This window comes from Chrysemys picta, chromosome 16 (assembly GCF_011386835.1).
Source record: "Chrysemys picta bellii isolate R12L10 chromosome 16, ASM1138683v2, whole genome shotgun sequence".
Taxonomy (NCBI): Eukaryota; Metazoa; Chordata; order Testudines; family Emydidae; genus Chrysemys; species Chrysemys picta.
The window spans coordinates 5,155,942-5,226,745 of NC_088806.1; the positions used below are offsets into that span (position 1 = coordinate 5,155,942).

The 70,804-nt window shown below is 52.3% G+C and overlaps 1 protein-coding gene and 1 pseudogene across 15 annotated transcripts in view; one reads left to right on the plus strand and one right to left on the minus strand.

Moving 5' to 3' along the window:
• Positions 1–11,191: 11,191 nt before the first annotated feature.
• LOC135976045 (arachidonate 12-lipoxygenase, 12R-type-like) lies at positions 11,192–33,291 on the minus strand (annotated as a pseudogene).
• A 16,078-nt stretch (positions 33,292–49,369) lies between these two features.
• LOC101935896 (zinc finger protein OZF-like) overlaps positions 49,370–70,804 on the plus strand; it is a 22,133-nt gene continuing 698 nt past the window's right edge. Inside the window, exons 1-6 of one of the 15 annotated variants that reach the window (XM_065569638.1) lie at positions 49,944–50,134; positions 51,087–51,175; positions 56,973–57,103; positions 61,687–61,813; positions 69,229–69,345; positions 70,075–70,804. The exon at positions 70,075–70,804 is cut by the window's right edge and continues 698 nt beyond it. In XM_065569638.1, the coding sequence (XP_065425710.1) occupies positions 57,095–57,103; positions 61,687–61,813; positions 69,229–69,345; positions 70,075–70,804 (983 nt within the window). In that variant the 5' untranslated portion in view covers positions 49,944–50,134; positions 51,087–51,175; positions 56,973–57,094. Of the gene's footprint in view, positions 49,631–49,943; positions 50,135–50,155; positions 50,278–50,359; positions 51,176–55,314; positions 55,411–56,972; positions 57,104–61,686; positions 61,814–69,228; positions 69,346–70,074 lie in introns of those variants that run through there. The other 14 variants (XM_042847688.2, XM_065569630.1, XM_065569634.1 and 11 more) reach the window with 14 other exon arrangements.

Consider the following 70,804-nt stretch of genomic DNA (forward strand, 5'->3'; position numbering starts at 1 on the left):
GAGTGAACTGCACTTGAGCTTCTTCCATGTCATCATGCTGTGGTGGGGAAAAGACTAAAATAAAATAAGACAGTACTTGTTTAGCAAACAGTCATTTGTCCCAAAGTCCCTGAAAAATCTGAGCTACATCCAGGAGAACAAAACTAATATTCAGTTATGTGACCAAATGGCCTTCAGGAGAGAGAGAAAAACCCGCAACACAGAGTGGTATAAGTCACTTTCTCTCATACAAAATGAAATTCCAGAGCAGGTTACATCTGATGACTCAAAAATCAAGAGAGCAGATTCCCCTGTCGCCTTCTCCTCTGATCCATTCAAACCAGCTTCACTCCACAGCACTTCATTATTATGGAATCATGTTATTTATATAAAAAAAAAAAAAAAAAAAAAAAGCAACAGCGTATTGAGGAAAATCCCAGCTCGGCAGGAAAACATCCAGAAGTGGCTTTGCCAATAGATGGAAACGGGGATTAAAGCGTAGAATGATCACACTGGGTTTGGGATCCATTAGAATTCCCCAGCCACTTTCAGCTCCAGCCCTAATGAGTCCAATTTAGGATCCAATTGCTGTTATTAAGTGCAGAGACTCTTTGGGAGGTGGAGGGGTATATAGGGAGGATAAACTCCACTGTGGCTCAGATATAGGCCAGCGCTGGTGGAGTGAGCAGGCCTAGTGATGGAGAAAGAGTGAATCCCTCCGACTCACCCCATTTCCTTCCAGTGTTGCAGAGGCTGAAATGATTCATTGAAATAGATTTTCAATAAAGGAAATGGTAAAAAGAAAACAACCTGCTGCCCAGCACAACCCAGACCAGCGGGAGAACAACTGGGAATGAGACAATCCCGGTGCCCTTTACTCAGGGCTTCCACCCACCACAGTAGCCCCTCACTCTGAATCTCCCTCCCAGGGGAACCCCCAACCCTCTATCCCCACCTTGCCTCAGTGGCTACTGCCAGTCTCCATTTAGCCCACACTCACTGGGGCAGACGCCGTCTGTTAATCACTCATCATCGGCAACAGGGGTTGGACCAGCTGCCTCCCTGCCTATTCCTGGGCTGCCCCTCTGCAGCCCTAGTACCCTTTTGTGGGTCCTTACCTCGGCCTGCAGCCTGGGGCTTTGCTAGGCTGGAGCTCCCGAGCTCCCTCTGTCCTTCCCCAGCACTGCTCCACCCTAGGTACCCTTCTCAGCTTCCCAGGCAGCCAGGTCCTTCTCTCTCTAGGGGCTAGAGAGAGCATGTGTCCTTCTGGCCCACTGCCCTCTTATAAAGGCCAGCTGGGCCCTGATTGCACTGGCTAGAGCTGTGGCTGCTTTCCCAATCAGCCCAGCTTTTCCCCTGCCACAGCCCTCTCCCAGGGCTGTTTTAAGCCCTTCAGGGCAGGAGTGGGGTAACCACCCCACTACAGATCCTTTGAGGATACTGAAAGCATTGCCAGGCATTCCAGTTAAAAGAGAGGAAACAAAGGGTAGGAATAAATGGCCCATTTGCAGAACAGAGAGAGGTAAATAGTGGTGCTCCCCAGAGGTCTGTACTGGGACCAGTTCTGTTCAACATATTCATAAATGATCTGCAAAAAGGGGTAAACAGGGAGGTGGAAAAATTTGCACGCAATACAAAATTACTCAAAATAGTTAAGCCCAAAGCTGACTGTGAAGCGTTACAAAGGGATCTCACAAAACTGGGTGACTGGGCAACACAATGAAATTCAATGTTAAGTGCAAAGTACTGCATATGGCAAAATATAATCCCAACTATGCATACAAAATGATGGGGTCTAACTTACCTGCTACCCATCAAGAAAGAGATCTTGGAGTCATTTGCAGTACCCTGGAAGCACTGTGCTCCCCCAGGACTTGCTGTTGGGCGGGCGAGAGGTGCTTGTGTTAGGGGGCACAGAGATGAGGGAGCAGTGGGCAGGCAGGGCCTGTAATCCCTTGTGTGAAGTGGGGGAATTGGCTTTGGGAACCTACCTGCCCCTTCTTGCAGCTCCACGGTGCGGTACCCCTCGATCCATTGGTAGCAGGGGAAGCGGTAGGTGTCCCCCTCGGGTGACGTCACCTGGACACAGTTGCAGAGCCAGCTGTCCGAGGGGAAGAAGGAATAGGGCTCCTTGTGCAGTCGGATCAGCATGATCGGCCCCAGGCATTGTGCTCTGGGCATCTGGTATTCGTCCACCTGGGGGGAGAGGGCATGGGGAGAGGCAGGGGGAGCAGGGTTAGACCCCTGCAGAGTTGGGGGATGCCAGGGATTCCCCCTAATTCCTGCACGCTGCTCATTGCACTTTTGCTCCGGCTTCTGGGGCAAAAGGGGAACCGCCCTGGCTCATGGAGGCTCTGCCTGAAGTGACCTCCAGGGGAACCACTCACACTGAGCCCAGAGACTGGGGGTCAGCGCAGATATATTGCCAGCTCTAACCCAGCCAACGGCCTGCAAAAGGTCCAGAGCCCCACGCCTCTGCTCCCAGAGGGGAGGGGTGAGTGGCCCCTCCAGAGAACAAGAGATCTAGGGAAGCACTATTGTGGGTAGTCCTCTGTAACAATAAACCCCCTCTCCCCTCACCTCGTTAAACCAGTAACACCCAGGGAAACTGAGTCCCACCCCCTCTGCATGCAAACCATTGGAAAAACAAGGAAAAAACAAGAACATCCCCCACTTCGTCATGACCCCCTTTCAATAACTCCCGTTTCTCTTCCAGCCTCTTGATTGCAAAACAGACCCTGCTAGGCAGAGGCTGGGGCTCCCAGGTGCTCCTGGTTACCTCGAATTGCCGGGGAAAGATGGAGACAAACGGACTGGGGCTGTTTCGAGGCAAAGAGCTTCATAGTTCACAGTGCCCTGCCAGGATCCAGGGAACAGTCCCAGCAGGCAGCGGATTGCTGCTCTCATGAGTTGTTGGCTGTGTGTGTGCATTGGCGGTGTGTGCCATCCTGGCCCTGCGCAGAGAGCCGGGCCAGCAGACCTCGATTGAACCCCCATGAGGCCACCAGACGCAGCTAGCAGCAAAGGCGCCCGGCCAGAGTTATTGCCAACAGAGCAGGACAGGGGCCCCTGCCGCCTCCGTGGCCCCAGCCCTGCCCCTTCTCTTTACCCCCAAGTCCCGCCCCTGGTCAAGTTGGAAGCCGGAGTGGGGCCAGGAGCCGCGGACCCTCGACCTGCCCTGGGTGGGTGGGACTGAGAGCAGCCCCTGGCCCATGGCTCCCCACAGCAGCCTGCACGGCGCTTACCCTGACTCGACTCTGGCCGGGGGATGGGGCCTCGGAGCCACAGCCGGGCCATGGTAAGAGTCGCCCGGGCGGCTGTGGGGAGCCGCGGACCCTCTATCTGCCCTGGGCGAGGGCTTCAGGGGGCAGGGACATGGGCCGGGGGCTGCTCTCGGGGCCCCCACCCTGGGCAGGTCGAGGGTCCGCAGCTCCCCACAACTGCTCAGGCTCCCCAACCAGGCTCCACCTTCTGGCCTGGCAGGGGGCGGGGCCTCAGGGGAAGAGGTGGGGCAGGGGGCGGGGTCCGTGGCAAAAAGTGGACGGGCCATGACCCCCTGCCCCCCGCCCTATTGTGGCACCCCTGGTGCAGGGTGCTAATGCCCTGGCTCAGTGGTCACAGGGGCACTACCACATGAACGCCCGAGACAATGCTGTCAGCTCAGTGAGTGGCAGGACTTTCTGTTCCCCTCTCGGCCGGACAAAGGCACCTGTTCCGTGACCCCTCTTTATACCCGGATACAAACAAGTGACGCATTGTCCGCAGGGCTGCCAGTCTTGGGTGGACGTATTCCTGTAGATTACAGATTAATCTTTAATTCCTGGTGACTCTGGAGGGTTGCTGGCAACCCCAATTGCCCTTCTGATGTGGGAGAGTAAATAAGGAAGTGTTATTTACTCCTTCTCATAACACAAGAACTAGGGGTCTCCCAATGAAATGAATAGGCAGCAGGTTTAAAAGAAACAAAAGGAAGTATTTTTTCACACAACACACAGTCAACCTGTGGAACTCCTTGCCAGAAGATGTTGTGAAGGCCAAGACACTAACAGGGTTCTAAAAAGAACTAGATAAATTCATGGAGAACAGGTCCATCAATGGCTATTAGCCAGGATGGGCAGAGATGGTGCCCCAGCCACTGTTTGACAGAAGCTGGGAATGGGCAGCAGGGGATGGATCACTTGGTGTTTACCTGTTCTGTTCATTCCCTCTGGGGCACCTGGCATTGGCTACTGACGGAAGACAGGATACTGGGCTAGATGGAGTGGTCTGACCTAGTATGGCCATTTTTATGTTTTTATATTAGTTATCACCCTTTATCTTGTACATGTTGATTCGATCAAAACATCTCTATCCAGCACGCTCTCATTTGACTTTATCTTTAGGAGAGGCCAACATGTCCTTGTTATCTTTGGGGAGAGTGTTTTTACCCTACTAGGTTCCAGGGTGTTCTCGTACCACCCTTCTGGACTGCGTTTATGTCCCGTGCCTCGTACATCTCAGGAACACGTGTGATTTTGCAATACCAGCCCTGTGGAACTCCTTGCCAGAAGATGTTGTGAAGGCCAAGACATCTAACAGGGTGAGACACTGCTTGATTCAAACCCTGTCTAGTTCATAAGCCTTAGATTGCGGTTTTGTTTTATTTCTTCGGTAATCTGCTTTGATCTGTACGCTCACTGCTTATAATCCCTTAAAACTGATCTTTCAGTAGTTAATAAATCAGTTTTATATATTTTACCTAAAACTGTGTGTTGTTTGAAATACAAAGGGAAATCAGCTCAGGAACAGGGGCTGGTGCATTATCTTCTCCGCGTTGAGGGAGGGGCGGACTGGAAAATAAATTTGCTGGTCAGGCTTTTGACCAGGGCCAGAGGGTACAGCTCTGGGGTCCTAGACTTTGGAGCTAATGGGGTGAGCTGGTTGGAATCTCTCTAATGTTAGGTTTCAGAGTAGCAGCCGTGTTAGTCTGTATCCGCAAAAAGAACAGGAGTACTTGTGGCACCTTAGAGACTAACAAATCCGATCTATCACCTCCAGAGAAAGGGAAGAGCCTAGAAGATGTAAAAGGAAATTTAGATATTTGTATGAATTATTTGTGTTACGGTTGCAGCTGGAGGTTCCCCCTTGTGCCAGGTGCTGCACAGACCCTAACTGAGATCAGGACCCACATGGTGTCAGGTGCTACACAGTGCTGGGCAAGGGACCCCTGTATAACCAGCCGCCCTGCCCCAGAGGTGGCTGCATCTCAGCACCGGGCGAGGGGTCCCTGTATAACCAGCCACCCCGCCCCAGAGGTGGCTGCATCTCAGCGCTGGGTGACAGGTCCCTGTATAAACCGCCCCAATACCCCACCCCCAGAAGCAGCTGCATTTTAACGGGGGAGATGACTGTGAGGCTGGCAAAGTAGCTGAGAACGGCGCCAGAGAAACCTGAAGGACGTGCCAAGGAAGGGAGCGAAAGAGGACAGATGCGTGTGCGGCGGAGACAAGACGCACCCATCCTTCCCCCAACTGAGCGAAAAAGAGGCATCTGGCACCAGAGCTGGAATAGATTTGGCAATGCAGGGGCTGTGGAGGGCCATGAAAAGTGCTGGGCGGGGCACAGATCCCAGGGGCTCCCTCAACTGCATCCTGAGGCCCCCTTCCCCCCCCCCCCGGAGGGAGCCCCTCCACCCACCCCCTTCCAACAGCCGCCATCCTCCAGGAATCCACTGGTCCAGCAACCGGGGGGAAAAGGCAAATTATGTCTCTCGACTGGGAACAAACAGGGGACCAGAAAAACCGGCCCCTGTTTTCCATGTACCTTCTTAAAAGTGATGGGGCCGTGGTCTGGTGGCCCTGATCCAAGGGGTTAGGCTGACGTTCTAATAGTCTTGTGGGTTGGTCCTGAGCCCAAGAAAGTTATTGCAATGATTAAATCTATTGTCAAATTTCAATGCAACCTGTCTGCGATTTGGGGCTATTTTCCAGCCAATAGTTCTGCTTCTTTCTACCCTACGTCATTTCAGTTGATTGCCTGGATAATCAGCCGAACACAAGCTCCCCGTGCAATGCTGCAGCCAAAAGGGTTCATGTGATCCTGGTGTGTATAAATGGGGGAATCTGGAGTAGGAGCAGAGAGGTGATTTTTACCTCTGGATTTGGCCCTGGTGCAACCACTGCTGGGATCCTGGGTCCAGTTCTGGTGGTCGCAATTCAAACAGGATGCTGATAAATTGGAGACGGGTCAGAGAAGAGCCATGAGAACTGTGACAGTGTACCCCATAAGGCTTTATGGGGAGGGGGTGCTTATAAATGTATGTATGACATAACTGGAATATGTTTTATGCTGCCTGTGCCATGTAACATATCTCCGTAAGGGTTGTGATCTACTATATCTATTCATCCTATTTGTACGTATATATCATTTTCTACTCAAGCTTAAGAATATGGGCTGTATGCTTGCCTGATTTCTAAGTAAGCTTTGTGAGGCATTTGGTCAGCTTCTTTAGGAAGGAATTTGCCAGGTTAAGTACCTGATCAGGAGACACTTAGGGAACAATGCATCTTGGAATGCTCCAATCCACATGAGAAGTCTTCCTGGAGACATGCAAGATGCCATGTGGACAATGCAAAGACTGAGTCATGCAGGGGCATGTGACTTGCCCAGGTGACTCCAAAACTCCATCTTGGAGCTGGGCTTTGGAGAGGAGGGAGGTCTCCACCCACAAGAGAGAGTCCACTTAAACCTGTGGGAGACCCCTCCATTTGGTCTTCAGCTGGCTAAAGAAGGAGCCTCTCCACCCCCCCCAGGATACTTGAAGGAGACTGAAACAAAGGACAGTAACTACAGGGGGTGTGAGTGATTGCTGGACCCAGGCTAAAAGGAGATTAGCCTGTAGAAGGGAGCATTCTGGAACTGGTGAGGAAATTATCTGTATTCAGTTTGTTTAGGCATAGATCTGCGCATTTTGTTTTATTTTGCTTGTGACTTACTTTGTTCTGTCTGTTACTACTTTGAACCACTTAAATCCTACTGTCTGTATTTAATAAAATCACTTTTTATTTAGTAATTTACTCAGAGTATGTATTAATATCTGGGGGAGCAAACAACTGTGCATACCTCTCTATCAGTGTTATAGAGGGCGAACAATTTATGAGTTTGCCCTGTATAAGCTTTATACAGGGCAAAAGCCCTGTATAAGCTTTATACAGGGCAAAACGGATTTATCTGGGTTTAGACCCCATTGGGAGTTGGGCATCTGAGTGCTAAAGACAAGCACGCTACTGCGAGCTGTTTTCAGGTAAACTTGCAGCTTTGGGACAAGTGATTCAGACCCTGGATCTGTGTCTGGAGCCAAACAGGAGTGTCTGGCTCAGCAAGACAGGGTGCTGGAGTCCTGAGCTGGCAGGGAAAACAGAAGCAGGGGTAGTCTTTGCACATCGGGTGGCAGCTCCCAAGGGGGTTTCTGTGATCCAACCCGTCACAAGAACAATTCTCAAACGTGTTGTGTTGCCAATCCCTTTCACACAGCAAGCCTGTGAGAGCGACCGCCGCCCCACGCACTTGTAAATTCAAAACACATTTTTTATATTTAACATTATTTCCCATGCTAAGTTTCTAACCCTGTTGTTTAAAATGAATGGACCTTTTCTCACCACTTTTAAATTAAGACTAAAGCACATTTTTATTGAATTCTTGTTATATGCAGAAAAGGTTGTTTTAATAGTTACTGTTACTGAGGGTGCGAAGAAACTTTGCCAATATCACTTTTCACAGCAGACTTTGCACCCTAGTACCACCCTTACTTCTGTTCTGTTGCTGGCGGCAGCGCTGCCTTCAGACCTGAGTGGCTCGTGATCCCCACATAATAATCCCTGAGGGGCAGTGGTGAGCTGGAGCCGGTTCCCACCGGTTCACAGGAACTGGTTGTTAAATTTATAAGCCCTTTTAGAACCGGTTGTTCAGGGACAACCAGTTCTAAAAGGGCTTTTAAATTTAACAAAAGCTTGGGCAGCTGTCCCCGGCCCCAGCTCACTTCCCCCTCCTCCCCTGAATGCTCCGCCCGCTTCTCCTCCCCCTCCCCTGCTACCCGTGAATCAGATGTTCGCGGGAAGCCTGAAACAAGCAGCAGGCAGGTAAGCTGGGGCAGGAGGGGGGAGCGCGAGGAGGACTCCAGGGAGGCGCAGCACGGCGCGGCCCGGCCCAGCCCAGTCCGGCTCCGGCCGAGCAGTTCTCTCTGGCCCGGCCCCCTGGCCCTGGCCTGGCCCCGCTGAGCGCTGCAGCCCGGTCCCGGCCTGGCTTGGACCCCATGGCGCCACCCCGGTTCTGGCCGAGTGGCCCTGGCCTGGCCTGGCTCAGGCCCCATGGTGCCGCACCGGTTCTGGCCGACCGGCTCCAGCCCAGCCCGGCTTGGGCCCCGCAGCGCTGGTCCCAGCCAAGTGGCTCCGGCTTGGCCCAGCTTGAGTCCCGTGGTGCCGGTCCCGGTCCAGTGGACCCAGCCTCGGACCCGGCTGATCGGACCCGGACCTGGACCTGGCCGAGCGGACCCAGACCCGGACCCAGCCGAGCAGCTCCAGGCAGCGCGGTAAGGGAGCAGGGAGGGGGTGTTGGAAGAGGGCATGGGTGTTCGGGAGCTTGTGGGGAGGTGGATAGGGGTCGGGGTGGTCAGAGGGCAGGGAACAGGGGGATTGAATGGGGGCAAGGGTCCCGGGGGGCAGTCAGGAAGGAGCAGGGGTTGGATGGGGCAGTGGGGGGCAGTCAGGGTCAGTCGGGGACAGAGAGAAGGGGTGGTTGGATGGGGCAGGGATCCCAGGGGGGCCATCAGGAATGTGAGGAGGGGTTGGATGGGGCAACAGGGGTCAGTCAGGTGACAGGGAAGGGGGGTGGATGGGGCAGGGGCCTCAAGGAACATGGGGGGGTGGATGGGGCAGGAGTCCGGGGGGGGGCACGACCCCCTCATGGGGTGAGGAGGTGGGAACCTGTTGTTAATATTTTGGCAGCTCATCACTGCTGAGGGGTCATGACCCCTGGTTTGAGAACCCCTGGATTAAAGGGTTAGAAAACCGGCCCTGTAGTGATAGACTCAGTTTCCAGTTAAATTTTTCAAACTTTCACTGGAGGGGGTGAAAAGCCAATAACTTTGGGAGGGGGGTGTTGTTTTTTGGTTCAGAAGGGGGCTTTTTTGTTTGTCCATTGATGGATTTTTCCGTGTGCATTTTTGTTTTGTTATTGGACACCCCCAAAAAAAGTGGTTTTCCTGCTAACAAAACCAGACTGCATTTGTTAATTTATTTATTTGGTTGGCGGGGGCAGGGAAGGGGTTGTTCTAAAAAAAGCACCAACTACAAAACAAGAGTTTTAGTGTAAGATTTTGATGAACATTTTGAGTATTCTGTATTTAGGGCTGAGCGGGGGGGGTTGAATATTTTTTGTCGATGATTTGGAGGCTTCCACTGAAGAACTGAAAATGTTTTGTTTTAATTTTTTCTTTTCTTTTTTGGGGGGCAGAGGCGGGGGAGGGGAATTGTTTATTTATTTATTTCCATCCAGCCCTAATGACCAGCTCTGCAGTTCTGCGCACGGAATTGCTTCTATGCGAGCCATATTTGGGAGTACAGGTAACATCTCCCCCAATTTCTGGGATCCACAACTTTCCCTCCAGGATCTGTGGATTTCTAAATAATTCAGAAAAATAAATGGATTGGATTTTAGGGCGGGGGAGGTGGGTTTAAGATAAATTTAGAGGGAAAAAATGGAATATAAGAAATGTTCAGGGGGGAAAAAATCCCCAATGTATTGAAATTTGCTACAAAAATATCATCAGAGTTAGGTTAATCAAGTCCAGAAAAAAGATATAGATGGGAGCTAGAATTAATTAAATGGAATCAATTACATCCAGTAATGGCAAAGTTCTTGGCTCAGGCTTGTAGCAGTGATGGAATAAACTTCAGGTTCAAATCAAGTCTCTGGAGTCCCTCCACAGCTGGGATGGGTCATTCGGTCCTTTGTTCAGAGCTTCAGTTTGTAGCAAAGTCCCTCCAGAGGCAAGAAGCAGGATTGAAGACAAGAGGAGGAGATGCAGCAACCTTTTATAGTCTCTTGCTCGTGGAAAGACACCTTGTGTTCTCAAAGTGCCCAATCTCGAGGTCCTCGAGACAGCCCAGATGACAAGCATCGAAATGATGATCATGAAGTGACAGCTACGTTGGACCGGTCATATCAGCCGCATGGATGCCAACAGAATCCCCCGCCAGCTTCTGTATGGTGAGCTCTCCCGAGGCATTCGGCATATAGGTTGTCCACGGAAGCATTACAAGGACACCATCAAAGCCAATCTGCACTACAGCAGTATCAAACCTAGGGACCTTGAGGACGCCACCAGCGACAGAACACAATGGTGTGCAACAGTCAGAAATACCTGCATCGCCTTTGAGGAAGACCGTTGCCGGTGTCTACAAGAGGCACGCGAACGACATCACAGAGCATCAGCAGCGCACAATCCATTGACCGCGAACTTCCCATGCACCATCTGCAGCAAAATGTGCACCTCTAGAATTGGCTTGTACAGTCACCAGAGGGCACACCATAAGACCAACAACTGATGATCTGCACAGATTTGTCATCATCGGATTCGATGGACTACCAAGAAAGGAAAATCAGAGTAGCAAGATGGAGTCTGGAGTCACGTGGGCAAGTCACATGTCCAAGGATGACTCAGTTTGCAGGCCGGCGCCATTGTTTACATGTTAGTTTGAATGTTCCCAGGAAAGCTCAGATGTGGATTGGCATCTCCCAAAGTCCATTGTCAGTTAAGTGTTTCTTGACTGGGCACTTACTGAGAATAGTCCTTTTTCAGGAAGCTGACCAAATGCTTCACTGAGGCTACTTAGAATCAAAACAAATTGAGATACAAGTACATAGCCAATATTCATAACTTCAACTACAAAAACAACACACACACACAGATAGCATAATCATACCCAGCAAACCATAACCTTTCCATAGACACCTTACACAACAACCTTTGTACAACATTTGCTGAAAATATATAACAGTGGTTCAACAATGATCTATACGGTCACAGGTTATGTCAGTAATGTCACACCCCACTAGACGGAATCAGCCATTCAGAGTGGAGCCAGGCTGTGGTTTATTGCTCCCAGGACAGGATCTCGGGGACAGAGTTGCCAGCGGCCGCATGGTGCCCATCCCTGGGTCTCTCCAGTCGGGCTCAGATGGATGTGCTGTTCTCGATTTTGTGGGGATCCAGGTAGCAGTAGGGGATGGGCAGGGATTTGTTTCTCTCATGAATCTCCTGGGAGATCTGGGCCAGGCGCCCCTGGAAGGCTGCGATCAGCCGCTTGGACTCCTCCTCCGTGAAGTGCTCGTCAGGGTGGCCCAGGGATCTCTGCAAGGGAACGGGAGAGGGGTGAGGGACAGCAGGGAAGGGCTCCCTTGCCCGGTGCTAAGATGAAGCCACCTCTGGGACTGGGGCAACTGGTTATACAGGTACCCCTCGCCCAGCGCTGAGATGCAGCCACCTCTGGGGCGGGGCAACTGTTTACACATGGATCCCTCACATGCCCTGGAGCATGGGGCAGGTGTTTAACAGCTGCATAGCAACACTGGGAAGAGTTCAGGTCATGGAGAGAAGGAGAATCCTGCGGCTGGTTGAAACAACACGATGGAATTTCTGGGCATTTGAACGGAATCCCCAAAGTGCAGCCAACAAGGGGGGGAAGAACTCAGCTGAACGGCTCATTAAAGAGACACCCCCAGCTGCAGCCCTGTGCCCCCTAGCGCCACCCTGGGGCCAGCCCTGCCTGCCAGGGGAGAGCACCCCCTGCTGAGCCCCCGCCCCGCTCCCTTCCCCACAGTCCCCCTAGTGCTGCCCTGGGGCCAGCCCTGCCTGGCAGGGGAGAGCACCCCTGCTGAGACCCCGCCCCGCTCCCTGCCCCACAGCACCCCCTAGTGCCACCCTGGGGCCAGCCCTGCCTGGCAGGGGAGAGCGCCCCCTGCTGAGCCCACCCCGCTCCCTGCCCCACATAGCCCTCTATCTCCCGTGTCCTCACCGAGTCCCCCGGCTCGCAGATGACCCAGAGGGTGAAGACGATGAGGCTGGTGCTGTTGACCTCCGGGATGGTATCCAGGTAGCTCTCCAGGGAGGTGGTGCCCTGGGCCTGGAGTGGGGGGTGTCTCATGGTGGCTGGGAAGTTGGGCATCCAAGCTCCGAGCTCGTACTGCGGCCCAGAGAGACCCCCCGTAGTCAGAGCAGCCGGAGACACCCCCCCCAGCCAGGGATCCCCCAGCCCCAGTGGGGACCGGCCTATCCCAGCTGGGGACCCCCCAGCCCAGCCAGGGATCCCCCAGTCCAGCCAAGGATCCCCTCCTCACCCCACCCAGGGGGCACCAACACAGGGAAGGTCTTGCTCAGCCAAGGGATCTGGGCACCTAGGGCTTGGTCACAGTCTCACCCAGAGGCAACAGGTGGGAGAATCAAGGGTCGGGGTGCTGAGTACGGCAGTGGGGGAGGGGCCTGGGGTCTGGGGCAGGGTCCTGAGGTGTCTGGGGTCTCACTGGGATAGGGTGCTGGGTGGGGGATTGGGGGCTAGAGCAGGGTCCTGGGGATTGAGGTGTCAGTGGTGTGGGGGGCAGAGTGGGGGTGTCAGTGGCAGGACCCTGTGACCCCATGGGTGGGGTGCAGTGTGGGGGTGTCAGTGGCTGGATCCCAGGGCGCTGTGTGGGGGGTGCAGGGTGGGGGTGTCGGTAGCTGGACCCCAGGGCGCTGTGCAGGGCAGGGTGGGGGTGTCGGTGGTGGGACCCCAGGGCCCTGTAGGGGGCAGGGAATGGGGCCCTGAGCCCCCAGGCTGGCCTCTCCCTACCTGCCCATTGTTGAGGGCGGCATGCCGGGCCGAGCAGCAATAGATCCACATGGTCAAGTACTTGATGAGCTCGGGGATGCTCTGCAGGGACGAGGGGAAGCCTGCGGAGAACAGGCGTCACGGACCCAGCCCGGCTGTGGACCCCTCCACGGCCTTGGTGCTGGGACCCCTAGAACTGGGTTCGATGCTTCCCTCTGCCAGAGCCTCCCCCGGTGAGTCGCTCCCTTGCTCCGGGCCTCATCTCCACCCCGCACCAGCTCCCCGCTCTGCCCGTTCCCAGGGTGGGGCCATTCCCAGTCACCCCACAGCCCCGTCCCACCACCGTGACTCAGGCCACCCTGTCCCTATGGGGTTGGACATCTTGCTCCCCATCTGGGGGTCATGACCCCTCCTGCAGGGCCACTTGATATGAGCTGGGGTCTGCCCTGATTGACTCCAATAGAGAGACACCCATTGACATCAGCCAGGATCTGTCCCCATTGACTCCTATCAAGAGACCCCCATGGACACCGGCTGGGGTCTGGTCCCATTAACTCCAATGCAGAGACATCCATTGACACCAGCTGGGATCCGTCCCCATTGACTCCAATGGAGAGATGCCCATTGACACTAGCCAGGATCTGGCCCCATTGACTCCAATGAAGAGATGCCCATTGACACCAGTCGGGTTCTGGCCCCATTGACTCCAATGGAGAGATGCCCATTGACACCAGCTGGTATCTGACTCCATTGACTCCAATGGAAAGATGCCCATTGACACTAGCCACAGGGGACCAGAGCAGACTGTGTGGGCCAACGCATCCGGGGATGCAGGACAGGGACCCCAGGGTATGGGGGAAAGTTGGGATGCCAGTGCTGTGAGCTTCCCTGCAGCAGTGCCCTCTCCCCATGCTGTGAGCTTCCCCACAGCAGTACCCTGGGACTAGCCCCTGGAGGCGAGTGGCCAGTGCAAGCACGGCCATTGGCTCTGGAGTTGGGCCAGCTGGACACCTCTGACCCATGGCTGCTCATGCCCGGAGCGATGCTGGGGAGGGAGCCGGAGCAAGAGCTCAGATCACATCCGAGTCCCATGGGGGGCCCCAGCGCCCCACTTACCTCCAGCTCATCCTGCAGGCTGGTGCTCTCCCCCAGGGAGGAGGCCACCATGGCCGGTGTGACAGGGAAGTTGTAGGGAAGCTCTGTGCAGCGCCAGATCACCATCGGGTGGACCCCGTTCAGGAACTGGGACCCAAAGAACTTGTCCTCTCGCCAATGCGCCCTCACGTACTCTGGGGGGACACGGGCAGGGCAGCCACAGGGTTAACGTGCCTGGCCGGGACTCAGGGGAGTCGGGTTCGAGTCCTGCCCGGGACTCCTGGGGCAGCTTGTGGCATCTCTCGGGGCCAACGGCCTCCCCCTGCTGGAGAACGGGGCTAACGATCCAGCATGAGGGGCGCCCAATCTCCGTGGGGGTCTGGGCAGCACTTGGCACAAGGGGTTCCCCGGTCAGGGGATGGGGGGCCTGGGCAGTGCCTGGCACAAGGGGGTCCCTCAGCTCGGGGCGGGGGGTCTGGGCAGTGCCTGGCACAAGCAGCACTGGGGTCTCTAGCCACTTGCATCACACCCGTCCCTATCACCCTGCTCTGGGTGCTCCCGTGGGCCCAGGCAAGCTGGGCTTGGGTGGGGTGGGGGGGGTCACCTACCTGTGATCGGGGTCTTGTTGAAGCAGAAAACCTTGTTGATGTCGGCCAGCTTTGTCCAGGAGTTGGTTCAGCTCAGGAAACCCTTCAGCCGCAGCTCCACCTGCCTGGGGGGGGGGGGCAGAGAGACATGTGAGAGCCCCCTGGGGGATGGCCCTTTCTTCCCCCGAGAATAACGAATAGGGTCCCGCATTTCTTCCCCCCAGAGATGCACTAGTGGCAAAGTGGAGCCACGCTCGGGGAAGCTGCCCCCTGACAGAGTAATGGGCTCAGGCTCTCGGCAGACTCAGGCAGCATGGCTGCATTGGTTACACCTGGGTTTTCAAGCTCTTCTCCCCTACTACAAGGACTAGAGTGAGTAATATGGAATGAGGGGGTGTTTGGGGATGGATAGATGGACAGCTAGATTAATGGGTGGGGATGTAGAGAGAGAGAGAGAGAGAGAGAGAGAGAATGGATGTGTATGGGAATAAATAGAGTTAGGGTATAGAGTAGGGCTAGGGATAAGGGTTAGGGTATAGAGCAGGGTTAGGAGTTAGTCCCTGGGGCTGGGCCTTGGGGGCTGGGCTGCACACACACATCCCTCCCACACCGCAGGAAGGTGGATGTCTTGCTGAAGGGTCAGAAGGTTAGGGAAAGGCGCTAGGCTACACGGTCAGGTTAGGGCTAGGGAAGGACTATAGGGCATAGGCAGAGTGAGAGAAAGGGTATGGGACATGGGTTAGGGTAGGATTAGGGAAAGGAGATAGTACAGGGTTAGGGTTGTGGCTAGGGTTTGGGTTTAGTCTCTGGGAATGACCTGGGCTGTGGGAGCCAGCAGTCACACATTGACCCCATGCTCAAGGAAGGGGGTGGTCTTGATGAAGGGTTAGGGTTACTGTGTAGGGTTAATGTATAGGGTTAGGGTTAGTGTATAGGGTTAGGGTTAGTATACAAGATTCTGTGTGTTAGTATCCTCCCTACCAGCACTACAAAAAAAGAATTCTGCGTGGACTCCTCCTGAAGGTCGAAACAATAGACTGAACTTCTACATAGAGTGCTTCCATCAACGTGCACGGGCTGAAATTGTGGAAAAGCAGCATCACTTGCCCCATAACCTCAGCCGTGCTGAACACAACGCTATGAACAGCCTCAGGAGCAACTCTGACATCATAATCAAAAACGCTGACAAAGGAGGTGCTGTCATCATCATGAATAAGTTGAAATATGAACAAGAGGCTGCTAGGCAGCTCTCTAACACCACATTCTACGGGCCATTATCCTCTGATCCCACTGAGGGTTACCAAAAGAAACTCCACCATCTGCTCAAGAAACTCCCTGAAAAAGCACAGGAACAGATCTGTACAGACACGTCTAGAACCCCGACCAGGGATATTCTATTTGCTACCCAAGATCTATAAACCTGGAAATCCTGGACACCCCATCATCTCAGGCATTGTCACCCTAACAGCAGGATTGTCTGACTATATGGACTCTCTCCTCAGGCCCTACGCTACCAGCACTCCTAGCTATCTTCGAGACACCACTGACTTCCTGAGGAAACTACAATCCATCGGTGATCTTCCAGAAAACACCATCCTGGCCACTATGGATGTAGAAGCCCTCTACACCAACATTCCACACAAAGATGGACTACAAGCCGTCAGGAACAGTATCCCCGATAATGCCACGGCAAACTTGGTGGCTGAACTTTGTGACTTTATCCTCACCCACAACTATTTCACATTTGGGGACAATATATACCTTCAAGTCAGCGGCACTGCTATGGGTACCCGCATGGCCCCACAGTATGCCAACATTTTTATGGCTGACTTAGAACAACGCTTCCTTAGCTCTTGTCCCCTAATGCCCCTACTCTACTTGTGCTACATTGATGACATCTTCATCATCTGGACCCATGGAAAAGAAGCCCTTGAGGAATTCCATCATGATTTCAACAATTTCCATCCCACCATCAACCTCAGCCTAGACCAATCCACACAAGTGGTCCATTTCCTGGACGACACTGTCCTAATAAGCGATAGTCACATAAATACCACCCTATCCCGGAAACCTGCTGACCGCTACACTTACCTACATGCCTCCAGCTTCCAGCCAGGAAACACCACACAATCCATTGTCTACAGCCAAGCTCTAAGATACAACTGCATTTGCTCCAATCCCTCAGACAGAGACAAGCACCTACAAGATCTCTATCAAGCATTCTTAAAACTACAATACCCACCTGCTGAAGTGAAAAAACAAATTGACAGAGCCAGAAGAGTATCCAGAAGTCACCAACTACAGGACAGGCCCAACAAAGAAAATAACAGAACACTACTAGCTGTCACCTTCAGCCCCCAACTAAAACCTCTCCGGCGCATCATCAGAGATCTACAACCTATCCTGAAAGATGATCCCTCACTCACAGATCTTAGGAGACAGACCTGTCCTCGCTTACAGACAGCCCCCCAACCTGAAGCAAATACTCACCAGCAACCACACAACACTAACCCAGGAACCTATCCTTGCAACAAAGCCCAATGCCAACTCTGTCCACATATCTATTCAAGTGACATCAGCCACACCATCAGGGGCTTGTTCACCTGCACATCTACCAATGTGATATATGCCATCATGTGCCAGCAATGCCCCTCTGCCAGGTACATTGGCCAAAGCGGACAGTCTCTATGCAAAAGAATAAATGGACACAAATCTGACATCAGGAATCATAACATTCAAAAACCAGTAGAACACTTCAACCTCTCTGGTCACTCAGTAACAGACTTAAAAGTTGCAATTTTGCAACAGAATAGCTTCAAAAACAGACTCCAATGAGAAACTGCTGAACTTGAATTGATATGGAATATAGATACCATCAATTTGGGTTTGAATAGAGACTGGGAATGGCTGAGCCATTCCACACATTGAATCTATTTCCCCATGTTAAGTATCCTCACATCTTCTTGTCAAGCTGTCTGTAATGGGCTATCTTGATTATCACTACAAAAGTTTTTTTCTCTTAATTAATTAGCCTCTTAGAGTTGGTTGGGCAACTCCCACCTTTTCATGCTCTCTGTATGTGTATATATATCTCCTTACTGTATGTTCCATTCTATGCATCCGATGAAGCAGGCTGTAGCCCACGAAAGCTTATGCTCAAATAAATTTGTTAGTCTCTAAGGTGCCACAAGTACTCCTGTTCTTTTTGCGGATACAGACTAACACAGCTGCTACTCTGAAACCTGTACAGGGTTGCGCTTAGTGTTCAGGGTTGTGTATAGGGCTAGGGTTAGTATACAAGGTTTGGGTTACTGTGCAGGGTTGTGTACAGGGTTAGGGTTAATTTATAGTGTTGTTGTGGTGGGGTCAGACCACCCTGCCTTAACCCGGAAGGAGTTAAGCCCTAGGGACTGGCAGCGGAAGTCCCACCTCCCTGGGAAGACTGGGCATGCTCCAAGTGCTACAGGAGTATAAAGGGAGGGAGACCAGCTCATTCTGGGCTGGAGTCCATAGGAGAAGGACTTGCTGGGGGAGCTCCTGCAGAAGACCAGCCACAGCCACAGCCACAGCCACAGCCACAGCCACAGCCACAGCCACAGCCACAGCCACAGCCACAGCCACAGCCACTGACTGCACTGGGAAGCGATGCTGTCCACGGCCCGCCTGCACCTCGGCGAGTGGAGGAGACCTGGGAGATGACCGGATCCGCAGAGTACCGAGGACCCGACAACTCCTGGGAGACCCCAACGGAGAGCCTGGTAGGAAGTGACCCCGGGAGGGTGACTGAGTGGTACCTCCCCCCCTCCCCCAGGGAAACTCAGTGTGTTTTGGTTGGAACCCCCCGCTGAGTTGGTGGCAAGCCACTACGCCACTGTAAGGGCCCCGGGTCGGGACCCCCCTACTGGGGCTGTCACACCCCAATGCTAAAGACTCTGGCTGTGAGGCCATGCTACCCTCCACCAAGGACTGCTTTATGGACTCTGGCCGGTAGGCCCCACTGCCCTGTAGCCAAGGGCCGTATTATAGACTCCGGCCGTGAGGCCACGCCACCCTGCCTTAAAGGGGATGCCATAGACTCTGGCTGTTAGGCCACACTGCCCTGAACAAAAGGGCTATTTTACGGACAGTGGCGGATAGTCCACGCCGCTCATACCCTTGGGGACGTGGACCGCCACAGTTGTGTATAGGGCTGGTTTAGTGTACAGGGTTAGAATTAGTCTATAGGGTTACTGTACAGGGTTAGGGTTACTGTACAGGGCTAGGGTTACTGTACACAGTTCTGTATAGGACTGGGTTAGTGTACAGCAGGGGTCCCCAATGCGGCGCCCACTGTAGCGTCTACACTACGAAATTAGTTCAAATTTATAGAAGCCGGTTTTATAGAAATCGGTTGTATACAGCCGATTGTGTGTGTCCCCACATAAAATGCTCTAAGTGCTCTAGTCGGCGGACCGCGTCCACAGTACCGAGGCTAGCGTCAACTTCTGGAGCATTGCACTATGGGTAGCTATCCCACAGCTATCCCACAGTTCCCGCAGTGTCCGCCGCCCATTGGAATTCTGGGTTGAGATCCCGATGCCCGGATGATGCAAAACAGTGTCGCGGGAGGTTCTGGGTACATGTCGTCAGGCCCCTCCCCCTCCGTCACAGCAACGGCAGACAATAGATTCGTGCCTTTTTACCTGGGTTACCTGTGCAGACAACATACCACAGCAAGCATGGAGCCCACTCAGCTCACCGTCACCATATGTCATCTGGGTGCCGGCAGACGTGGGACTGCATTGCTACGCAGCAGCAGCAGCTAACTGCCTTTTGGTGGTAGACGGTGCAGTAGACTGGTAGCCTTCATCAGCGATCTGGGTGCTGGCAGCCGTAGGGCTGCATTGCACCAGCCCCTTGCCTTTTGGCAGTAGATGGTGTATTACGACTGGTAACCGTCCTATTACAAGTTGGATCATCGCACATTAGCAGAGTCTTCCCTGAGCAGCAGATCGTGCAATAGGCCTGAAGGCCATCATAGTACACTAACTGCCAAGCTCCCAGTATTTGCTGCCAAGCACCCAGAAGATGCCGAGAGCTATCAGTCATGCTGCACCGTCGTCTTAAGATGTAAAAAATAGATTTGTTCTGTATTCATTTGCTTCCCCCTCCCTCCGTCAAATCAATGGCCTGCTAAACCCAGGGTTTTCAGTTTAATCTTTGGGGGGACCATTCTGTGTGACAGTTGTTTGTGTTTCTCCCTGATGCACAGCCACCTTTCTTGATTTTAATTCCCTGTACCTGTACGCCATGTCGTCACTCGGCCCTCCCTGCCTCCCGCCCTCCCTCCTTCTCCTGGTCCGTCAGATACTAGTTTCGCGCCTTTTTTCAGACCAGGCGCCATAGCTAGCACTGGGACCATGGAGCCCGCTCAGATCACCGCAGCAATTATGAGCACTATGAACACCACGCGCATTGTCCTGGAGTATATGCAGAGCCAGGACATGCCAAGGCGAAACCCGGACCAGCCGAGAAGGCGATTGCAGCGCGGCGAAGAGAGTGATGAGGAAATTGACATGGACATAGACCTCTCACAAGGCACAGGCACCAGAAATGTAGAAATCATGGTGTTACTGGGGCAGGTTCATGGCATGGAATGCCGATTCTGGGCCTGGGAAACAAGCACAGACTGGTGGAACCGCATCGTGCTGCAGGTGTGGGACGATTCCCAGTGGCTGCAAAACTTTCGCATGCGTAAGGGCACTTTCATGGAACTTTGTGACTTGCTTTCCCCTGCCCTGAAGCGCCAGAATACCAAGATGAGAGCAGCCCTCACAGTTGAGAAGCGAGTGGCGATAGCCCTGTGGAAGCTTGCAACGCCAGACAGCTACCGGTCAGTCGGGAATCAATTTGGAGTGGACAAATCTACGGTGGGGGCTGCTGTGATCCAAGTTGCCAGGGCAATGAAAGACCTGGTGATATCAAGGGTAGTGACTCTGGGCAACGTGCAGGCAATAGTGGATGGTTTTGCTGAAATGGGATTCCCAAACTGTGGTGGGGCCATAGACGGAACCCATATCCCTATCTTGTCACCAGAGCACCAAGCCACCGAGTACATAAACCGCAAGGGGTACTTTTCAATGCTGCTGCAAGCCCTGGTGGATCACAAGGGACGTTTCACCAACGCCAACCTGGGATGGCCGGGAAAGGTACATGATGCTCGCGTCTTCAGGCAGTCTGGTCTGTTTCGAAAGCTGGAGGAAGGGACTTTCTTCCCAGACCAGAAAGTAACCGTTGGGGATGTTGAAATGCCTATCGTGATCCTTGGGGACCCAGCCTACCCCTTAATGCCATGGCTCATGAAGCCTTACACAGGCAGCCTGGACAGGAGTCAGGTCCTGTTCAACTATAGGCTGAGCAAGTGCCGAATGGTGGTGGAATGTGCATTTGGACGTTTAAAAGCGCGCTGGCGCAGCTTACTGACTCGCTCAGACCTCAGCGAAAAGAATATCCCCATTGTTATTGCTGCTTGCTGTGCGCTCCACAATATTTGTGAGAGTAAGGGGGAGACATTTATGGCGGGGTGGGAGGTTGAGGCAACTCGCCTGGCCGCTGATTACGCGCAGCCAGACACCAGGGCCGTTAGAGGAGCACAGCAGGGCGCGGTGCGCATCAGAGAAGCTTTGAAAACGAGTTTTGTGACTGGCCAGGCTACTGTGTGAAACTTCTGTTTGTTTCTCCTTGATGAACCCTCCAACCCCCCCCGACCCGGTTCACTCTACTTCCCTGTAAACCAACCTCCACTCTACTTCCCCGACCCGGTTCACTCTACTTCCCCTCCACCCTCCCCTCCCCACTTTGAGCACCGCTTGCAGAGGCAATAAAGTCATTGTTTTTTCACATTCATGCATTCTTTATTTATTCCTCACGTAAGTAGGGGGATAATTGCCAAGGTAGCCTGGGATGGGTGGGGGAGGAGAGATGGAAAAGGACACACTGCATTTTAAAACTTTAACTCTTATTGAAGGCCAGCCTTCTGATGCTTGGGTGATCATCTGGGGTGGAGTGACTGGGTGGCCGGAGGGCCCCCCACAGTGTTCTTGGGCGTCTGGGTGAGGAGGCTATGGAACTTGGGGAGGAGGGCTGTTGGTTAAACAGGGGCTGTAGCGGCGGTCTCTGCTCCTGCTGCCTTTCCTGCAGCTCAACCATACGCTGGAGCATATCAGTTTGATGCTCCAGCAGACGGAGCATTGACTCTTACCGTCTGTATGCAAGCTGACGCCACCTATCATCTTCAGCCCGCCACTTGCTCTTTTCATCCCGCCATTCAGCCCGCCACCTCTCCTCTCGTTCATATTGTGCTTTTCTCATGTCTGACATTGACTGCCTCCATGCATTCTGCTGTGCTCTATCAGCGTGGGAGGACATCTGGAGCTCCATGAACATATCGTCCCGCGTCCTCCGTTTTCTCTTTCTAATGTTCACTAGCCTCTGTGAAGGAGAAACATTTGCAGCTGGTGGAGGAGAAGGGAGAGGTGGTTAAAAAAGACACATTTTAGAGAACGATGGGTACACTCTTTCGTTACAAGGTCGCATTTTTCCTCTGCCTGCCGGTTTGGTATGAGAGATCACTCACACAGTGCCAGGCAACATATTTCGGCTTGCAGGCAGCCATGGTAAGCCACAGTCTTTTGGCTTTTTTAACCTTCTTAACATGCGGGAATGGTTTCAAACAGCAGCGCATTTCCCATATCAAGGATGAATTGGGTTGGCCATTTAAAATGGGTTTTCAATGTAAAAGGAGGGGCTGCGGTTTCCGGGTTAACATGCAGCACAAACCCAAGTAAACCACGCCCCCACACACACACCTGATTCTCTAGGATGATCACTTCACCCCTCCCCCCACCGCGTGGTTAACAGCGGGGAACATTTCTGTTCAGAAGAGCAGGAACGGGCACCTCTGAATGTCCCCTTAATAAAATCACCCCATTTCAACCAGGTGACCGTGAATGATATCACTCTCCTGAGGATAACAAAGAGAGATAAGGAATGGATGTTGTCTGCATGCCAGCAAACACCGGGACCATAGGCTGCCATGCTTTCTTATGCAATGATTCCAGACTACGTGCTACTGCCCTGGCGTGGTAAAGTGTCCTACCATGGCGGACGGGATAAGGCAGCCCTCCCCAGAAACCTTTTGCAAAGGCTTTGGGAGTACATGAAGGAGAGCTTTCTGGAGATGTCCCTGGAGGATTTCCACTCCATCCCCATACACGTTAACAGACTTTTCCAGTAGCTGTACTGGCCGCGATTGCCAGGGCAAATTAATCATTAATCATTAAACACGCTTGCTTTTAAACCATGTGTAATATTTACAAAGGTACACTCACCAGAGGTCTCCTGTGTGTCCTGAGGGTCTTGGGTGAGTTCGGGGGTTACTGGTTCCAGGTCCAGGGTGACAAACATATCCTGGCTGTTGGGCAAACCGGTTTCTCCGCTTCCTTGCTGCTGTGAGCTACCTACATTACCTCCATCCTCATCTTCCTCGTTCCCCGAACCCTCTTCCCTGTGTGTTTCTCCATTGACGGAGTCATAGCACATGGTTGGGGTAGTGGTGGCTGCACCCCCTAGAATGGCATGCAGCTCCGCGTAGAAGCGGCAAGTTTGCGGCTCTGCCCCGGACCTTCCATTTGCTTCTCTGGCTTTGTGGTAGGCTTGCCGTAGCTCCTTAATTTTCACGCGGCACTGCTGTGTGTCCCTGTTATGGCCCCGGTCCTTCATGGCCTTGGAGACCTTTTCTAATACTTTGCCATTTCTTTTATTGCTACGGAGTTCAGCTACCACTGATTCATCTCCCCATATGGCGAGCAGATCCCGTACCTCCCGTTCGGTCCATGCTGGAGCTCTTTTGCGATCCTGGGACTCCATCACGGTTACCTGTGCTGATGAGCTCTGCGTGGTTACCTGTGCTCTCCACGCTGAGCAAACAGGAAATGAAATTCAAACATTCGCGGGTCTTTTCCTGTCTACCTGGTCAGTGCATCTGAGTTGAGAGTGCTGTCCAGAGCGGTCACAATGAAGCACTGTGGGATAGCTCCCGGAGGCCAATAACGTCGAATTCCGTCCACACTACCCCAATTCCGACCCGCAAAGGTCTATTTTATCGCTAATCCCCTCGTCGAAGGTGGTGTAAAGAAACCGGTTTAAAGGGCCCTTTAAGTCGAAAGAAAGGGCTTCGTTGTGTGAACGTGTCCAGGCTTAATTTGATTTAACGCTGCTAAAGTCGACCTAAACCCGTAGTGTAGACCAGGCCTAAGTGTGCCAGCGTACTGGTCAGTGGACGAGCATCCGCTGAAATGCCGCCGAGAAGCAGCAGCATCCAGAGGTGTCGCCGATGAAATGCCACCAGTTTTCGGTGCCGAAGCCTCTGGATGATGCTGCTTCTCGGAGGCATTTCGGCGGCGATGCCTATTGATGTTGCTGCTTGTCGGCGGCATTTTGGCGGATGCTCGTCTGCCACCACGGTCCTCTGTGGCTCGTTGTCTGGCGCCCGCCAGACAAAAAAGGTTGGGAACCACTGGTGTACAGGGTTAGGGTTAGTATATAGGGTTAGGGTCAGTGTACTGCATTGTGTACAGGGTTAGGGTCAGTGTACAGGGTTAGGGTTACTGTACAGGGTTGTGCACAGGGTTAGAGTTAGTGTACAAGTTTACATTTACTGTACAGGGTTAGGGTAGAGACTTAGGGTTAGTGTACGGGGTTGTGTCCAGGGTTAGGATTAGTGTATAGGGTTGTGCACAGGGTTACGGTTACTGTACAGTGTTGGGGTTAGTTTCTAGGGGCAGGTGCTGGGAACCAGTCTGGGCCGTGGGGAAGCAGCACTCACGTGCTCACCCCACGCAGCAGGAAGTTGGTGCTTTTGGTGAAGGAGTACATGATGTTACAGTCCAGCTCAATGATGTTGTCCACATCCAGGCACTGAAGCAGTCCGGGGGCGAACTCCTTCCACCTGGGCAGGGAGAGACAGCAGGGAACGTTAGCCCTGGCCTGCTGCTGCCCCGACAATCCCTCAGCTGCAGTCACAGGCCTACCTGTCCTGCGGTTCCTACCACCCCCGGGACACTGCACAGCCCTGAGCCCCGGGGAGCTCCCCCAACCCCCACCAGGGTCTCACTCACCCATAGCACTCGCATCGGTACTTCAGCTCAGCCTGCCACTGCTCCAGCAGCAATGGGGAATCGGCATTGTTACAAATTGTCTGGCCTGGGTGAGGGAAAGAATATGAGAGAGAGAGAGAGAGAGAGAGACGGGGCGGGGTGTGTGTGATTAGATAAAGTGGTGGATGAGAATTGATATATAGAGGGGTGCGGATGGGTGTAAGGGTGCAGGACTCACCGCTGCGGCACCTCCTTCTGGTTGTCTCAGGAATTAGCTCTCCAGTCATTGGAGCGCCCTCTGCAGGCCGATGTCCCGCTACCACTTGGCCCCCCGTGTCCCTCCCGGACCCGGTGTCCTGTTGTCTGGGGTGCTGCCCCCTGGAAGTACCCCCACAGTTCTGGGTCTCCCCTCCCAGGGGAACTCCCACCCATTATCCCCACTTCGCCTCAGTCTTGGCTACTGCCCAGTCTCCATCTAGCCCTCGTTCACTGGGGCAGACTGCAGTATCAGCCACTCATCACAGGCAAAGGGGTTCGGACCTGCTGCCTCTGCCTACCCATGGGCTGCCCCCTGCAACCCAGTACCTAATAGGCCTTACCAGGCCTGCAGGCTGAAGCTTTCCTAGGCCAGAGCTCCCTGGCTCCCTTGGCCTTTCCCCAGCCCTGCTCCACTCCAGGTACTTGGTTAAGCTCCCTGCAGCCAGGCCCTTCTCTCTCTGAACGCTGAGAGAGACTATGTGAGTTCCTGGCTCCCCACCTTTTTATACAGGCCTGCTGTGGCCCGATTGGGGCGTGGCCCAGCTGAGCCTGCTTCCTCCCAATCAGCCCAGGCCCCTTGCCCTTCCACAGCCCTCCTCCAGGGCTGTTTTAAACCCCTCAGGGCAGGAGTGGGTAACCACCCCACTACAATGGGGATCAATGGATAGAGGGGTGTGTACGGGGATGGGTAGACAGAACGGTTGTATGGGGATGGATGGATAGAGGGGTGTGTACGGGGATGGATAGACTGAGCAGGTGTACGGGGATGGAGGGATAGAGGGGTGTGTACAGGGATGGATAGGTAGAGGGGGTGTACTGGGATGGTTAGATACAAGGGTGTATGTGGATGGATGGATACAGGAGTGTATGGGGATTTTTAGATACAGGGGGTGTATGGGGATGGATGGACAGAAGAGTGTTAACAGGGATGGAGAGATGGACGGGTGTGGACAGGGATGGATAGATGGAGGGGTGTTTATGGGGTTGGGTAGCTAGAGGGGGTGTACAAGGATGGATAGCTAGAGGGCGTGTACATGGTTGGATAGACAGAAAGGTGTGTATGGGGATGGATCAATAGAGGGGTGTGTATGGGGATGGAGAGATAGAGGGGTGTGTATGGGGATGGAGAGATAGAGGGGTGTGTATGGGGATGGAGAGATAGAGGGGGTGTTCAGGGATGCATACATAGAGGGGTGTGTACAGGGATGGATAGATGGGGTGTGTGGATGAGGATGGATCGATATAGGGGTGTGCACGTGGATAGATAGACAGAGGGGTGTGTACGGGGATGGATAGATAGAGGGGTGGATGGGGAGGGATATATAGTGGAGGTGTATGGGGATGGATGGATAGAGAGGGGTATAGGGGATGGATAAATCGAGGGGGTGTATGGGGTTGGATTGATAGAGGGCTATGTACAAGGATGGATAGATAGAGGCGTGTGTACAGGCATGGATATATAGGGGTCTGTGTACAGAGTTGGATAGATAGAGGGGGTATACAGTTTTGTATAGAAAGAGGGGGTGTATGGGGATGGATAGACAGGGGGTGTATGGGGAGGGAGAGATAGAAGGGTGTGGACGGGGATGGCTTGATAGAGGGGTGTGGACGGGGATGGATAGGTAGAAGGGGTGTACTGGGATGGATAGATAGAGGGGTGTATGTGGATGGGGATGGTTAGATAGAGGGGTATGTATGGGGATGGAATAATAGAGGGGTGTGTATGGGGATGGCTATAGTGGTGTGGACAGGGATGTATAGGTAGCGGAGGTGTATGGGGATGTATGGATAGACAGAGGGGGTGTATGGGATTGGATATACAGAGGGGGTGTATGGGGTTGGATAGGTAGACGGGGTGTACTGGGATTGATAGAGGGGTGGATGGGGATTGATAGATAGAGCTGATGTATGGGGATGGATAGGTAAAGGGGGTGTTCTGGGATGGATAGATGGATGGGGGTATGGGGATGGATAGACAGAGGGTGATGTACGGGGATGGATAGATAGAGGTATGTGTACCAGGATAACTAGCTCGCTTTGATTCCAAAAGGCACCAGGCCAGCCCCCATGCCCTGCCCCCAGCCCGCAGCCCCCTACCTTTGTCCTCCCGCAGCTCCAGTGTGCGGTAACCATCGATCCACTGGTAGCAGGGGAAGCGGTAGCACTGGCCGTGTGGGGAGACGACCTCCACGAAGCTGCAGTACCAGTTGTTGGTGGGGTAGAAGGAGTAGGGCTCCTTGTGGAGCCGCACCAGGACAATGTCCCCCAGCCAGTGCCGGCAGCACAGCTTGAACTCCTCCACCTGTAGCGGGGTGGGGGGAAGCGGAGCGTGAGGGTGTGACTCGGGGATTAATCCAGCAACTCAGGGGTTAACCATCAGCATTTTTCTCCCCCCCCACAAATAAAATACTTGTTGGCCTCTGTGCCCCGATTATGTAGAAGTCTCCATAAAAGACAGATATGCCAGGTCATTGTTGCAACTACTGTTCTACTCAGCACCTGCCTTTCATTAGCCTGGAGGTAGAGGTCAAGGTTTACCTGTTTGGCTAGAGCTTGAGGTACCTCAGCATAGCCTAGCAGTGTATAAGAGAAGGGCACAATCCCTTTAAATCCCTCTAGCGGTACCCACCATGTTTTAGAAGCTGCCAGAAATGGGTCAGAGCAGCCGTGTGCATCTAAGCTTGGCCTCAATTAAAGCGGAGGCTGAAGTCCTGCCCCCTGCCCATCCAAGCCCTCTACTGTGGGCTCAGCCCGCGCCATCCATGCCTTGCGGTTTAATGAGAGGCGCACCCCATGTGACATTGCACTCCGTATGTTTTATTAAAATATGTTTATAAGTGTGGGTGTGATGGAACTGGAATATGCTTTATGCAAAAGTTCTCTTGTAAGGTATCATTACAAAGCTTATAATCTACTGAGTGTGGTCATCCTATTTGTATGAATATATCATTCTTGTCTCTGAAACTAGGAATATGAAATATAACTCTGAGGTCCTATTGTAATTATGCAAAGTGTGGGCCATTAATGGTGGTTTGGAATCTTGATGGCTCCCATTAAGCAGGACAACTGGTTGTAAATGGCTCTGTTTATTGGTAAGCCTTCCTGTATAGTGTATGCCAGCAAGTGGGTAATGAAGTTTTACAATGACATGTGATCATGTTCTTTTCCATTTAGAAGGAGGGGTGGGGACCCAGAGAGACAAAGGATTCCCACCTGGGCCAAAGCTATAAAAGGGGGTGGAAGAGAACAAAAGGGGCTGCCAGTCATGAGAAATCCTGGAGTTACCACCTGAGCTGGAACTAACAAGGGCTGTACCAGGGGAAAGGATTGGGCCCAGACTAGGAAGGAGTCTAGTCTGTGAAAGAAGCTGATTGGAACATCTCTGAGGGTGAGATTTACCTGTATTCAGTTTCTTAATGTATTAGGCTTAGACTTGCATGTTTTGTTTTATTTTGCTTGGTAACTTACTTTGTTCTGTCTGTTATTACTTGGAACCACTTAAATCCTCCTTTTTATACTTAATAAAATCACTTTTGTGTATTAACTAACCCAGAGTAAGTGATTAATACCTGGGAGAGCAAACAGCTGTTCATCTCTCTCTATCAGTGTTATAGAGGGTGGACAATTTATGAGTTTACCCTGCATAAGCTTTATACAGAGTAAAACAGATTTATTTGGGTTTGGATCCCATTGGGAGCTGGGTGTCTGGGTGCTGGAGACAGGAGCACTTGCTGAGCTGTTTTCAGTTAAGTCTGCAGCTTTGGGGGACGTGGTTCGGACCTGGGTCTGTGTTTGCACCAGGCTAGTGTGTCTGGCTCAACAAGGCAGGGTTCTGGAGTCCCAAGCTGGCAGGGAAAACGGGCTCAGAGGTAATTTCAGCACGTCAGGTGACCATCTCAAGGGGGTCTCTGTGACCAAACCAGTCACACCCCACTCCTCATGGCTGTGCCGGGCCCCAGTATTGAACCCCAGCCTGCCAGGTCCTTGGGCGCACTCCTAAGCCGCTGCCCCTCCTTGAACCTGCAGCCCCGGGGCTAGGCTGGTCACGCTTTCTGTGGGTACCCAGACCATATGAAGACCCCAAGAGCCAGAGGAAGCTGGCTGAGTTACAGACTGATGCCTGTTGCCTCACCAGGCCCTGCCCCACAGCTTCGCCTGTCCCTGTCCCACTGCCTCACCTGATCTCCACCCAACCCGCTGACCTGGCCCCATGCACCAGATCTTCCGGCCCACCATGAAAACTCCAAGCATCACCCTGGAAGTCTCCAATACTGATCAACATCCTGGCTATCCCTACGAACTGTTCCCCTGTGATCTCCAGCCCCTGACACTTGTTAATCACCAAAACACCAGGCCTGCCATCCCAAAGAAGCAGCAGCTCGGGGCTGGCATGGCACTTAATGCCGCTGCAGTGAGATCTAATACTAGTGAAAAGGAGACTGAGTTCGTTTTCCGAGTAGATGAAGATCGTGAGTCAGGGTGTTCGCCTCTAGGGTCTACTGTGAAATATATCGATGGCAGTTTGTCAGCTTCTCTTCTGTCTCTTTAGACACCAGGCTGTGATTCCACAAAGGAATACAGCAACTTCTGCACTTGGATGGGACCAATGGGCCCATCTAGCCCGGTATCCCATCTTCCACCGTGTTGCGGAAAGCCGCTCAGTTTGAGTGAGAACCCACAGAGAAACATTTTGTATTAACCTTCCCACGAGTGAGGGTCTCCCTCGCTTAAGGCACTTGGGAACTGGCTGGGGAGCAGGAACCGCAGGGCAGACAACCCTTGTTTATTGCAGGAAGTGGAAATCTGGATGATATTACAATGATTTATTGAATGATTTAATCCCTCTGCTCAACCCTGCTAAACTGCTCCAATTAGTAGCAGTGAATCCTGGGGTGAATGTAAAGCCCTTTAATCTGATTACGTTTTCACTGCTTTTGTTGAATGTCCCATTATTTATTTATCTATATTATTAATAATAATATTAATATAAGAGGTCACATTTTCCAGATTTTTTTTCTGCCCCACAAACGGAAGAAATGGAGGTTTAAAAAAAAAAAAAATCAAAACCTAGATTCTCACAGATTCACATGACTCCAGGTGTTTGGGGCTTTATTATATTTCCCAAAGATCACATGATGCGCAAAAAAGTCAGGTGAGTTAGCAATGCTGTAGAAATGCCAGTGCTGTTAACTATTTCAGTACTATCCGCAAGTGTTCACACACGGTCAGTGTATAGGCTTGTTTGTCAGTCTGAGATAGAATTTGGGGTGTGACTTTTTGATACGCTTATATCTTATACTAATATGTGTAAACAAAAGACAAAGACTAGGGGCATGCACGGCAGGTATATGTGGGCCTGCTAAGGATGCAGAGTGGGGAATAGGGAAGGGGGACACAGGCCGGGCTCTGCAGCATCGGGGCTGGGAAGAGGAACACGGGGCGAACAGACACTGCCGGTGTGTAGAGCTCTGGATATGCTTGCTTGGAACTAACCCCAATAAACATCTCATTGCCTGCACTTTGGCCTGCTGCCCGCCTGCTTTCTGTCCGTGTGACAAGAACCGGGGACAGGGTGAAGGGTTGGCAGGCACATCTACATGCTCCCGTCGGAACTAGGGTGCACAAATGGATCTGTGGAACTCATTGCTGTGTGCAATCGAACAAGCGAACACTTCCATACCAAGTGCTCAAGCCGGTGTGGACAATACCCCATTTGCCTGTGAATATCCCGTGGACTCATAATACGGACAACAGCACGCGAAACCTGCAGGAGCAGCTCGCTGCCACTGCCAACAACCGGACAGATTTAAAACATACACTCCAGAATGGTGTTAAAAGACCTTGACCCTGTCAGAGGAGGAGGAGCAGTTCTGGTGGTGGCCTGGATGTTGGACTATATTACAATAACCAGGGATCCCGATGTTACTGTGGATTATTATGGCTATTGGCCTGTTGTTAAGTATGCTAATTTTGCAATATCTACTGCAGTGGTTAAGGGGGGCACAGACCCACAAGGTACAACCACTAATTGTCATGGAAGAGGCCCTCCATCACAGTGTGACACAACCCAGACCCGACCTTCTCAGACACAGCATTATGGGGCTTCTGACATACTCATTGGAATATGGATGTCCGTACGAGGGAAGGTGCAGAGCAAAGGGGGCAGTGGGGCAAATGGAGCATTAACACATTCCACTTTGATGCCTGGCCCTATCAGGAAATGTGTTGCCATATGTCCTAGGCTTTTCCCGGGATACCTGGGCCAGCGGATCCCAGAAGAAAAGAAAAAGGAGATGGAGTGTTAGGATATAGGCTTGTTTGTCAGCCTGAAATAGAATTTGGGGTGTGACTTTGTCTTTCCTTCCCACATATTAGTATAAGGATCAAAAAGACATGGCGTGTTACATCTCCCACAGCCAGATGGGGTGGTAAGAGGTGGAACTAAAATGTTACAGGGCGTGCTGGGAGTGTAATCTACGAGCATACACTGGGAGGCTGCCTGGCTCCTCTTTCCAGCCAAGATCAAGCAACCAGTTAGGAGGGACAATGGGGGCTGGGGCGGGGGAGGCATCAGGGCTGGCTTTAGGCCAATTTCACCAATTCCCCCGAATCGGGCCCCGTGCCTAAGAGGGCCCAGTGGCAGGGCCGCTGGGGTGGGGGCAAGTGGCTGAGAATCCCTTCCCTGACTAGAGGCTCCTTGTTAATTTTTACTCACCCGGCAGCGCTCCGGGTCTTTGGCGGCACTTCAGCGGCGGGTCCTTCACTCGCTCTGGGTCTTCAGCAGCACTTCGGCGGCAGGTCCTTCAGTGCCACTGAAGACCCGGAGCGAGTGAAGGACCCACCGCCGAAGACTAGGAGTGCCACCCGGTGAGTACAAGCCCCACGTGTTTTTTTACGTTTTTTTTTTTTCAGTCATCCCTGCCGGGGCCCCGTCAAAACTGTTCGAATCGGGCCCCGCACTTCCTAAAGTTGGCCCTGGGAGGCATACAACACACTAAAAGCCAGAGAAGAGCCTGGCCTTGCCCAGGACACAACCTCACACCTTACCCTGCTGTAGTGGTGCAGGTGGCCCACTCCAGCCGGGGGTGGGGCAGAAGCAGCCAGGGAAGCTGTGGAAACCTGTAGCTAATTAGGGCGAGGCTTGTTAAGAGCCGGACGGGAGGCAGCTGCTGGGGCAGAGCAGATATAAGGAGTGGCCCAGCAGAGTAGAGGGGAGTCTCTCCGCAACAAGCAAGGGAGGAGGACGAGCTCCCAGGGATAGCACCGGAGCTAGAGCAGTGCTGGGCAGGCTCAGGAGAGCAGAGGGGGAGCTCTGGCCTGTTACCTGGTAGGCTGGGTAGGGAGGCTGCTGCTAGAGGGTCCCTGGGTTGGGACCCAGAGTAGCAGGCGGGCCTGGGTCCCCCCCTCGCACTGCACCTGGCCGCGGAGGAGCAGGGCCGATACAGATAGCAACTTGCCCCTGCAGTAAGGGGCCAGACTTTGGGTTGTGGTTGGCTGCTGTGGTGGGTGCAAGCCACAGGACTGCCGTGACCCCCAGAAGGGGGCTGAGGAAGAAGTAGTGGGCACTGCCGGAGGGCAGTGTCCTGAAGAGGACCCCACCGAGCGGGGGAGCAACGCGGGTCTGAAACAGTGGAGTAGACCAGACAACGGGTAGGACACCGCCTGCTGAGGGCATGCTGGAGCTGGACTGAGCTAATCCCTGGAGCAACCAGCAGGAGGTGAGTCCTCCACGCCATTACACCCTTCCATGGGGTACAAAAGCGGTGGGACGAAGACCCCAGACCCACGCCCCCTCAAACGGAATATGACCATAAGCTGTAAGGGGTGGGACCAGGGGCGTGCACGGCTGGTATATTTGGGGCTGCTAAGGGGGGGTGGGGAAATGGGGAACAGGGACACAGGCTGGGCTCTGCAGCATCAGAGCTGGGAACAGAGCCCTGGGAAATAGACTCTGCGATGGGTGTTTGCTTGGAACTAACCCCAATAAATATCACACTGCCTGCACTTTGGACTTCTGGTCTTCTGCTTTCTGTCCACGTGGCAAGAACCGGGGATGGGGGTGAAGGGAAAACCCCCTAACACGCACCATCCCTCAGCATCCCTCCCAAACCATCATGAAACCTGCCAGAGATTATCCTGAAAGCCCGAGGATGCCAGGGGCCACTAGAAAGGAAAGCTAATCCCAGCCCACCCCCTGGAGTTTACAATGTGTGAGATGGGGGCAGGCAAGCAGCGAGATCCAACCCTGCTGAGAGGGTCTGCCAGGTGCCGAGAATCCACTCCAGCCCTTGGTAAATTGTCCCCATGGTTAATTGCTCTCACCACTAGTTCCAGTCTCAGTTTGCCTAGTTTCTGGATCACGTTATACTTTGTCAGCTGGACTGAGGAGCCCATGATCCAGTATTTGTTCCCGTGTCGGTATCTATAGATTGGGATCAAGTCACACCTTAACCTCCCCTTTGTTAAGTGAAATAGATCGAGCTCTTTCAGTCTCTCACTCCAAGGCCGGTTTTCTAACCTTTTCATCATTCCCGTGGTTCTTCTCTGAATTCCCCTGCACTCTTATTTGGATCCACGCCTCCCTTGCAGCCTCCTACCCAGCTCCCCAGACCCATTCCCCACCTGACACACTGTTCTGTGGCTGCGCTGGTGTCTTGCCTGCAAGCTGTTCCAGCCAGGAAGTGCTTGCCCAAATCACATTGCAAAAGGTCCCAGCCTCGTCAGAATCCTCATTAACTTGTGATTTATAGCTGGGATGAACGTTGCCACTAGATCAAAGGGCATACAGGGGCAGGCCACCCATTTCACACTGATTCCATGACAAGGAGTCCGCCGGAGTGGAGGGTCCTTTTGTTGCCACGATATGACTCATGGGCTTGCACGAAGGTGCAGTTAAAGTTGGTTTGGGTTCTTTGGAAAGTGACATATGACAAGGGAAAAAATTCGGCGAGCGCGCTGAGGCTACGTGAGCTTTTGGACGTCAATTATTTCCTGCAGCAGGGAGTTCCACAAGTGAGTTATCCATCACCGGAAATGTATTTCCTTTTCTATTGGATGTCAGTTCATTGCACTATTGATATAATTCCCGTAGTGCCTAGAGGTCCCAGCTGAGACCACGGCCTCCAGGTGCTGCAGAGACCCGAATCCAGATCAGGGCCCCTCCCACATTGTGCCATGCCACCTTGGTCTCCTGTTATCAAAAGGGGTAAAAAGCAACATACTAGCCCTAATCACAACTCTTACCCTAAGCCCCTACTCAACCCTAAACTTCACTCCAAGTATTAAAAGTAACCCCTACCCATAACTGTAACCGCATACCCCATCCCTAACCCTAACTAACTAACCTCTACCCAAAACTGTAACCCTATATCCCATCTCTTACCCTAAATCTAACCCCTAACCAAAACTTCAACCCTATACCCCATCCATAACTGTAAAACTAACCCCTGCCCATAACTGTAACCCTATACCCCATCTCTAATCCACCAAAAGTGATTTGAGGGCTGCAGAAATTGCCTGACATGGTTTATCTTATGAAAGAGAGGATTGTTGTATTGTGTAACAGCCATAAAATCCCGGGAACTAAAGGGCTTTGAAGCCTTGTGGCAAAAGTCAGAACAAGAACCAATGGCTGGCAGCTTAAACCAAACAAATTCCAATTGGAAATATGACACTTTAGAGATTAGCTAAATTCCTGGAGGATAGGTCTGTCCCTGGTCGTTAGCCGAGTTTGTCTGGGACGCAACCCCATTATGCTCTAAGGTTCCACTAGCCTCTGTTTGCCAGACACCCAATAATTGCCCTGTTCTGTTCATTCCCTCTGGGGCACCTGGCAGTGACATCTATACCTTGGGGGAGCGTACTGTAACATCCATATTCCTCATTTTCATATAATTGTGATCTTACATATAAAGCAGGCCTTGTAAGGTATCAGGGGAAAGGTTATGAAGAGGCCAGCAGCAGGTCTGTTTTCTAGGCAGAGGGGCCATGATGCTCTGCGCGCTGCCCCTGCCCCAAGCACTGGCTCTGCATTGGACAGGGGGCGGTGCCTGCGGGCGAGAATCCTCCGCCTAGGAGTCGGACCTGCTGCTGGCCACTTCTGGGGCGCAGTGCAGTCTGCAGTGCCAGAACAGGCGAGAAGCCTGCCTTAGCACCTCTTTTGCGCCACTGACCGGGAGCTGCCGGAGGTAACCCTGTGCCCAGCCCTGTGCCCCAATCCCCTGCCCCAGCCCTGAGCCCCCCCAAACCCAGAACCCCTTCCTGCACCCCAAACCCGATCCTTGGCCCCACCTCAGAGCCTGCACCCCAGCCCAGAGCCCTGACCCCCTCCTGCACCCCAACCCCCTGCTCCAGCCCTAAGCCACCCAAACCCTGAACCCCTCATTCCCGGCCCCACCCCACATCCCTCACCATACACTCCAACCCTCTGCCCCAGCCCTGAGTCCCTCCCACACCTCGAACCCCTCATCCCCAGCTCTGTTGGGTCGTGGGCATCAACAATTTTCTTCAACTGGGTCACCAGAAAAAAAGTTTGAAAACCACTGCTCTAGAAGATCCAGTACAACGACAAGTTCTGGGCCCTCTACAGCAATAACTTCCTGGCCCATGCTATGCCACAGTTCAGTCTGGAAGCTCCTGGTGGTTGCTCGTGAGTCATCTAGAAAGGTGACCTGCCAAAGGAAAGTCCAGCTGGGCTTTGTTTCATGGGCCACGTGCCGGGTAATAACAGGAGAGGATGCTGTGTTTGTATGAGTACATCAGTTCTTTATTAAGAGAGCTATTTCTATAGACGCTCCTCTGGCAGTGCCATTCCAGCCATGGGCACACAGACTGACTTCCAGATGCCGCCTCCAAATGCTTCCCTCCTGCAGCCTGTGCTCCTCCCTCTGAGTTCCACGCAGGTGGCTGCAGGGTTTGCGCCCTTTTAAGAGGCCTAGAAAGAAAATTTCCAAAAGCAATTTATTTCCTGCCTGTCAAATGGGAAGTATGGCTCAGTGGATGCAGCACTGGGAGCAGCAAAGGCAGCAGCAAAGCTGGGAATCACAACCAACAGGGGGTTGTGATTCCCAGCTTTGCTGCTGCCTTTGCTGCTCGCCTCTAAAAAAAATTCAAAACCTCTTGCTCCCAATCCACTTCCATAGCTCCTCCAAGGAGAGCACTGTGACGTTATTGACATAAACTGTGACCGTATAGATCATTGTTGCAACCACTGTTCTATATTTGCAGCAAATATTGTACAAAGGTTGTCATGTAAGGTGTCTATGGAAAGGTTATGATTTGCTGATTATGATTATGCTATCTGTGTGTATATATCATTTTTGTAGTTGAAGTTATGAATATTGGCTATGTGCTTGTATCTTAACCAGGAGGTCAGAGGAGATGATCCAATGTCCCCTTCTGGCCTTAAACTCTATGACGTGGTGAAATTTCCACTCACCATCCCCAGGACAGTCCCAAGACAGAGACTGGGGGAGGGAAGGCGCAGCTCTGGGCTGAGAGGGCCCCTTGGCAGCTGTGGCGCATCCTCCGATGGGAGGATCTGCTCGAAAGGGGCCGCTGAGGGTCAAGCAGGGGGAGAGAGTGAGGGAGACGCCGTCTGCAGGGTGGGAGCCAGTTTGCAGCTTCTGGGCCTGAAGTGGTGCACAGGAAAGTGTCTGGACCCAACCTGGACACTCAATTACAGAGCCCCTTTTCCCTCCCCCGCTCTCTGCTGAGGGAAAATAACCAGACCCAAGGACAGGGGCTGGGAAAAGCTCATAAGGCTGAGTGAGTGTCTGAGGCTGATTGGGAGCGATCTGTTGCTGTGCCCACGCCCCAAACCAAAGACGGAGCAGGGAGATAGGTGGATAAGTCCATCAATGGCTAGTAGCCAAGCTGGGCAGGCATGCAACCCCATGTTCTGGGTGTCCCCAGCCTCGGAGTGCCAGAAGTTGGGAGTGGACGGCAGCGTATGGCTCACTCGACGATTGCCGGTTCTGTTCATTCCCTCTGAAGCACCTGGCATTGGCCACTGTCGGCAGACAGGATACTGGGCTAGATGGACCATTGGTCTGCCCCAGTGTGGCCGTTCTTATGGGGAAGTCAAGGTTGGTTGGCTTGTTTAAAATCTGTTGCTGCTAAATTGTATAGTCAATTGCTTGACCACACGTTGGTTCATTTTGAAATATATTCCAGAGACCAAATAGCCAGTGTCAGTCAGGTTTGTGAATATGGTAAAGGAAAAAGGTTCTGTACACTTCCAACCTCCGAGGAGCCAGCCCGTGCTTGTCTCTCCCTGCGGGCATGATGGGCTGGAAATGGTGTGAACCCAGCATTAGGGGCACAGCGCACCAGAGGGGGAAGAAAAGGAGGCTGCAGTGATGAGGGTACAGGGGGAATCGTGGGAAGACGCTGGAGGGCTCATTGCTGTGTCCTCATTGCAAAGTGTGAATGTTGGGTGGGGGAGCTACCAGCACCTGGATTCTCACCCCCGAGGCAGGCCAGCCAGCTGGGTTTAAAGCCCCCCACAAGCCCAGCTGGAGCTTTTTGTCTGTGGACAGGACGGGGGTCAGAGGCAACACCCAGGTGAGCACCTGGGCTAAGTCTGCTGTGTAGATGTACTACCACCTAAATGCTGTGTCTTTAAGGCCTAATCAGGATCCCCAGCCCGGCTTTGTAGCCACTCGGGTCCCTTTCTCAGGACTCCTGGGTGCTCTGGGGAAGCTTTCCCTCCCGCAAGGCGAGGCTCTGCCCCACCGGGGTGTGTCTGTACCACAGTATGATTTCGCCGCCTGAATGCCCAACACACCAGCAACCTTGAGAGCTCCCCCACCCACCACCAAGGGCACCGCAACCTTGTGCAGCATCCTGGACACCCTGCCCGCGGTGAACGCCACCTGCGCCCTCCTCTCCCTCCTCGCCGTTGTGAGCTACAAGCCAGGAGACCTGGTGAGTGGGGCAGCCCCATGGATGCTGGCTGAGAGCTCTGGGCATGGCTGGGGGAGACAGAGGGACAGATGTGTGTGTGTGTGTGGGGGAGACAATGGGTGGGGAATGCTGGGAGAAAGAGGGCATTTATGGAAATAAGTCCATGCATATTCATCAGCCCTGCAAATTAGGGTGGTTGCGAGGGACCCATCCCCCAACTCAGCCTTCCTAGTGGAGCTGGGTCCCACGGAGAATTTCTGCCGTTTTGAAATTGCTTCCTTCTGTGCTTCAGAGCTGGACGCTCAGCCAGCAGCTGCCACTCTCTGGCTGCCCAGCTCTGAAGGCGGAGTGGAGAGATAGGGAAGCGCAGAAGGAAGGGCGGCACGGTACGGCATTGCCACCTTCCCTTCTCTTTAATCCATTCATTGTATGCCATGTTCAGTTAATATCGCTCTAGCTTTTTAATCAAAATGCCAAGTCAAATGCCTTACAGAAGTCTAAGTCTATTACATCAATACTATCACCATTATCAGCCACACTTGTAATCTCATCCAAAAAGGATATATCAAGTTAGTGTGACGGGATCTATTTGCCATAAACCCATGCTGAGTGGCATTCATTATATTACACTCCTTTCATTCTTTATTAAGTCCCTTATCAGCTGTTCTATTATATTGTTCAGGACAGACATCAGGCTGACCAGCTTGAGAAATCACATGTACTCTTTTTAAATATTGGCACAATGTTAGCTTCCGTCAAGTCCTCTGGAACTTCCCTAGTGCTCCAAGATCTATTGAAAATCAGCGTTAGCAGCCCAGTGAGCTCCTCAGCCAGCTCTTCTAAAACTCTTGGTTGAAAGTTATCTGGATCTGCTGATTTAAAAAATGTCTATCTTTAGTGGCTGAGGTTTAAATTCCCCCCGAGATACTAGTGGAAAGGAAAGAGTGTTATCATCATTGGATGATATGACTGCAACATCTGTTTTTTTTCCCCAGTTACAGAACAGAAAAATATATTGAACACATCTGCATTACAGCATGTTAAATGTTAAATATAATATATATACACTATAATATTTCAAAGTTTTGTTTCTCTAACACTGTAATTTATGTAACCCTTCTGCCCATCTAAGTTGGCAGCAACAAGGGCCGGGTTCTGTATCTAGGGGTTCCGTTTCAATAACGCAATGCAAAACTGGCTCGAGCCCCCACCCAGTGACCTGGGACAATTACATACCACCCTCTGGGCACCTCTAAGAGGCAATACTTCCCCTCTCGCAAGCACGGAGTCTGAGTGTAAAAGAAAATGTTTAATAACATGAGGTAAACGACATCAGCATTAAATTGGAAAAACACCACAAACAGGATTCATAACACAAACCATGAGCAAAAACCCACCCCAGCAAATTGGGCTGTGTCCTTTCCCGTGGGTTCTTGAAACCAGCAACCCAAGAATCACCAAAGTCCCAAAAGTCCAACAACCCCCTAAAGTCTCTGTCCCTGGTCAGTGCAGTCCCAGAGTTCAGGGGGCATGCAGGGTGTTAAGGGGCACCTTACGTGATCCGAGGCCGACCGGCCGCCTCTCTGTGGGGTTCCGCCGCAGCCTTCACCACGAGCCACTCCACTCCACCAGCTGTCCCGTGAGCCGCTCCCGCCGTCCCATGAACTGCTCTGCTCTGCCAGCTGCTCCGCTCTGCTCACCGACCTGTGAGCCACTCAGCTCCAACCGTCCCCACGAGGCTCCACTCTGCTAGCTGCTCCCCCAGCCACTTAGCAATATAGCTTCAGGCTCCCCCACTAGTTAACACAGCCTCAGTGATTGCAGCTCTTAATAACTTTAGCTTTTTTGTGATTTCAGCTCTTAGCAATTTAGTAGGGGAGCCCCAGTGCTAGTGCACCATTGGCCCAAAGTGAATTCAGCTCAGCAGTCTGTAACTAGACTCCTAATGGAATCAAAGCTAGCTCTGACATTCAACAATGGAGAGAGGAATTAGTGCAATTGGTGTTTCAAACCCTCAGAGAGCACCCATAGCATTTGGTACAAATACCTGTCCCCATCCTCTCTCTATTCACTGGGTTTTGTAACCCATGCCCCTTGTCAAGCAAGTGCTACTTAGGTAATGGTGAAGGACTCACTCAGTCCTTCTGTCATACAACAGTTCCACTGGCCTTGATTCACAGAATCAGGGTAACAAAACTTTATTCTTCCTGCCCCAATAACAGAGAAAACTGGGGATCCCACACCAGCCAAAGTAATCCCTTTCAGTTGCTGTTGTCTCATGCCAGGCGGGTGGGTGTGCCTATGCAAACAAGATCAGCCCCTGGAGTTCTTTTCCACACTCGCCATAATTCACCACCAGATGTCAGGGTAGAGCTCATCCTGACTCTGCTTACATCTAGCCGCTTCCTGGCTCTTTGAGCTCTGGTCAAGTGAAAAATTCTCTAAGTTAAATATACTCTATACAAATATATTAAAATATTTTGATCACATCAAAACACTACAGGATAATATAAAATATATAGAATATTAAATAGAATATTAAAAGATTATAATAGAATATACAAGTTTAAATGAACTGAGAAAGTCAAAACAAAACATTTTCACTGGATCAAAATTAAATGAGAAAGTCTAAATGATTTCCACTTTTTTCCCATTGGAATTGACGTGTTCCTGTGAAACATTTACATTGTGACAAAACTCCATGTTTGGAAGGAAAACAATTCCTTGGAAATTTCCCTAGTGACTCCCCTCCCCAGGGTAAAAATCCAAATCAGGCGAGGTTCAACACGCACGGCAGGACAATCTCACCAGACTGCATTTGGGGTTATATGGGAAACTCAACGCTGCAGGATGGGCAGCAGGAGTAAAACAAACACAGGGAAGTCGTTCGTCACACAACGCATCCTAGGTGCTGACTCCGTCCATGCTCTGGGGCTCAAGCACCTATGGGAAAAAAATAGGGATGCACAGCACTCACGCCCATGCTCCGCCCTAAGACCCCGCCCCTGTTCTGCCTTTTCCTCCGTGGCCCCGCCCATGCTGTGCCTCTTCCCACCCCGGCTCTGCCTCTTTCTCTGAGCACGTCCCGCAGCTCCCTCCTCTCCGCTCCCTCTCCCCGTCACGCGCCCTTAAGGCAGGAGGGGGCAGAAAGGAGGGAGCAGTGGGTGGGAGACACTTGGGGACTCAGAGAAGAGCGAGCAGCGGGCAGGCAGGGGGAGCCCCGGGGGAGGAGGCAGAGAGAAGCAGGCATCAGGCACCTGGGGATGGATCACTTGATAATTGCCCTGTTCTGTTCATTCCCTCTACAGCACTTGGCACTGGCCACTGTTGGAAGACAGGACACTGGGCTAGATGGACCATTGGTCTGACCCAGTGTGGCCGTTCTTATGTTCTGTTGGAAGCAGATATTGGAGTTGTTCTCATGGGTGGCTAGTGAGAGATTCCCTGGTACCCAAAGGGCAGGAGAAAGCATCAGTTGTGCCTGATTGTCCATTACCCAGGAGCATCAGAAGGGATCCAAGAAGAAGTACATTCGGGCCAGCTTGGAACGGACCCTGGTTCTTCCCCTTTGCCGAGCAGGAAATGTGAGTTCAGTGTCTCCATAGTCACTTCTCTCTTCGCTCCTTTCCAGAGACCCCTGGGCTACTACCCTGAGGAGCACTTCACTGAGGCAGAGCCCAAGCGGCTTATTGCAGCCTTCCAGGCACGTCTGGCGGAGATCTCCAAGGAAATCCAGCAGAGGAACAAGTCACTGCCCATTAGCTACCCCTACCTGGACCCCGCGGAGGTTCAGAACAGCGTGTCCATATAACCCTGCAGGGCACCTCTTCCCAGTGCTCAGAGCACTTTCCACCTGGCCTGAGAATGTCTCGATGGAGCCAGCGGGAGGTTTCAGGGAGATTTGGCTGGCAGTGCTCAAAATGTGACCCCTAGGGGCACCAATACCAGAAGGCAAATAAATAGAACCTCACATTTATTATGATTAATCTAATTATTTTTCAGCCAGTCTCATGATTTTGGAGGGCCTGGCTCATGGGATTTGAACACATGGTGTTGGCAAGACTTGCATTTAAAATGTGATCACTGGGCAGCTGAATTAGATGACAGAACAAGGAGCAATGGTCTCAAGTTGCAGTAGGGGAGGTCTAGGTTTGATATTCAGAAACACTATTTCACTAGGAGGGTGGTGAAGCACTGGAATGGGTTCCCTCGGGAGGTGGTGGAATCTCCATCCTTAGAGGTTTTTAAGGCCTGGCTTGACAAAGCCCTGACTGAGATGATTTAGTTAGGGATTGGTCCTGCCTTGAGCAGGGGGTTGGACTAGATGACCTCCTGAAGTCTCTTCCAACCCTAATCTTCTATGATTAGCACCCGCTGCTGTGAATCTGGGAAGTAGCCCATTCTCAGGCTAATGGCCTCAGGCTCTCGGCAGATTCAGGCAGCATTGCTGTGTCAGTTACACTCCGGGCAGCTCCCCCCTTTCAGACCGATTGGCTCAGGCTCTCTGCTGACTCAGGCAGGCATCTCTGCGTCCATTACACTTGAGGCAGTTCCCCTTCTCAGAACAATTAGCACAGGCTTCCTGCAGACTCAAGCAGATGTTGCTGCATTGGTTACACCTGGGGGAGTTCCCCCCCCCTTCACATTAATTGGTTCAGGCTCTCTGCAGACTCAAGCAGACATCACTGTGTCAGTTCCATTCAGGGCAGTTTCCCCTTCTCCAAGCTATCATCTCAGGCTGGCTGAAGATTCAGGTAAGCACCTCTGCATCGCTTACTCTGCTTGGGCAGTTTCTCCCCGACTATATCAATTTAATTCTCATGGTTATCAAGCCAATCTTATGATTTTTGCAGAGCCGGGCTCATTACTTTTGAACACTGGTTGCTGGCAAACTCGGAAACTCTCAAACCATTTTGTGTCCCAACGCCAACGCTCCCTTCCTGGCAAAGGACCCCCAGAGATTATCAGTGTTACACAAGACCAAAAATACCCTTTGCCAAGTAAGTGTTTAAGCAACTTTACACTTATGGAATCAGTAGAGTTACCAATCCTGAGCATCACGAGTGAGGTGCAAAATTATCACAACTTTGGCTTCCCAATCATAAGAATTTAATAATTAACACATAATTATGGGTTCTTTATAGTGGGCTTGTGGTTTGTAAGCCTGGAGGAGTAACATTTTCACGCTGTGGTCCACAACTGGGCAGTCAAGAAATTTATTTTTTATTTTTAAATGAAAGATGAGATTCTCCAGCAAAGATCACGTGACTCCCGGAACTGGGGCATTAAGGAAAAGAGCAGACATTACATGGATCATGACAGAATCAGGAGAATTAAAATTGCAGTGTTGTTAACTATTTCATTGCCTTCCAACCTCACTAGGCAGGTCCTCCCTTAGAACTCATGATACTGAATTGAAAATCATGAGATTAAAAAATAAATAAAAATTCTGTGATCTTTTTAATCTGTCGTCTGCCTTTTGGAGATTTTAGGGGTCATATTTTCCATCTAGAGCTAGAAAGTCGAGCTGGATGAAATTCAGAATTTTTATTCCACAAGAAATTCTGAGAGTTTAAAATTCGGTTTCATACCAAATCAGGAGAATATGTCAAACTCTCAGCCTTTGTCCCAAAATGAAATATTCAGAAACTAGTTTCGCCCTTACTGAAATATTGTGTTACGCAATCCAGACGTCCAAATGAGACTGTCAAAACAAAACATTCTGTCCTTATGCAAATGGAACGTTTTGATCATTGCCGATTAAAATTCCAGTAGGAAGAAGAAAAGAAGGCTACCACCCCTCTAGGACTTTGGAGCTACCGGTTCAGTTCTCCGCTCCGTCACAGATGTCCTTTGTACATGTTTTATTACCTGTACACCCAGTTAAGTGAAACTCCACAGGCATTACACAGTCCAGTCACTGATGAAAAGGTGACAGAAAATACACAACCACTGCAATGAATTTGTGAGGCCAGGTCGACACTGGAATTAGCTCGACCCAGCGCTTTCACTCAGGGGTGTGAAAAATCCACACCCTCGAGTGACATAGTTACGCTCACTTGCGCCAACTCCGAGGGTGCTCCAGATCTGGAGACCTACGGGGAAAAAATGGTGGGTGTTGAGCACCCACCCACAGGCCTTCTATAAGCATCTCCCCCTCCCCCCAGTGCCTCCTGCCAGGGCCGGCTTTAAGCCGATTCGGCCGATTCCCCGGAATAGGGCCCCGTGCCTAAGAGGGTCCCACAACGTCTGGGGCTGCCGGCGGAGTGGGGAAAAAAAAAAGCCGCTTCCTGCTTCTCCCCCTGCCCTCCAGCGCTTGCGTCGCCATACAGCTGATCAGCGCAAGCCTGGGAGGGTGGGGTGAGGAGGAGGAATGCGGCGTGCTTGAGGAAGACGTGGGGCCAGGGCGGGGATTTGGGAAGGGATCCAATGGGGCAGGGAAGGGGTGGAGGCGGGGCAGGGCCAGGGCAGAGTTGGGGCAGGGGGGGCGCGAGACAATTTGCATCCTGGCATGGGGCCCCGCACCTGCTAAAGCCAGCCCTGCATCCTGCCCACCAGCGGGCCCCACTGATCAGCGTCTCTGCCTCCCTCCCTGCGCCTCCCACCTGTCACAATCAGCTGTTTAGCAGGGTGCAAGAGGCTCTGGGGGGGACAGAGGACGAGTGAGTACTGGGCACACTCAGGGGAGGGGACGAAACAGGGCAGAAAGAGGCAGGGTGGGGTTAGAGCGAGGGGGTGGGAAGAGGTGGGGCGGGGTGGGGCCTTGGGGGAAGGGGTGGAGGGGCAGGCCTGGGACAGAGCCGGGGGTCGCGCACGCCCCGGCACATTAGAAAGTCGGCACCTGTGGTTACACTAACCTAATTCCCCAGCCACTCGGATCAAAAATGTGCAACAGTGTGAACCTAGCACTAGTGGTGCAGCACCAATGTCTTCGTGGGCCCAGAGCAGGAGAACCCACCTAGCCCTGAGGTGGCTTGGGCTCGATGCACAGGGACTTCCTGTGTGACCGGGGGAAATCACTCAGCCGGGGGCTGGGTAGGTCTGTTCCCCAGAGGGGTCACCCCACGCAGATTGGGCTGGTAGGTTTTTAAGGCCAGAAGGAACAATTATGAGCCCCGACTCTGAGCTGTCTAGCCCAGTGATCCCTGAATGGAGGCCAACAACCTCTGGAGGGGCTAGAACCAGATGCACAATCCCAGGTAAAGTTCTTCAGGGTCCATTAATGAATTATCCACCCAAATTGCTAAACAAAAAGTCATTTCAAATGGAAAAATCCAAACGTTTAATTTTAAAAATGTCAAAGCAATTTGGGATTTATTTTTTCTAGTGAAATAATTTGGTGAAATTGATACAGATCCGTGCAATATTTTGGTGTCACCAGATCTGCATTTTTTTGGCAAAAAAAGGTGCGGTCAGTCAAAAATTCATGCAGCTCCAGGCCCACAACTCAGCAGAGAGCAGTGGGGTCGCTAAGACAGTAAAACTGGGTGGCCCCAACTTTCGGGTGGGTGGGCAATGAGGTGGGTAGGGGGTGAGGGGCAGGAGGGAGGGGGATGGCGGTTCTGGGGGGGGGCAAGAAGGATCAGGGGTGCAGAAAGGAACCAGTGCTCTGAGGAGGGGGCAGGAGGGATAGGGATTCTGGGGAGGGGGGCAAGAAGGATCGGGGGTGCAGGAGGGATCTGGTGCCCTGAGGAGAGAGAGAGGGAGGGGGGCTCTGGGAAGGGGGGCAGGAAGGCTCAGGGGTGCAGGAGGGATCCAGTGCCCTGAGGAGGGGGAGAGGGAGGGAGGGCTCTGGGGATGGGGGCAGGAAGGCTCAGGGGTGCAGAAGGGATCCAGTGCCCTGAGGAGGGGGGCAGGAAGGATGGGGTCTCTGGGGAGAGGACAGGAAGGCTCGGGGGTGCAGGAAGTATCCATTGCCCTGAGGAGGGAAGCAGGAGGGATGGGAGGCCCAACTCCCCACCCCCTCCATCTGGCCCTTCCTGCTCAGCAGGCACCTGAAGATGAGGCTGCCCGGGGCACCCATGGGGCTGCAGGGGACCCTGCTGGGGATCAAGCTCCACCCATCCAGACCCTGGCCTGGGTGTCTGTCCAACTGGCCACGTGGCGTGTCCCTCTCCTGCCGGCACAGTGCACTGCTCCCCCGCCCCCAGTCTCCGGCCCCAGTGCTAGCCCCAACCAGGCCCACCCCCATGGGGGCTAGCACTGGGGCCAGAGACCGGGGCAGCAGCACGCGGCATCGACAGGAGAGGGACATGCGGTGGCTGGGCTGACAGGTACTGAGCCAGGGTCGGGAGTTCCAGCCTGTGGATTTGGGAGTCTCCGTTCCCAATTTGGCTGAGCCTGGATGCTAAGTGGTTGGGCCGCGGCCCATCCATGGCTACGCCTCTGGGAGAGAGTCCGAGTCCTGATCTGCATGCAGAGTGGCTTCGGCGTAATGAAAGGTGAAACTTTTACACTGATTTTAGTTCAGAGATTCATAGAGTTCAAGGCCAGAAGGGACCACTCTGACCTTCTAGGCTGATGTGCTGTGTGACACACAAGAACTCCCCCAGAATAACTCCTACCGGAACCAGGGGACATCTAGCACTTCCTCCAGCGAGGCCTCCAGCCTGGATGTGAAGCCATCAGGAGATGGACAATCCACATTAGGGTCGCCAGGTGTCCGGTTTTCGACCGGAATGCCCAGTCGCAAAAGGACCCTGGCAGCTTCAATCAGCACCGCTGACCAGGCTGCTAAAAGTCTGGTTGGCCCCAGCAGGGCCAAGGCAGCTCCCTGCCCGGCTCCGTGCGGCTCCTGGGAAGCAGCGGCATGTCCCTCAGGCTCCTAGGCGGAGGGGTGGCCAGAGGGGCTCCATGCTCTGCCCCCGCCCGCAGGCGCCGCCCCAAGTATCAGCTCTGCAGCTCCCATTGGCCAGGAATCCGCGGTGGGCGCAAATCCAGGGTGTTGTGGCCAATGGGAGCTGCAGAGCCGGCACTCAGGGCAGTGCCTGTGGGCAGGGGCAGCGTGCGGAGCCCCCCTGACCACCCCTCTGCCTAGGAGCCGGACATGCCGCTGCTTCTCAGGAGCCGCGCCGACTTCCTCTGTCCCTGGGAAATGCCAGCACAGTGCTGGTGCAGCTGCTATTTAAGAGGCCTCCGGAGATCAGCGCCTCCTCGAGCCCCCATGAACCGCACTAGCCAGAGCCACCAGGTGCCCACACCCCGAACCCCCTCCCATGCCCCAACCCCCTGCCCCAGCTTGAAACCCACTCCTGCACACAAACTCCCTCCTGAAGTCTGCACCCCGCACCCCCTCCCACATCCCAACCCCCTCCCCCAGCCCTGAGCCCCCTCCCGCACTCCAAATTCCTCGGCTCCCTCCTGTACCCCCAAACCCCTGATCCACGGCCCCACCCCAGAGCCTGCACCCCCAGCCAGAGCCCGCACCCCTCTCAGACCCCAACCCTCTGCCCCAGCCCGCAGCCCCCTCCTGCACCCTGAACCCCTCATTTCTGGCCCCATGCCAGAGCCTGCACCCCCGAGCCTGCACCCAGCCTGTACCCCCTCCCACACCCCAACCCTCTGCCCCAGCCTGGAGCCTCCTCCCACACTCTGAACCCCTCGATCCCACTCCCCAGCGCAGAGCCTCCTCCTGGACCCCAATCCCTGGCCCCACCCCAGAGCCCACACCCCCAGCTGGAGCCCTTAACCCCTCCCACACCCCAGTCCCCTACACCCCAACCTGTACTTCACTCCCGCAGCCCTTACTCCCTCCCATACCCCCAGCCCCAGGGACCCTCCTGCTGTTCCTAACAGCTGCCCCAGCTAGATGGCTCTGCACCCCACAAGTGGCTGCTTGGGGAGGAGGGGGGTCAGGTGGAGATGCTCCCAATTTGCAGCTCCCTTCCCCAGTAGCCCCTACCTGGGAGCCTCCACATCAGCCCCGCTGAGCTCTCGGGGGTACATCCACATTGCAGTTAAGCACCCTGCTGGCCTGAATTTGTGGCCTGGGGCTGTAACATTGCTGTTGAGACATTTGGGGTCTCTGAGTCCCTCCCCCCTTGGGGCTCTCAGAACTTGGGGTTCAGCTGGCCCAGACACAAGCCCTACAGCGAACCTGTCAGCGGATAGGGGCAGCCAGCTTTAATTGTTGTGTAGACACACCCACCCACACCCCCTCCCAGCATGAAGGACACAGCAGCTGCTAGCCTAGGTGTGAGTGCAGCAGGCCAGGCCCTCCCTGCAGGAGGGGCATGTCGGCTAGTGTGGTTTGGGATGTGTCTCTGTCAGTGCAGCCAGGGGCAGGGCACTCCGGGGCCACTGCAACCCACCCAGTCAGCAGGGCACATCAGGAGCCAGCAGCCAGACATCACTGCGCAAAGCCTGGCACTTCGCACTGCTGGGTGCCTGCCAGAGTCTGCACAAAGGTCATATGGTGTGATGGTGCCAGCAGGACGGGCAGCACAAAAGGGGCCCGGCAGCAGGGAACGCACAGCGTCACTAGCACTGATGTGCGCGGATCGGATGCAGATACAAACTTTGTATCTAGAGCCCTGCAAATCTGCGGATATCCACTTTGTATCCACGGACCATTCCTGTGGATTGGATGTGGATACAAATTTTGCATCCACGTAAATCTCTAACCATTACAATCCTCTAGTCCAGGGGTGGGCCACATCTGGATATGGAAATTGTATGGCAAGCCATAAATGCTCATGAAATTGGGGGTTGGGGTGTGGGAGGGGGTGAAGGCTCCGGCTGGGGGGTGTGTGGGCTCTGGGGTGGGGCTAGAAATGAGGAGTTCAGGGTGCAGTAGAGGGCTCCGGGATGGAGTGGGGCTTGGGGTGCGGATGGGGGGTGAGAGCTCCAGCTTGCGGTGTGGGCTCTGGGGTGCAGGAGGGTGGGACCGAGGGGTTCAGAGTGTGGGAGGGGGATCAGGGCTGGGGCAGGGAATTGGGGCACTGGGGAGGGTCAGGGCTGCAGGCTATCAGCGGCGCTTACCTCAAGCAGCTCCCAGAAGTAGCGGCATGTCCCGCCTCTGGCTCCTACGCGGTTGCCAGCCAATGGGAGCTGTGTGGGTGGAGCTTGGGATGGTGGCAGCGTCTAGAGCCTGCTGGCTGCCTCTACATGTAGGAGCTGGAAGGGGGACATGCTGCTGCTTCCGGGAGCTGCGCGGAGCCATGTCACGTGCGGACCGGGGCAAGCCCTGGACCCCGCTCCCCGGAGGAGCTCGAGGGCCGGATTAAAACATCTGAAGGGCCGGATGCGGCCCCCGGGCCGTAGTTTGCCCACCCCAATGTAGTCTGACCTGCTGTATAACACGGGCCGTAGTACCACAGCCAATAATAGCGACGTGGAACCCAGAACGTGGGCTTAGGCTATGCGATCACTTTTAGAAGCTATCCAGGCTGCACTGATTAAGGCAGCGAGGGGTGGGGAATACCGCCGCCCTGCAGAATGGCCCAAAGGGAAAAGTTAGGACCTGACCAATTATTTCTCATGCTAGAAAAAAGCCAGAGGTTGTCACAGAAAGCAGCAGGGAAACGTCAAAGAATGACAGAGCTGCATGAGCCTCAGGCACACGGCTTCACGGGAGGGCCAGTAACAAAGGCAGGGGCAGCGATTGGTTGGATAATTCATCCAGCTGGCTCCACCCAGGCTCCACCTGGGTTCAGAGGAGCCTCTGGCGGAAAGTCCCCCAGAGACTGCAAGCAGCACGGCCTGGTTCTCTCGGCGGGGAACAAGCCAGACCCTCCTGCGCACTGGGTCCGCTGGAATTCACCGGGAGGTGAACAGATTTTAATCCGCCCCAGTGAGGGCAGCTGCTGCAGCAGATGTGAATGAGCATGTGTGTGAGCCTGACCCTGCTCTGGCTGGAGTCACTGGGCCCGATCCTGCGGGGGGAGGGGCTGGAGTCCCCGGGCCCGATCCTGCGGGGGGAGGGGAAGGGGCTGAAGTCCCGGGGCCCGATCCTGCGGGGGGAGGGGCTGGAGTCCCCGGGCCCGATCCTGCGCCGCCCCATTGTTCCGACTCGGCTGTGGATACAAATTTTGTATCTGGAGCCCGGCAAGTCTGCGGTTCTGAACCGGTCGCCTGCCTCCACTCGCTCCCCCCGTCACAGGCCGGGGCTGGAGCAGCTGCGGGGGCGGGGCCGGGAGTCAGGAGCCGGGAGAACAAAGCCCAGAGCCCTGGCAGCTCCTGGGGGCGGGGCAGCTGCTGCTCCCCGGGGTCTGTGCGGGGGGAGCCCGGCATTAACCCCTCCGTGCCCGGCTTGGGGCTTTCTCCAGCTGGGACCCGCCCCCTGGGCAGCCCCGGGCTCTGCCCGCACCAGCCCCCGGGCCGGAGCCCCCCGGTGAGTGACAGACCCCGGGGGGCGCTGGGGCCGGGCAGGAAAGTGACTCTCCGCCCCGGGGAACCTGGGAGAAGCCTCGGAGCTGCCTCGGCCCCAGTGAAGCTGCAGCAGGATCTGCCCCCGGCACCGCTGGGATCGGGGGGGTAGAGACTGGGGCCTGGCGGGGGGGGGGGTCCCCTGTGGGGTGGGGGTGTCGGGCAGGGAGGGGAGAAGCCGGAGTTGTTGGGGGTTGAGCTATCTCTGTGCGGCCAGGAAATCCCCGAGGGAGAAGTGGTGGGTGGGGGGAGGGGAGTTAATTGGATCCTGTCCCTGTTTGTGCCACTTGCCTCCCACCCCCTGATACAAATTCTCTCCAGTTCTGCCCCTTTTCTCTCTCAGTATCTCACACATGGCTATAAAATCTGGGGAGATTTCCCCCCCCCCTTTCCCCTCGAATGATCAGCTCTCTCCTGATTTCCACCGTTCTCTCCATACTTCTCAAATGTCCATCGAAAATCTCCCATTTCATGGGGTTTCCCCACCCATTTTATCTTCACTAATTTGTGTTTGTTTAGTGGGAAATTGTTGCCCTGAGTCAGGGATCGGGGGCTGTTCGGGGAGCCCTGAGACACGGCTGACTCTAGGGTGGGAATGTGGTGTCCGTTCTGTGCCAGCAACAGGGTGGGGGAAGGGAGGAGCCAGTGTCCCCCATGGAGTCTGCCCACCCCCTTCGGTTCTGCTCCTTTCTAGCATTTTGTTCAGAGAATTTGTTACTGGGGCGGCTGAAAAATCTCCCTGTGGGCTTAGCCTGGTAGGAGGGGCCGGTCTACACTGGAATAAAGAGATCAGCATTTTCCCAGCATGGCAGAATGTAGGGTGTCTGTCTGCAGGGAAAGGGCCTGGGGGAATTGTGGTGTGAAAGTAACTAAAGCCTGTTCTGAACCCTCCACAACTGCCCTTCTCATCATGCCAGGCTGCAGAATGACGTCCATGTTTTGGTCCAGTTCATCCCGTCCTCCCATGGGACAGGGGAGAGAAATGGCTGCAGAGGAACCCGTTCAGGTAGGGATTATTGTTGCTGGTGGGTTCCTGCAGGAGGGAGAGGGATAGCAAATACACCGGAGATGGGAAGGTTTGCACAGTCTGGTTTGGAGGTTTGAGCGGGGCAGGAAATGCACAGGGTGGAGAAAGGGAGGAGGACAGGGTGTGGCAAACCTGTGGGAGTTAAGTATCAGAGGGGTAGCTGTGTTAGTCTGAATCTGTAAAAAGCAACAGAGGGTCCTATGGCACCTTTAAGACTAACAGAAGTATTGGGAGCATAAGCTTTCGTGAGTAAGAACCTCACTTCTTCAGATGCAAGTAATGGAAATCTCCTGAGGCAGGTATAAATCAGAGATAACGAGGTTAGTTCAATCAGGGAGGGTGAGGTGCTCTGCTAGCAGTTGAGGTGTGAACACCAAGGGAGGAGAAATTGCTTCCGTAGTTGGAAAGCCATTCATAGTCTTTGTTTAATCCTGATCTGATGGTGTCAAATTTGCAAATGAACTGGAGCTCAGCAGTTTCTCTTTGGAGTCTGGTCCTGAAGTTTTTTTGCTGTAAGATGGCTACCTTAACATCTGCTATTGTGTGGCCAGGGAAGTTGAAGTGTTCTCCTACAGGTTTTTGTATATTGCCATTCCTGATATCTGACTTGTGTCCATTTATCCTCTTGCGTAGTGACTGTCCAGTTTGGCCAATATACATAGCAGAGGGGCATTGCTGGCATAAGATGGCATATATAACATTGGTGGATGTGCAGGTGAATGAGCCGGTGATGTTGTAGCTGATCTGGTTAGGTCCAGTGATGGTGTTGCTGGTGTAGATATGTGGGCAGAGTTGGCATCGAGGTTTGTTGCATGGGTTGGTTCCTGAGTTAGAGTTGTTATGGTGCGGTGCGTGGTTGCCGGTGAGAATATGCTTAAGGTTGGCAGGTTGTCTGTGGGCGAGGACTGGCCTGCCTCCCAAGGTCTGTGAAAGTGAGGGATCATTGTCCAGGATGGGTTGTAGATCACTGATGATGCGTTGGAGAGGTTTAAGCGGAGGACTGTAGGTGATGGCCAGTGGAGTTCTGTTGGTTTCTTTTTTGGGCCTGTCTTGTAGCAGGAGGCTTCTGGGTACACATCTGGCTCTGTTAATTTGTTTCTTTATTTCCTTGTGTGGGTATCGTAGTTTTGAGAATGCTTGGTGAAGATCTTGTAGGTGTTGGTCTCTGTCTGAGGGGTTGGAGTAGATGCGATTGTACCTCAGTGCTTGGCTGTAGACGATGGATCGTGTGGTGTGACCGGGGTGGAAGCTGGAGGCATGAAGGTAGGCGTAGCGATCGGTGGGTTTTCGGTATAGGGTGGTGTTAATGTGGCCATCACTTATTTGTACGGTGGTGTCTAGGAAGTGGACCTCCTGTGTAGATTGGTCCAGGCTGAGGTTGATGGTGGGGTGGAAGCTGTTGAAATCATGGTGGAATTCTTCCAGGGTCTCCTTCCCATGGGTCCAGATGATGAAGATGTCATCAATATAGCGTAGGTAGAGAAGGGGCATGAGTGGACGGGAGCTGAGGAAGCGTTGTTCCAGGTCAGCCATAAAAATGTTGGCATATTGTGGGGCCATGCAGGTGCCCATAGCGGTGCTACTGGTCTGGAGTCATATATTGTCACCAAATTTAACAAATTCAACTGTGGGAGTTGTTTAATAAGCAGCCTAGATTCTAGGAACAGGCCCACGAGGTTCAGAGGTGGAAATGACCTAATTCGTTGAACAGAAAATAACCCTCCTACATGGGGTAGGAAAACCGACCAGACTCATAGTGCTGGAACCTGACCCGACTAACCAGTGGCTGCTGTGAGATATGAAGGGGGCACCCACCAGTGAGGTGTAGGGGAGCTGCCCCTCCCTTCATATCCAGCTCTGCACAATGAGGAGGGTGTTGGGCTTCCTACCAGGCAGCTCTACCTGAACCCTGCTAGTGGCTCCATCTCCTGTATCAGTCTGTGACTAGTAGGTGTGTGATGGATCTGCTGGGAGAGACCAGGGGTTCTCTCTTCATCCCCTCACGCTGGTGTTTCCTGGCTGTTCTGAGCGGGGTGGGACTCTGTTGACTGCGATGCTCCTATTTGATTGGCTCGCAGTTAAAAAGGTCGTAGAGCAGTTTTTAAACTAAGGGCTGGGGGAAAGCCACCAGGTGCGGAGGAGTATGTGGTTTGGACATAGGGGAGGAGCTATTAATGGAGATTCTCTATGTCCTAGTAAGGAGGAGGGGATGGAAGAGGATAAAATACAGGTAGGATCTGATGAGAAAGTCAAATGAAAAAAAGTCCCATTTAATTACAGGATGTAATGATAGACAGCTAAAAAGTGACAAGTTTTTAAAGTGCTACCATGCTAGAAGTCTAAATGATAAGATGGGTGAACTAGAGTGCCTCTTATTAAATGAAGATATTGATATAATAGGCATCACAGAAACTTGGTGGAATTAGGATAATCAATGGGACACAGTAATACCAGGGTACAAAATATATCAGAAGGACAGAACAGGTCATGCTGGTGGGGAATTGGCACTAGATGTGAAAGAAAGCATCAAATCCAATGAAGTAAAAATCGTAAGTGAACCAAACTGTACCATAGAATCTCTATGGATAGTAATTCCATGCTCAAACAGTAAGACTAGAGCAGTAGGGATATATTACCGGCCATCTGACTAGTATGGTGTTAGTGACTGAAATGCTCAGGGAAAGCTCTTAAAATAAACTCAATAATAATAATAATTAATAATAATGGATTTCAACTATCCCCATATTGACTGGCAACATGTCACGTCAGGATGGGATGCAGAGATAAAGTTTCTTGACACCTTAAATGACTGCTTCTTGGAGCAGCTGGTCCTGTAACCCAAATGTGAAATAGTTGTGGGTGAGGACAAAGTCACAAAGTTCAGCCACCAGGTTTTCCGTGGCATTATCGGGGATACTGTTCCTGATAGCATTGCTGGCACATGATGGCATATATCACATTGGTAGATGTGCAGGTGAACGAGCTATTTCACATTGGGGACAATATATACCTTCAAGTCAGCAGCACTGCTATGGGTACCCGCATGGCCCCACAGTATGCCAACATTTTTATGGCTGACTTAGAACAACGCTTCCTTAGCTCTCGTCCCCTAACGCCCCTACTCTACTGGCGCTACATTGATGACATCTTCATCATCTGGACCCATGGAAAAGAAGCCCACCATGATTTCAATAATTTCCATCCCACCATCAACCTCAGCCTAGATCAATCCACACAAGCAGTCCATTTCCTGGACACTACTGTGCTAATAAGCGATGGTCACATAAATACCACCCTATACCGGAAAGCTACTGACCGCTACACTTACCTACATGCCTCCAGCTTCCATCCAGGACACACCACACGATCCATTGTCTACAGCCAAGCTCTAAGATATAACCGCATTTGCTCCAATCCCTCAGACAGAGACCAGCATCTAAAAGATCTCTATCAAGCATTCTTAAAACTACAATACCCACCTGCTGAAGTGAAAAAACAGATTGACAGAGCCAGACGAGTACCTAGAAGTCACCTCCTACAAGACAGGCCCAACAAAGAAATTAACAGAACACCACTAGCTATCACCTTCAGCCCCCAACTAAAACCTCTCCAGCGCATCATCAGAGATCTACAACCTATCCTGAAAGATGATCCCTCACTCTCACAGATCTTGGGAGACAGACCTGTCCTTGCTTACAGACAACCCCCCAACCTAAAGCAAATACTCACCAGCAACCACACATCACTGAACAAAAACACTGACCCAGGAACCTATCCTTGTAACAAAGCCCGATGCCAACTCTGTCCACATATCTATTCAAGTGACATCATCATAGGACCTAATCACATCAGCCATACCATCAGGGGCTCATTCACCTGCACATCTACCAATGTGATATATGCCATCATGTGCCAACAATGCCCCTCTGCCATGTACATTGGCCAAACCAGACAGTCTCTCCGCAAAAGAATTATTGGACACAAATCTGACCTCAGGAATCATAATACTCAAAAACCAGTGGGAGAACACTTTAACCTGTCTGGTCATTCTATGACAGACCTGCGGGTGGCTATTTTACAACAGAAAAACTTCAAAAACAGACTCCGAGAGACTGCTGGCTGGAATGGATATGCAAACTAGATACAATCAACTCAGGATTGAATAAGGACTGGGAATGGCTGAGCCATTACAAACATTGAATCCATCTCCCCTTGTAAGTATTCTCACACTTCTTATCAAAGTGTCTGTACTGGGCTAGCTTGATTATCACTTCAAATGTTTTTTTTCCCCCTCTCTTACTTAATTGGCCTCTCAGAGTTGGTAAGACAACTCCCACCTGTTCATGCTCTCTCTCTCTGTGTGTGTGTGTGTGTGTGTGTGTGTGTGTGTGTATATATATATATAATCTCCTCAATATATGTTTCACTCTATATGCATCCAAAGAAGTGGGCTGTAGTCCACGAAAACTTATGCTCTAATAAATTTGTTAGTCTCTAAGGTGCCACAAGTACTCCTGTTCTTTTTACCAGAGGAGAAGCAATTCTTAATTTAGTCCTAAGTGAAGCACAGGTTCTGGTGCAAGAGGTGAATATAGCAGGACTCTTTGGTAATAGTGACCATAATATAATTACATTTAACATCCCTGTGGAGGGGGAAACACCACAGCAGCCCAACACTGTAGCATTTAATTTCAGAAAAGGAAACTACACAAAACTGAGGAGGTTAGTTAAACAGAAATTAAAAGGTGCAGCGGCAAAAGTGAAATGTCTGGAAGTTGCATGGAAACTTTTTAAAGACACCGTAATAGAGGCTCAACTTAAATGTATACCCCACATTAAAAAAACATAATAAAAGAACCAAAAAAGTGCCACCATGGCGAAACAAAGTAAAAGAAGCAGTGAGGGGCAAAAAGGCTTCCTTTACAAAGTGGAAGTTAAATCCTAGTGAAGAAAATAGAAAGGAGCATAAACACTACCAAGTGAAGTGTACAAATATAATTAGGAAGGCCAAAAAAGAATGTGAAGAACAGCTAGACAAAGACTCAAAAAGTAATAGTAAAAAAATGTTTAAGTACATCAGAAGCAGGAAGTCTGCTAAATAACTAGTGGGGGCTATTTTTAAGAAAGGGGGGGGAGAAAGTGATCCAGGTAACTACAGGCCTGTCAGTTTGACATCTGTAGTATGCAAGGTTATGGAAAAAATTTTTGAAGGAGAAAGTAGTTAAGGACATTGAGGTCAATGGTAATTGAGACAAAATACAACATGGTTTTACAAAAGGTAGATCATGCCAAACCAACCTGATCTCCTTCTTTGAGAAGGTAACAGATTTTTTAGACAAAGGAAACGCAGTGGATCTAATGTACCTTGATTTCAGTAAGGCATTTGATACGGTTCCACTTGGGGAATTATTAGTTAAATTGGAAAAGATGGGGATCAATATGAAAATTAAAAGGTGGATAAGGAACTGGTTAAAGGGGTCATACTGAAAGGTGAACTGTCAGGTTGGAGGGAGGTTACTAGTGGAGTTCCTCAGGGATCGGTTTTGGGACCAATCTTATTTAATCTTTTTATTACTGACCTTGGCACAAAAAGTGGGAGTCTGCTAATAAAGTTTGCGGATGACACAAAGCTGGGAGGTATTGCCAATACAGAGAGGGACCAGGATATCCTACAGGAAGATCTGGATGACCTTGTAAACTGGAGTAATAGTAATAGGATGAAATTTAATAGTGAAAAGTGCATTTAGGGATTAATAACAAGAATTTTTGTTATAAGCTGGGGATGCATCAATTGGAAGTAACAGAGGAGGAGAAGGACCTTGGAGTATTGGTTGATCACAGGATGAGTATGAGCCGCCAATGTGATATGGCCATGAAAAAAGCTAATGCGGTCTTGGGATGCATCAGGTGAGGTATTTCCAGTAGAGATAAGGAAGCGTTAGTACTGTTATACAAGGCACTGGGTTTTTTTAATTTTATATCATGGTTGGAAGGGACCTCAGAAGGTCATCTAGTCCAACCCCCTGCTCAAAGCAGGACTAATCTCCAGACAAATTTTTGCCCCAGATTCCTAAATGGCCCTCTCAAGGATTGAACTCATAACCCTGGGTTTAGCAGGCCAATGCTCAAACCACTGAGCTATCCCCTCCAGATGAGGGGATATTCCAGTATTCATCTGGAATACTGTGTGCAGTTCTGGTCTCCCATGTTTAAGACGGATGAATTCAAACTGGAACAGGTATAGAGAAGGGCTACTAGGATGATCTGAGGAATGGAAAACCTGTCTTATGAAAGGAGACTCAGGGAGATCGGCTTGTTTAGCCTAACCAAGAGAAGGCTGAGGGGAGATATGATTGTTCTCTGTAAATATATCCGAGGGATAAATACCAGGGAGGGAGAGGAATTGTTTAAGATCAGTACCAACGTGGACACAAGAACAAATGGATATAAACTGGCCATCAGGAAGTTTAGACTTGAAATTAGACAAAGGTTTCTGACCATCAGAGGAGTGAAGTTCTGAAACAGGTTTCCAAGGGGAGCAGTGGGGGCAAAAGACATATCTGGCTTCAAGACTAAGCTTGATAAGTTTATGGAGGGGATGGTATGATGGGATAGCCTAATTTTGGCATTTAATTGATCTTTGACTATTAGCGGTAAATATACCCATTGGCCTGTGATGGGATATTAGATGGGGTGGGATCTGAGTTATTACAGAGAATTCTTTCCTGGATGTCTGACTGGTGAGTCTTGCCCACATGCTCAGGGTTTAGCTGATTGCCATATTTGGGGTCGGGAAGGAATTTTCCTCCAGGGCAGATTGGCAGAGGCCCTGGGGGGGTTTTCGCCTTCCTCTGCAGCGTGGGGCACGAGTCACTTCCTGGTGGATTCTCTGCACCTTTAAGTCTTTAAACCATGATTTGAGGACTTCAATAGCTCAGACATAGGTTAGGGGTTTGTTGCGGGAGTGGGTGGGTGAGATTCTGTGGCCTGCGTTGTGCAGGAGGTCAGACTAGAAGATCATATTAGTCCCTTCTGACCTTAAAGTCTATGACTCTAAGATTGGACGATTGAGATGATAAAGGAGCACTCAAGGACAATAAGGCCATTGCGGAGAAACTAAATGAATTCTTTGCATTGGTCTTCAGGGCTGAGGATGTGAGGGAGATTCCCAAACCAGAGCCATTCTTTTTAGGTGACAAATCTGAGGAACTGTCCCAGATTGAGTGTTATTAGGGGAGGTTTTGGAACAAATTGATAAACTAAACAGTAATAAATCTCCAGGACAAGATGGTTTTCACCCAAGAGTTCTGAAGGAACTCAAATGTGAAATTGCAGAACTACTAATTGTAGTCTGTGACCTATCACTTAAATCAGCTTCTGTACCAGATAACTGGAGGATAGCTAATGTGAGGCCAATTTTTAAAAAGGGCTCCAGAGGTGATCCCAGCAATTACAGGCCAGTAAGCCTGACTTCAGGTAAATTGGTTGAAACTCTAGTAAAGAACAAAATTGTCAGACACATAGATAACATAATTTGTTGGGGAAGAATCAACATGGTTTTTGTAAAGGGAAATCATGCCTTACCAATCTGCTAGAATTCTTTGAGGGGGTCAACAAGCATGTGGACAAGGAGCACCCTCAGCAGGTTTGCAGATGACACTAAACTGGGACGAGTGGTAGATACGCTGGAGGGTAGGGATCGGATACAGAGGGACCTAAACAAATTAGAGGATTGGCCCAAAAGAAATCTGATGAGGTTCAACAAGGACAAATGCAGAGTCCTGCACTTAGGACGGAAGAATCCCATGCACTGCTACAGACTAGGGACCGAATGGCTAGGCAGCAGTTCTACAGAAAAGGACCTAGGGGTTACAGTGGACGAGAAGCTGGATATGAGTCAACAGTGTGCCCTTGTTGCCAAGAAGGCTAACGGCATTGGGGCCTTATAAGTAGGGGGCATTGCCAGCAGATCGAGGGGCGTGATCATTCCCCTCTATTTGACATTGGTGAGGCCTCATCTGGAGTACTGTGTCCAGTTTGGGGCCCCACACTACAAGAAGGATGTGCAAAAATTGGAAAGAGTCCAGCGGAGGGCAACAAAAGTCATGTGCTCCAGTCCCCTAATTATTTATGAGGAGAAGCTGTGGGAACTGGGATTGTTTAGTCTGCAGAAAAGAAGAATGAGGGGGGATTTGATAGGTGCTTTCAACTACCTGAAAGGGAGTTCCAAACAGGATTGATCTAGACTGTTCTCAGTGGTAGCAGATGACAGAACAAGGAGTAATGGTCTCAAGTTGCAGTGGGGGAGGTTTAGGTTGGATATTGTGAAAAAGTTTTTCCTTAGGAGAGTGGTGAAGCACTGGAATGGGTTCCCTAGGGAGGTGGTGGAATCTCCATCCTTAGAGGTTTTTAAGGTCATGCTTGGCAAAGCCCTGGCTGGGATGATTTAGTTGGGAATTGGTCCTGCTTTGAGCAGGGGGTTGGACTAGATAACCTCCTGAGGTCCCTTCCAACCCTGATATTCTATGATTCTAAGGGGAATCCAGTGGATATAGTGTACTTAGATTTTCAGAAAGCCGTTGACAAGGTCCCTCAGCAAAAGCTCTTAAGCAAAGTAAGCTGTCGTGGGATAAGAGGATAGGTCCTCATGAATTGGCAACTGGTTAAAATATAGGAAAAGGGTAGGAATAAATGGTCAGTTTTCAGAATGGAGAGAGGTAAATAGCGGTGTCCCTCAGAGGTCTGTACTGGGACCAGTCCTATTCAACATATTCGTAAGTGATCTGGAAAAAGGGGTAAACAGTGAGGTGGCAAAACTTGCAGATGATACAAAACTACTCAAGATAGTGTGACAAAGTTCCTCCTCTATCTTGGTGAGTCCTGCACTTACTGGCAGATTTTCTTGCCTCAGAGATTCACCATGTGGGTTGGGGAACAGCCCAGAGACCTTCCCCTCTGGAAGAACCCACAGTCCAGGTCAATTGGGAGGTTTGGGGGGAACCCGGGCCCGCCCTCTACTCCGGGTTCCAGCCCAGGGCCCTGTGGACTGCAGCTGTCTATAGTGCCTCCTGTAACAGCTGCATGACAGCTACCACTCCCTGGGCTACTTCCCCATGGCCTCCTCCAAACACCTTCCTTATTCTCACCACAGGACCTTCCTCCTGGTGTCTGATAACGCTTGTACTCCTCAGTCCTCCAGCAGCACACCCTCTCAGCTCCTTGCACCTCTTGCTCCCAGCTCCTCACACTCGCACCACAAACTGAAGTGAGCTCCTTTTAAAAACCTAGGTGCCCTGATTAGCCTGCCTTAATTGATTCTAGCAGCTTCTTAATTGGCTCCAGGTGTCCTAATTAGCCTGCCTGCCTTAACTGGTTCTAGCAGGTTCCTGATTACTCTAGTGCAGCCCCTGCTCTGGTCACTCAGGGAACAAAAAACTACTCATCCAGTGACCAGTATATTTGCCCTCTACCAGACTCCTGTACCCCACTGGTCTGGGTCTGTCACAATAGTTAAGACCAAAGCAGACTGCGAAGAGCTACAAAGGGATCTCTCAAAACTAGGTGACTGGGCAACAAAATGGCAGATTGAATTTAATGTTGATAAATGCAAAGTAATGCACATTGGAAAACATAATCCCAACTGTACATATAAAATGTTGGGGTCTAAATTGGCTGTTACCACTCAAGAAAGAGATCTTGGAGTTATTGTGGATAGTTCTCTGAAAACATCCACTCAATGTGCAGTGGCGTCAAAAAAGCAAACAGAATGTTGGGAATAATTAAGAATGGGATAGATAATAAGGCAGAAAATATCATGTTTCTATATAAATCCATGGGACGCCCACATCTTGAATACTGTGTGTAGAAAAGGGCAACAAAAATGACTAGGGGTATGGAATGGCTTCCGTATGAGAAGAGATTAATAAGACTGTTTCTTTTCAGCTTGGAAAAGAGACGACTAAAGGAGGATATGATAGAGGTCTATAAAATCATGATTGGTGGGCAGAAAGTAAATAAGAAAGTGTTATTTAATCCTTCTCGTAACACAAGAACTAGGAGTCACCAAATGAAATTAATAGGCAGCAGGTTTAAAACAAACAAAAGGAAGTAGTTCTTCACACAATGCACAGTCAACCTGTGGAACTCCTCGCCAGAAGATGTTGTGAAGGCCAAGACTATAACAAGGATAAAAAAAAAAAAACGAGAGTTCATGGAGGATTGGTCCATCAATGGCTATTAGCAAGGATGGGCAGGAATGGTGTCCCTAGTCTCGGTTTGCCAGAAGCTGGGAATGAGCAACAGGGGATAGATCACTTGATGTTTACCTGTTCTGTTCATTCCCTCTGGGCACCTGGCACTGGCCACTGTCGGAAGACAGGATACTGGGCTAGATGGACTTTTGGTCTGACCCAGTATGACCGTTCTTATGTTCCTCTCCCCCACGAATAGTGGGGCAGCAGGTATTGAGTGTTGGACCCTTGCTCTTTCAGGGGCCGGTGACCTTCGAGGAGGTGGCTGTGTATTTCACCAGGGAACAGTGGGCTCTGCTGGACCCCATTCAGAGAGCTCTCTACAGAGATGTCATGCAGGAGAACTATGAGAATGTGACCTCGCTGGGTAAGGATTCCCATCCCCTCGGTTATTAGAAGGGGAAAGGAAGAGTTAATGTTCACAACACCCCAATATGCCACCTCTGTTCTGCCCTGTTTCAGCATCACCCCAACATGCCAGTGGCGCACACACTACCAGAGACCCTCCCCTGCTGCAGAACACTCTGGGAACAGAGCACAGGCGCAGTACAGCACAAAATCTAACACAGTCTCTTTGCAAAGGCCAAATTTGGATATAGGTCCAGTGTAACAAACAGAAGCTTCCGACCCCTGGCCGGCACTCAAACACTGAGCCTACTGCACACGCACCAGCTCAGCCTTGCAAAGCAATACCACTCTGCAAGCCTGCGTGGTCGTCTCTCTGGGTCTAGCCCTGGGGGAGGCCATGCTTCCTCGCTGTCCAGCCCTTAGCACTGCAATCAATTAGTGGGGAATTAGCAGCCTTTAGACTGCTCAGTCCACTTGATCCTGGCTGAGCAATAGTGAGTCTATGAACCCCTGCCCTCAGGCAGGACAGGGCAGCAAGTAGTCAGGGTCTCTGGCAAGGCCTTCTGGCCTAATGTGGGGAGGCGGCCACCCCAGGGGTTGGAGGGTTAGGGGGACCCAGGCCCACCCTGCTCTACCGGGTCCCAACTCAGGGCCCTAACAGTGGCAGAGTGTTGCACCACTGGGTAAGTGGGGATCCACCCACAACACACTAACCTATCAGGCCAAAGCCCAACCAGAGGGTCGTCTAGTTTCCCTGGGCTACTTCCTACCGCCCCCAAATTTGGTACCTCCATGCTGTAGGTGTCCTGTGTCTCCCTGGGATGGGTGGTCAGCAGTAGCCCCAGGCGTTTGTCAGCACAAAACTCTGGCCAGGCATCCAGCGGCAGTCCTGGGAGCTCCTTCTCAATGTCCTGCCCCAGCAACAGGGGGGAAGCGTCCAGCGACAGCGCAAATAAGGGCTTCTGTCCGGTGGGATGGGCATGGTTCTGAAGCCCAAGGGGTGGGTTACGGCCCTCCGGGTCTAACTCTGAGGGAGGCCATACCTCCTCGCTACCCACTCCCCTCTCCTCCCCTCCCCGTGAGGTTTCCTTCGGAGTCGTTGTCTTCAGTTTGCCATTGATCGACCTTGGAGTCTTCTAGCACCTATGCCCCCAGGCTGCTGGCAATCTCTGTGACAAGAACACGCCCTTGTGCACCTTCACTGACACAACCTGCAACACGCAGCATGGGAATGAGGCAGGCTGGGTCCCTCAGGGTTCACATGTACCTCTCTTCATCCCACAGTCTCAGCTCTGCCAAGCTGCTCCAACTAATCCATCCTCCTTTCAATTACAGCTGACACACTGTACACAGCTGGAGGGCATGTGGATAAATGCCGATGTTCCAATCTGTGGAACACAACACAAACAATGGCATGTTCTTAGTCCTTCCTTGTGTCTATTGTAGATTCATAGATTTTATGGCCAGAAAGGACTATTCGTTCATCTAATTTGGCCTGCTGTATAACACAGGCTACAGAATTTCATCCAGATACTGCCTTGTGTTTGACTAAATCATCTTCCGGAAAGACATGCAGTCTTGACCTGAAGACTTCCTGAGATGGAGAAGATGCCACTGACCTTTGTAGTTTGTAAACCTTTGCACCAGCCTTCCTGAACTGTTTCCAGTGGCTAGTGCCAACTCAAGGATTAGAGAAGGGCAGAGTTAAGGTTGTGTTGCAGGTATGGCATCATTTTCTAGTTTTCAGAAGTTTAGGTTTTAGCTCCCATCCACATGCTGGGAGGACATGAGGCCGCACTGGGCAACCTTAACTCTGCATTAATGTACTTTATGGGTATTTTACCCTGATTTTTTAATGGATTTTTTGCCACTATAACTGTGTCTACCTTACAGCTTTTCCTGGCAGAGCTGTGATGGTTAGCGGTGTGATTTTTACACCTCTAGCTGCCAGTGCTATGCTGGCAAAAGTTGTAAGTACAGACCGGGCAAGACTCTGCATGTGGACTTTAGAGCACTTTAAAATAGGTCTCTGAATCCACTTATTTTGTAATCAGAGGGGAAAACTTCCAAGAGGAACTTCTGCAGAATGCAAGAAAAAGGCACAACACACATTGCCTGAAACTATCAGCAGTCAGGCTCCATCTCAAATTCATGGGTGTGGTTTAAGTTCAATGGCCGCAGCATAGACCCTCTTGACCCACCCCAAAGAGGCAGTGGGGGCTACGTACTACCTGAGAGAAATGCCAAGTGATGGAGATCAGTCTGGGGACAATGAGAATTGGCGTTTCAGCCCCAGCTGTGTGTAAGAAAATATGACAAAAGGAAGATGATTTTGTAAAAAGCTGCCAAAGCGGGGGGGGCCTGTATCTTAGGAACCTCTTTAACAAATCTCCCCATATTTGACCCACTAACCCTTCCCTGAATGCCCATGAAAAATGTGCCCTGCTAATTTCAAGAGAATCCAAATAAACATGTGGAATTTAGGGGAGTTAGAATAGGTGGCTTTTAAACAGAAAATAATGCTTCCGTCGAGCTAGCTACTGCCTCCCACGGAGGTGGATGACCTACGCTGATGGGAGAACCTTTCTCATTGCTATAGTGAGTGTCTACACTGATGCACTACAGCAGGACAGTCGCAGTGTCTCCAAGTGTAGACAAGTCCTGAGATACGACATTCAGTGACACCCCTGTCCCTCCTTTTCCTTACTGCGCTGAATCCCACCAGCCCGTGCTCACCAGTCCTGGCTTTCCTACACCTCTCCCATTGTCTCAGTGTTTCTCTCTGATTAAGAAGCAGATCCAGGGTGACTTCCCCTCTGGCTGGAGTCTTTACTTCCTGGAACATGGAGTTACTGACTGTGTTTTAGGAGCCGCATTTCCAAGAAGGCCAACGGCATATTGGGCTGCATTAGTAGGAGCATTGCCAGCAGATCGAGGGAAGTGATTATTCCCTTCTATTCAGCACTAGTGAGGCCACAGCTGGAGTATTGTCCAGTTTTGGTCCCCCCTCTACAGAAGGGATGTGGACAAATTGGAGAGAGTCCAGCAGAGGGCAACGAAAATGATCAGGGGGGCTGGGGCACATGACTTACGAGGAGAGGCTGAGGGAACTGGGGTTATCTAGTCTACAGAAGAGAAGAGTGAGGGGGGATTGGATAGCAGTCTTCAGCTATCTGAAAGGGGGTTCCAAAGAGGATGGAGCTCGGCTATTCTCAGTGATGGCAGATGACAGAACAAGGAGCAAGTTGCAGTGGGGGAGGTGTAGGTTGGTGTAGACATCCCAGGGAGGGGCTGGTCCCTCATGGGGGCGGCTGGGAGCCAGGCTGCCTCACTACCCGAGGCGGGGAGCAGTTCAGTCTTGCGTGCCCAGGCCTAGGTTGGGCGGGCAGCCAACCGTAGTACAGGGCTCAGTCCCTCGGGCAGGGAGTGAGCAAACAAACAGTAAGTTCAGGGGCTCACGCCCTCAGGCAGGGAGGAGGAGAGACTGCCACCCAGCGTGGGGTGGCAGGGGGGAACACAGGCCCACCCACTCCACTGTGTTCCAGCCCAGGGCCCTATCAGCAGCAGTCCGTCTGCTGCTGGATCAGTGGGAATCCTGACCGCAACACACTGATATGGGTTCGGGGTCGGCCATCCCCGGGCCACTTCCCATCTCCTCCTCCATGGGTACCTGTGCGTCCTGAGCTTCGTCCACCGTGTCCCAGATCATGGGCTCCTCAGGGCAGCGAGCGCTGGGTAGGTCGGGCGGTTCCTCCGGACCCTCGGTGAGGGGAAGTTCAGTCCGCTCCTCAGGATACCGGGCTCGGGCAGGTGCGGCCAGTCCTCCTCAGGACACCGGGCTCGGGGCAGCCACGGTGTGGCAGGAGCTCAGGCACCTACGATTGGCTACGATTGGCTGCCCGCCCGACCTAGGCCTGGGCACGCAAGACTGAACTGCTCCCCGCCTCGGGTAGTGAGGCAGCCTGGCTCCCAGCCGCCCCCATGAGGGACCAGCCCCTCCCCTGGACGTCTACACGTGGTGCCTTCTCTGAGGAGTTCCGCCCAGGATGTTGGCGCAAACTCTCGACCCCGGGGAGAGAGGAGCCAGGGGAGAAAGATCCCCGTCCCGAGAGATGGATCTGTCCCAGCTCTTGACCCTGGTGACGGAAACCCAGGAGCGGCAGCAGGTGGCCCAGTTGCAACAGCAAAAGGAACAGCAGGCCGCACAGCTGCAGCAGCAGCAGCAGCTCATGGAGCAGTTGGGAACCCAGCAGAACCAGCTCATCCAAGACCTAGACACCCAGCACCAGGACTTCCAGCAGCAATGTCTTCAGCAGCTCGCAGGGGCGCTGGCCCGACCTTGGGAAGCACAGCCGGGAGGCACAGCTGGGACCACACGACCCAGCCCCCCGATCCAGCTAACGAAGATGGTACCCGACGACGACCCTGAAGCCTTTCTCATCACCTTCGAGTGGGTGGCAGTCGTCGCCGGCTGGGCCCTGAAGCAGTGGGCTTCCATCTTGGCCCCGTACTTGACTGGGACTGAGCAGGCAGCCCAAGATTACAGCCAAGTAAAGACTGCCATTCTGGACGCCCTGGATGTGAGTCCCGAAAGTTTCCGCCAGTGGTTTAGGAGTCTGACCTACCCCACCGAGACCTGGCCTCGGCGGGTGGCCCAGGAACAGCGGGTGTATGAACAACTGGCTATTGTGGACGGGACTGTCCTCGACCCTGGTCGAGCAGCCCAGTGGCCACACTTTGAGTTGAGGCAGGGCCGCCTATATCGCGTCGAACGGGACCCCCACACGGGGGAAACCCGGACCCAACTCCTCGTTCCCCGGTGTCATCGACAGGCTGTCATGAAGCTGGCCCACGACGTCCCCGCGGCTGGACACCTCGGTCACTAGAAGACCCTGGCCTGGATCCTGGGGCACTTCTTCTGGCCGGGGGTGTACCAGGAGGTAAAGAGGTACTGCAACTCCTGCCTCGACTGCCAGTTGGCCGCCCCGGCATGGACTCCCAAGGCCCCGTTGATCCCGATGCCTTTAATCGAGACCCCCTTCGAACGCGTGGCCATGGACCTGGTGGGGCCCCTTCCCAAGAGCAATGCAGGATTTCAGTATATCCTGGTAATGTTGGACTACGCCACCCGGTTCCCCGAGGCAATTCCCCTCCGGAATATCACAGCCCGCGCCATCGCCGATGAACTGGTGAAGGTTTTTGCCCAAGTCGGCTTGCCCCGCGAGATCCTCACGGATCAGGGGACCAACTTTACTTCGCGGCTGTTTCAGCAGGTGTGTGAACTTCTGGGGGTCAAGCAATTGCGCACGTCAGTCTATCACCCCCAGACTGACGGGTTGGTCGAAAGGTTCAACCGGACCCTAAAGGATATGCTCCGGAAGTTCCCCCAGGAGGACCTTCGTCGATGGGACCAGCTACTCCCACCCTTGCTCCTGGCGGTCTGAGAAGTTCCCCAGTCGTCGACCAAGTTCTCACCATTTGAGCTACTATATGGCCGTTGACCTTGGGGCCTATTGGACCTAATGAGGGAGACTTGGGAGCAAACCCCGTCACCGGCCCAGGGCCTCTTAAAGTACGTGGTCCAGCTTCAGGAGCGTCTTAAGCAGGCTGGGGCCCAGGCACGAGAAAATTTGAAAGCCGCCCAGGAGGCACAAGCCCAGACTTATAACCAGGATGCCCAAACACGGGACTTTCAACCCGGAGACCGGGTGTTACTGCTACTCCCTTCCAGCGAGTCAAAAATCCTGGCCCGATGGCAAGGGCCATATGAAGTCGTCCAGAAGGTGGGCCCAGTTACATATGAGATTAACCAGCCCGACCGGAAGAAAAAGATACAGCGGTATCATGTCAACCTCCTCAAGCCCTGGCGGGAACCAGAAGGGCTGCTGATTACCCCTACCCGCCGGAACCAGAGCTAGGGCCCCAGATAACCCACACTGAGGGCCCTGAGGAACCCCAACTTGGGGAGACATTAACGGAGGACCAGCTCAAGCAGACTCGGTGCCTCCTGCGAGCCTTCTTGTACACCTTCACGGCCCAACCGGGGTCCACCACCCTGGTATACCATAAGATTCAGACTGAGCCGGGGGTGGTACTTCGGGGCGCGACCAGGCCCTTGCCATATCACCGGAAACGGATTGTGGATGAGGAGGTACGGGCGATGCTAGACTTGGGGGTGATTGAGCCATCGCACAGCGAGTGGCGAAGCCCCGTCGTGCTGGTACCGAAGCCCGACGGTTCCCAATGATTTTGCATTGACTTCAGGCGCGTAAATGCCATCTCCAAGTTCGATGCGTATCCCATGCCCCGGATAGATGAGCTGTTGGCCCGGCTAGGAGAGGCCGGCTATATCACCACCCTCAACGTTAGCAAGGGGTACTGGCAGATCCCCCTGGAACCTGCTTCCAGGGAGAAGACCACGTTTGCCACCCCTATGGGCCTCTACCAGTTTACCCGAATGCCTTTCGGCCTCCACGGGGCTCCGGCCATGTTTCAGCACCTGATGGACCGCCTCCTCCAACCCCATCAAGATTACGCAGCGGCTTATTTGGATGACGTAGTCATTTACAGTCCTCAGTGGGAGAACCATCTAGAATGGGTTGCAGCCGTCCTGAGGTCTCTGCGGGCGGCCGGGTTAACGGCCAACCCGAAGAAGTGCCGCATCAGTTGCGGCCCGACTGTGGGAGAGGGCAGAGGGAGATTATGGGCTCCTCAGGGCAGCGAGCGCTGGGTAGGTCGGGCGGTTCCTCCGGACCCTCGGTGAGGGGAAGTTCAGTCTGCTCCTCAGGACATCGGGCTCGGGGCAGGCACGGTGCAGCAGGAGCTCAGGCACCAGCGTCTGCCCTCTCCTGCAGTCAGGCCGCAACTGAGTGCTGGGGCCGGGCCTTTATACTTCCTGTCCCGCCCCTTGACTTCTGGGGGTCAGGGACAGGCGGTGACTCTGCCCACTCTAGTGGCTGTTCTGGCTCGTCCCTCACGGGGGCGGCTGGGAGCCAGGCCGCCTCACTACAGTTGGATATTCGGAAACACTATTTCACTAGGTGGGTGGTGAAGCACTGGCATGGGTTCCCTAGGGAGGTGGTGGAATCTCCTTCCTTAGAGGTTTTTAAGGCCTGGCTTGACAAAGCCGTGGCTGGGATGATTTAGTTGGGGTTGGTCCTCTTTGAGCAGGGGGTTGGACTAGATACCTCCTGAGGTCTTTTCCAACCCTCATATTCTATGATTCTATGAGCAGTGTCTGGCTGTGTGTGTTCTCGGCAGAGATGAGGATAGTTAAATCCCTCATACACAGAGTGTTCTGCACCTTTGAGCACCTGAGGAGCTGCCCCTGGGATTTGACGGCTTTAAAATGGGCTGAGGTTAAACCAATAAACTCTTCTTTGTGAGAAATGTCCCATGAACTCCCCTGATCTCCCTTGTTTTCTATCCCCTCAGCAGGGTTTCCTGTTTCCAAACCTGATGTGATCTCCCAGCTAGAACGAGAGGCAGAGCCATGGCTCCTGGATCTCCAGGGCTCTGAGGAAGGAGATATCCTGAGAGCTGCCTGTGCAGGTGAGGGATCATTAAACCAATTCAAAAACGCTCCGTGCCTGAAGGAAGGAGCTGGGATTCCTTAAAAAGGCCTTGGGAGCTCTCGGAGTTCAGGAGTATCCCCAGGAGGGCTTGTACCCTATGGGCAGCTATCGCTCCTGGCTTCCTACCCATCCTCACTGACACCTGGCAGCAGCTCCCTACCTGATGGGATGTGGAGGCAGAATTGTTCCCCTCCTCTGTCCCCTAAGGAGAGGAGTTTTGCAGAATTCAGCTATTAGGTTTTTTCTGTCTCTCCAGCTCTAATTTTGGTTTGTTTTCCCCTTTTCCACCTGTCAAAGTCAGATTCAGGACTCACAATTTATTAGACCACTTTGTTTATTAGCAAAGCGCTCTGCTAATACACCCAGATAATGTGAGCACCATGCAAGACTCAAATTATCTTATTTATACAGATAAAAGGGAACTTAACAAGATAACAAAAGGAAGCAGAACTGATAAGTTTACCTGGGGCTAGATATACATATCTTATTTCCTTACTATTACCGATCTCCTGTTAATGTCCCATCATTAGCTTGAGTGGACCCATTGTTTCATACCTTAATGTTTCTCTTCCTGACAACTATATTTCAATATTCCTTATTCCTGCTTAAAGGAACATACAGTATTTCTTTAATCCATTATATTTTTACAATATAATTCATTCTACTTTCACACACCCTGTTTCTGACATTTCTCCCTGTGTCTCAGCAGGTGCTGGGATGGTGAGTGAGAAAGAGGAGCAGAATCCTCAGCAGGAAGATGCTGAGCACATGGAAGCACATGGGGGATTATCGCAAGGATCCCAAGGGAATGTATCCAGGCGTCATGTGCAGGGAAAAGCCTCTGATTGCCAGCACAGGCCAGAGAGGCAGCAGGGAAACCAGCCAGGTGAGAAACTTGGTAAATCCATTAATTGTCAGGAGACTCACACAGACCTCAAGGAAATCACAGCCCAGCAGAGAACACCCACAGGAGAGAGAAAAAACACATGCACCGAGTGTGGGAAAGACTTCAGTAGCCGCTCAGACCTTATGAAACATGAGCGAATCCACACTGGAGAGAGGCCCTATGGATGCGGGGTGTGCGGGAAAACCTTCAGCCAGAGCTCCCACCTTGTTCGGCATCACAGGATCCACTCAGGGGAGAGACCCCATGAGTGCGGCAAGTGCGGGAAACACTTCACTCTGAGCTCCGCCCTGATTAGACACCAGAGGATCCACACGGGAGAGCGACCCTATGAGTGCAGTGAGTGTGGGAAAACCTTCACTGACAGCTCTGCCCTTATTAATCACCAGAGGACCCACACGGGAGAGCGACCCTATACATGCTGTGAGTGCGGGAAACAGTTCACTCGGAGCTCAGGGCTTATTATACATCAGAGGATCCACACAGGAGAGAGGCCCTATGAGTGCTGCAAGTGCGGGAAAAGCTTCACTGT